At 38.5% G+C, this 60,501-nt stretch overlaps 1 protein-coding gene across 2 annotated transcripts; it reads left to right on the forward strand.

Moving 5' to 3' along the window:
- The first annotated feature begins 15,183 nt into the window (after positions 1–15,183).
- FAM174A (family with sequence similarity 174 member A) lies at positions 15,184–23,779 on the forward strand. Of its 2 annotated transcripts, XM_061356799.1 has the most exons (4): positions 15,184–15,627; positions 19,450–19,584; positions 19,688–19,799; positions 23,313–23,779. In XM_061356799.1, exons 1-4 carry the CDS (start codon positions 15,209–15,211, stop codon positions 23,421–23,423), a joined length of 777 nt encoding a protein of 258 aa, XP_061212783.1. In that variant the 5' UTR covers positions 15,184–15,208; the 3' UTR covers positions 23,424–23,779. The 2 variants fall into 2 exon arrangements, with proteins under 2 accessions (XP_061212783.1, XP_061212784.1); XM_061356800.1 differs by lacking the exon at positions 19,688–19,799.
- The last annotated feature ends 36,722 nt before the right edge of the window (positions 23,780–60,501 follow it).

Consider the following 60,501-nt stretch of genomic DNA (forward strand, 5'->3'; position numbering starts at 1 on the left):
ACACAGCAGTCTGACACAGCATGTAGCAGAATTTAGTTCTGGTGCTTTGCAGAATATAAGACACAAGTTCGGTTTGGAGCACTTAACAAAATACTGAGGCTTTGTATTAATAATGATGATTTTCAGAAGCTAACGCTGGAAGAGAAAAGAAAAATTCCGGCATAGAAAATACAATGAACCAATTAAGATGCCCTAGATCAAATACATTTAATTCTGACAGGTTTCTTCCCGAAGTTAGGTAATCATCTGTCCCTTTAGTTGGCAGAAATGAAAGGTTAATTGGTAAATCCAGTCTTATTTCCAAGATAACTTGTCACTCATAGCCTTGTATTAACCTTATGATTAAAATTAAACTAGTTATTAAAATGCTTTTTCCTAATTATTTGATAAAAAAGATACAAGATGACCACAATTTCAGTGACTGGTAGTACTTTGAATGTCGATTCCTCAGATCAAATGTTCTTTTGTGATGGGTTTGTGTCATTCTTCCAGTTGCCAACTTTTTGTTTTTAAAAGAACTATCATGCCTTCCAGAAAACATTTTGTATTACAGAAGGGAAGCATTTGCAGTGATAATACTATTAGCTAGTATTTAATATATCTTTCTCTCTTTTGACCAGTTTCAGCTTCTATTACCCTTTTTTATGTTGATTTTCTACCATACCTATCTCTAGCAGCTACTGCCTTTAACTTCTAAAATTTATAACCTCCAGTGAGATTAATTTACAGAAATTTATTTGACCTTTAAATGACTGCATGTGTCCAGTGATCACTGCCAACAGATTCTGATGCTGAACTGGGTCTGTATATTGTAATTAACCCTACTATACTATTCCTTTTTTTGGCATTTCTTTTTTCTCCTATTTCGTAATAAAAAATATATATGCACCTAATGCTTGTCTAACCTTTAAATACTATTTTAACTTCTCTGGGCTCAATTTTTAACCCTTACTAGTCTTGGGGTTTTAAATTTATTTCTGTAGCATGGTTTAAATGGGTCTTGTAGAAGGATTCACTGAGGAGAAAATGTAGTAAGGTATGTGTATAAAAATTCAGAGTCTATATGGATAATACAGAAAGATCTATCTACCAGAAATGAACAAAAAAGTCTCAGTGTTGTGGACAAGAACTGGCATATTAAGAGGGAAAAATAATAATGAGAAAAAATAGCAAGTAGGGAGTGGGCACAGGCATAAAGAATTTTAAAGGCAATCAGAAGATGTAGGGTATCTGTGGAAGAAGGCGTTTCTAGCCAAGGGATTTAAATGACGGTGAGGGGGGTATAGCTGTGTCTCTGCTACACTTAGCTTTCCAGGTCTTGTTGCAGTCAGGCTGCATATTAGGACATGACTTAAATGACATAGCTTATGAGGGAGGTGTGCTTCATGGTTGTATCTATACCTTTCCACATTAATATGCAAGAAATGAAAAAGAATAACACGTTAAACTGGTGTAAGGAAAATTTTTTTAATTCTTGAGCTAGTGGAGAAAAATAACAAAAACTTTCCTTAGGTATCTCTGATAGAGTGAAGAGAGAGATCTGAATGGAGCTGCACAACTGCATAGCATAGCGCAGCATGGCATGGTATCTAAAACAGTTCTCAGCAAGACAGACACTTTTTCTCTAGTATTTTTTAATTTCTTTGCCAGATTTTAAATCAGACTAATGGTCCCACTAAAGTATATTGTCCCTAATAGTGGTCAACTGCTTAGGAAAAACTGCTTGAGACAGAATATTAATTTTCTATGTATACCTTCCCTATCATCACATATTAGGAGCTCCTGACCCACACACTGGAGAATGCACTTTTATGACTATGCTTAATAGGGACTGAGAGCCAAATTATCCATGAATTTTTCTAATTTTTTTTTTTTTTAATGTATTAATGGTTTGGGTGTTTAGAATATACGGCAGCAATGAGCTCTACAATATCATTATGCAGAACAAATCTATTTCTAGGTATTCTGAAGGATAAAACCAGATCTGGATGCTGCTTATAAATGAATGCTGAGAGAAAAGTCAAATATTGAAACCCTTTCAATAATCCCTCATGCAAAGTCACATAATCATGGATGGTCCGAAAGAATGGAGGAAGAACGAGCTTACAGACACCTGAATACTGGCAGGAGGAGAAATGATCAAATAACATAAAATGTTTGAGATAAAACCAATGTGACTTTGCTACCTCTAGCAACCAGGCACCAGGCAAGTAGTCATATGCAATATAGGATAGTTTCGTACTTCTAAACAGCTCTGAATATTATTTTTCTTTTCTGTGCTGTAGTGACTACTGAATTTTCACAGTTATGATAAAATGTACATATTTCTGAACTTGTATGAACTAAATTATAAAGTAAACTTGCTTTAAGGATTGATTTGTTAAAGTTGGCTCCGGGCATCACAGAATCCGTGTCTGTATCTTAGTGATACAATAGAAGAATAATGCATAAGAGTAAATTCTGATAATAAGAGGCTAAAGTAGTCATCAGTGACACTTTATATCTGGTATCATACTCAGTATAAGAGACCATGGAGAAACATCTCAGTTTAAAGTACTGGAAAGCAACCTGTATTACGTTATCAAATCATCATTTTTTGAAATTTCAGATAATTATAATTCTAGATGTCATTTATGTAATGTTTATTACAGTCATTGATTTCTTCAGCATGTATCCCTTTGTTTAAACTTAGAGATGACAAACATTAAGCTTTGAAAAGGACAGTACTGTTTATTTGTGTGGTAGTTTTGTTAGGAGTGGCTATCCCCTTTGGTGAATAAAAACAAGCTCTCCTTTTTTTCTGCTGAGTGATTTTAATTCTTTTTTTTATATAAAAAGTAGATCATGTCTGTCAAACTACAATACAAGAGAAAACCATGTTATTTGCACTGTTTGCTAATGAACATTTTATGATCAGCATAACCATGAAAATCCATATGGATGCAGAAGACAGTGCTTTCTAATGACACTTAGCAACACAGAATGTGACAATTACAAAATGTCTGCAATTGCTAGGACTCCATGCCAGAACGTTTTAAAGAGTGTATTTTAATATGATGGTTTTACAAGGAAACAAAATGCGCCTTTTTGGATCACATGAAGAAAGAATATTCATAATCTAGGCTTTTTTTGGTATTTTTATTTTAAGAACCAGAATGTACCAGATTTAAAAAAAAATTAAAACCTGTATAAATGTGACTGAAGAACCAGCTACACTGACAATTTTTATTTATTTTTTTTTACTTTGTATACAAGAATATCACATGATCTATAACCCAGCAAACAGTTTAGTGATAGTTGCAAAGCTTCCTTAACAGATAATTGGTATTATACACTTCCCTGCTGCCACTTATGTGACATTATCAATTTCCTGTTAAAAATATAGGCCTTAGGATATCATAAATTGAAAACTAAATAAAAACTTGTCTTATTAGAGGACCTTTGTAAAATATAGGTAAAAGAATTTCTAAATAATTAATCTAAGTGTTTCCTTGGCTTGGATCAGTTAGCTTAGAGCTTCTTTTTTAAAAAAAGTTCAATAGCAAACAGTAAAACAAAAACATTTTGAAAAATTAGGTACAGCGGTTTGTATTCACTCATCTGACTGCTACAAAGAATAATTTGATGGGAAAAGCAGAACTTTTAAGACCCTTTATGCTGCAGAGAGCTAGATACAATAGCCATGACAGGGAGAGTTTTCACTGCAAATCCTTTCCTGGACTTTGATTGATACGCAAAGATGCTGCAATTTTAGAAAGCTGTCTTTCACTGCTCCCCTGTGAACAGTACTGGCTTTGAGCAGAAACTCCCACAGATCATGCTAGCAAAGAAACATAGTGAAGTGCTATGAGAAAGGGCAGTAAAAGCATCCTCTTTCTACCTCCCTCAAACTGCCATGGGCATCAACAACAAATGACAGTATTTTTATTATTTCTTCACTGCTTACTTATTAAACAGATTAATCTATGAACACTTACTTCATGATGAACAACCCCTCCTCTCTATTTGCCTGTGTTGTCTATTTATATCTCGGGGGGGGGGGGTGTGTGTGTGTTCATTATTTCATTCTTAAAGCACTTACTGTAAAAAGAAACTGTAAACAGAATATGAAGATTTGTATTGCAGATGACCTGGTGCCAGTAGAATTTCCCTGTAAGATTCTTACACTTTGCTGGTATAGGTATGCCATTCTATTTGCAGGTTCATATCGTGAAATATGCCTGCTTTTCAGGAGGCTATCAGCTATGGAGATAAAAGTTATTTGGGTCTCCATAAAAAGCCACTAATCTTTACATAAAATAACTCTGCCAAAACCCAGAGAGAACACAGAACACCTGGCAGCATTGCAGCCAGATACTGTTGTAGTTGTCTGATTATTTTCTACTTGTTTAAGAAAAGACTAAGAGAATTTGGTTTTATGCCTAATTATGCTTCATGTTTTGGTTTGCTTTCATTTTAGGTTTTGTTTTTCTTTTCTCTATTTAAATGCATTTTTTTAGAAGGATGTTATTAATAATGCTGCTACATTTGACTGACATATAAAGAGCTCTTTGCTTGGTATGTGCAATTGTTTGAGATAATGCAGCAAGTTACTCCTTGATAGAAGGAAAAATTCAAGTCCTGACTTTAGAAAAACTCATCAAACAACCTTATGGCTATTGTGTAGACGACAAAAACCACTGGATTCATTTTCAGAGGCATCAGAATTTCATGCACAAATAATCATTATTTTATTCAAGCATGTTACAAACTTGGATGCTATACTGCAGCAAACAGGATATGGTACAGCAGTCAGGGCATGGTGTAGGGCTGAGAACTGGTGGTCTTTGAGGTCCCTCTGAACTCTCACCATGCTCTATGAAATGGAGATAATTGCAACCAAAGGACTTAAGTCTAACAGCGGCTGCCTTTGAATACCAACTTCAGTGCCTGTTGTTAATTGCAGGAATGGTAGGGTTTAGTCTGACTACCGTTAGAATGATGCTATGTCCACAAACACCCATTTTTGAAAAATGCAGGTAGCAGGTAAACCTATATTTTATTACTGAAAGTAGAGATGGCAGGATCAGACATTCAGTGAACAAGCTTCTAGAGGTATGTCAGTGATGAAGGAAAACAAGGGAATATGTGGGTTTTCTCTGAAGGACCCTGGCAGTGCTCAAGACCAGGTCGGATGAGGCCTTGAGTGAGATGGTTTAGTGTGAGGTGTCCCTGCCCATGGCACGGGGGTTGGAACTTGATGATCTTAAGGTCCTTTCCAACCCTAACTATTCTATGATTCTATGATATTCTAGTATTCTAAAGCAGGAGATCTGGACAGCCGGGACATGCAGAGGCTGAGGTACTCAATGACATTTCTTCCCTCACTCGTCACCAGCAGAAACTCCAGCCACACTGCCCAAGAGACAGGAAGCAAAGGTAGGGACTGGGAGATCGAAGAACTGCCCACGGTAGGAGATCAGATTTGAGATCATCTAAAGAACTTGAAGGTGAAGAAGTCGGTGGAAAGTGACAAGAAAAAAACTTTGCATTTAACTTATCTACTGGGAATTGGATATTGTTCTAAATTTAAATGGAGAACAGTCCAACACAAAAAGTGCCAAACTTTTGAGATCACATATAGACTTCAAAATTTCCTTCCTTTCCTGTATACATAGAAGTCATTTAGTAACCTACCTTAAATTAATACACTGCAGCCCTGTCTTTAGCTTCTACCACTCTTGCACCATAAGATCTAGAAAAGCCATCCTCCTGCTTGCCTTGCTAAGCATTTTCCCTAAATCCTAAACCCCCGGTCCTGCCGTACATGCGCAAGACTCACTTCTAGACACAGTACTCTCAAAAAACCCCTTCCATTCTTTCATCTTTTGTTAATTGCCCTAACTTCCTGTACTCTCAATCTGCTAAAACTCCCTCCAGAAGAGGATACCGTCCCTGAACCCCCATATCTATGCCTTGCTCAAATTGGCAGCCCTTAACCTGCTCTATGAAGATGAAGCTCTCTCCTGCCCGTGGTTTCAGTCTGGTTATCGCAGTATGTCCTACGATCCTGCTTGACTTGAGTATAAAAATCAGATCTGAGCAACTAGAAATGAAGTGAGCCATTGCCTGGCACAATTCACAGCCCCTGTACCCTTTTCCCTTGAAAATTTCCAAACTTGCACTCTCTGTTCAACAACAGAAGGGAGATGTTTTAAGGGTAGGAAAGAGAATGAACACAGATGAAGGGAGGAACTGAAGGTCATAACAGAAGGCAGGTTTGATGGGATTTCCTTAGGGATTTTTTTCTTTGTACTGGATAAATTTGTTAGTGCCCACTGGTGCCCCCTATATGCACAAACTTCTGTGACTGCCTTTAGGAAAAAGGCATCAAGCCAGAAGAAATGCAGACTGACACCTGTATATTTGCATAGTTATTTTTCACTTTATCTTCCATTACAGTCATTGCCTCATGCTTTCACAGAAGATAAGGTTCAGGGTACTTTTGAGAGACATTATGTATTCAGGAACAACATGAACACTCCTTCGCCAGAGAAGCAAAGAGAAATGTCTCACTGGATAATACTGGGCACTGAGATGAGCTATTCAGAAGGGATCATTTTTTCATCCAGCCTCAATTTCACTTAAGTTACAGAGATCTGGTCCAGCAAAAAAGAAAAAAAATATTTTGGGAAAAAGCAGCAATAATCACAGAATCATAGAATAGTTAGGGTTGGAAAGGACCTTAAGATCATCAAGTTCCAACCCCCATGCCATGGGCAGGGACACCTCGCCCTAAACCATATTACCCAAGGCCTCGTCCAACCTAGCTTTGAACACTGCCAGGGATGAAGCATTCACAACCTCCCTGGACAACCTATTCCAGTGCCTCACTACCCTAACAGGAAAGAATTTCCTCCTTATATCCAATCTAAATTTCCCCTGTTTAAGTTTTAACCCATTACCCCTTGTCCTACCACTACAGTCCCGAATGAAGAGTCCATCCCCAGCATCCCTATATGCCCCCTTCAGATACTGGAAGGCTGCTATGAGGTCTCCACACAGCCTTCTCTTCTCCAGGCTGAACAGCTCCAACTTTCTCAGCCGATCTTAATATGGGAGGTGCACCAGTCCCCTGATCATTGTTGTGGCACTCCTCTGGACTTGTTCCAACAGTTGCATGTCCTTTTTATGTTGAGGACACCAGAACTGTACACAATACTCCAAGTGAGGTCTCACGAGAGCAGAATAAAGGAGCAGATCACCTCCTTCGACCTGCTGGTCACGCTCCTTTTGATGCAGCCCAGGATACGGTTGGCTTTCTGGGCTGCAAGCGCACACTGCTGGCTCATGTTCATTTTCTCATCGACCAGCACCCCCAAGTCCTTCTCCGCAGGGCTGCTCTGAATCTCTTCTTTGCCCAGCCTGTAGCTGTGCTTGGGATTGCCCCGACCCAGGTGTAGGACCTTGCACTTGGCATGGTTAAACTTTATGAGGTTGGCATCAGCCCACCTCACAAGCGTGTCAAGGTTCCTCTGGATGGCATTCCTTCCCTCCAGCGTATCAACTGAACCACACAGCTTGGTGCCATCGGCAAACTTGCTGAGGGCGCAAGGCAAGTGCTACCTTTATACATTAAAATAAATGTAAATCCAGATTTCTCTACAGTTGATTGTGTGCTAGTTTTAGCTGCTTTTCCTCTAAGGCTCTGCTTGACTTTTCAAAATTAGCTGGACCATGAAGATAGTAGGCCATCACTGCATATCAACAGTTACCAGGTCACCAGGCTTGTGAGAAGGAAACACAACACAAACCATGTTGCAACATCCACTACAGCACCCAGGCAAGTCTGTACTCTCAATACTTTCTTTCCCTTCTACACCATTTTGCCCGCAGTCATGACTTGGCTCCACACACGCAGGATGTCAGTCAGGCACCTAGGATAAGGACATACAGGGGCAGCTCTTCTCTTTGGAGGTCTCTTTACTGATACTACCTGTACTACTAAGTACAGGAAGTGTCTTCCTCTTCAGAGGCTCTCAGAGTTCAGGCGCAGGTTGCTGTTTATTCACCTCTGTGGCTTCTCTGCTAGAGACAGGCAAAATAAACCTGCTCCCAGCTCTGAGGCAATCAGCGAAGGGAAAAGACAGAGCTCATAAATGAAGTATACAAAATGCGCACCATGATGAGAAAGAGAGCGTGAATGGTGCATGAAGGAGAAAAAGAAGGAGAAAAGAATAAGCATCACAGCATCTACTCAGCTTTCCTGCAGGCAAAAGAGGCAACAGCAGCAGAGATGTGCCTCTCATACCAACCAAAAAGAGACTTTTCAAGTCTGTATGTTAGCAAATATTGATGGTACATTCTATTGGCTTCTAGTAGGTTCCTCCTTACTGCATAACTAAATTAATTTTTAGGAAGCTATTTTATTCCCTTTTTTGTTAGTCAAAGCTTTCATTAAGAAATACAAACTTCTAATTCTGTTTTAAAATTCTATTTTGAAAATTGTACCATGAATTATATATATACATAATTTTTTAAATCCTCACAAGTTTTCACGAAACGCAGACATTCATCTGCTAAAATAGGGATGTAAAATGTAAATTCTGACTAAAGTGTGAAGTATGCTCCGAAAAACAATTCTACTACAGGCATGAATTACAGTCATGACTTACAGTCATATACTTTTGCACTGCTTCCAGCCACAAAGAAAACTTATGTAAGATGTTCTCTCACTTTCCTCCTGAATCTCTTACATAGGAAGATTTAGGCATTACAATAATAATTTAAATGTGGAAGATAATTATTAAAATGTTGTAAGCTTTATTTACTGTCTTAAAGTATTAGATTCAAATACATGGACTAGCATTTTCCCCTGAGATTAAAAGATCACAAAGACATTACAGTTTTAAAGGTATTTTCAACATTTCTGCGAGGTACTTTTTTGGGGGAATAAAATTGTATGTTAAAGAATAAACTTTGAATGTGTTCTCTTTTTTCCTCCTTTTTGCAAGTACTCTTATAATCTACTTTTAAGTAAAAAAGATGGGTACTGTGGCTTTAAGAACTGAATTTACCAATGCCATCTGTCATCAGCCTCACCTTAAATTTGTCTGCAACGAACCTGTATATAAAACAGGATGATAAAAATGCCCAAAGCCAGCCCAAAGGGTCTGACATATGAAAGGAAGCTTGCTATAACAAACTACTTCTCATAATACATCAGTATAGAATTACAGCACTTAATCGCACAATTTAAGAGTGGTGGTTTGTGGTTTTTTTTTTAGGTATTAGTTATGGCAATTACAGGTTCTCTTTTCTGCTGCATAATTATCTACTGAAAGAACACAATGTAAGTGTGCAAGACATTCTTACTGGTTTATTTCCATAAAAATCCTGACTTACAGTACATCTCAGCCTAGACAGGCCCTATTATGAAATTTTCTGCTCTTTTTAGGGCTCTATTTTTCAGGTTGTTTTTTGCTTGGATGTGACACACTTCATACATTCTTTTGGTAAACTTCTAATTCTCAATAAAAGGTTACTGATTAAAAACTCTTTGTAATGTATTTTATTGCTCACAGGTAACACCTCTAAATATGTAACAACAATAACAAATATCAAATGATGTAAACAAACAAGTGCTCACCATAAACAGAATTCAAATAAAGTGCAGTTATTACTCCAATCTGGTCTGCTTTTCATTTCCCTCTTTCACTCAGTATGTCTTTGAAGACTCAGAGTAAGGAAAGATAAAAACATTTGTTAAATTGTAAAACTGCTTTTTTGACACCCTAATTCATGGGTTTAGGTTGTATTTGCAAATATTTCTAACTCACTTTTATGTTGAACACCAGTCAGGTATTAAACTATTTTTTAACACCACCACCTGTTCCTGGGTTATAGTAAAATTTAATAATGAACCCTACAAATCTTCAAAGTCTTACGACTGTCAAGTTAAACTAGGTGTGTGCGTAACATTGAGGATCTAAACCTTTTGCGATTTAATTCACACTTTGTGAGTGGTCCAGGCAGCTCTAGCCAGAGAATTATGGTATCATTTCAAGAGAGGAAATAAAAATGGATTAAATATTGTATTTTTATTGTTCCTAAAACAGTGATGGTAATGTTTACAACACAAGAAAAACTGCAGAGATTTTACAGGGTTTTTTGCCTCTTTTTTTTCTCAGTTCATGGAAATCATCTTTTGGGAGAATACTAAAGCCCTAAACAGTATACTTCTCAACTGAGGGAACATACTGAAATTTTGATGCTTTTGCGAGGAAGAATGCAAGCAAGGAAAACACAAAACTTTCAGAAACATACTACTTTAAAATGCAAATAATCATGTAAGTCAAGAGAGTACTCATGCATGTGGACATCAGGATAAAATTCTTGTGTCTAATGAGACAGTCATAAACATAAATCTGTGAAAAAGATACATTATACTTTTAGGACACAATTAAAATGGTAAGCAGTACCAGTATTTTGAAGCCCAAACCTCAAACCCTCCAACTGATACAAAGCACCTCTAGGAATTTCACTACATCTCTGTGACAAAGGAAGAAGCTGGAATGGTCCATACGCTCAAAACATGTAGGAACCACAGATTTAGATAATTCAGCCAAGAAAAGCTAAGTAGTAATAGACTGTGATAGATCACATATAACAATGCATGATAAAAATCATGACCCCTTCTTGCTTCCATACATGGGTAAACAGCCTAGATTCTGCTGGAAGCTGATGGATCTAAAGATAAATTTGATAGTAATGAAAGAAAAACACTGTTCACTAGAACACTGGAAGACACTGATGCAGATGTAAACCTTCCACAGAAACATTTGTTCAGACCAGTAATAAGAACTAATTTTAAAATCCTTATACCAATTTACTGCTGCTACAAACAACTGATTTTTTTATAGACATATATAAACCGATTTCTTCTTTGAAACAAATTAAAATATCTTGCCTACCTTCAGTAATTTGCCATTATACTAAAAGCAGATAGTATCTGGCAACCCAATTTTACAAAAGCACTATTAAAAAGCAACATTTATTGTTAACTGTTATTCTCCTGCTTAAAATAAGAAATCAAAATACATAAAATGCTTTGGTTTTATTAGCAAGTATCACCCCATTCTATTCCAAAAAGAATTTAAACTTATGTTATATATTCCTAAGCATATGTTTATGATTTACAACAAAAAACAGTATTTCTTGTTCTTAAACACAAGAAATTGATCCTGGCACTACCAGAGCCTTTTGACATTATTAGGAAAATAGGTAATAAACAAACATGAAAATATAATATTAAAGACAATGAGATTCCTCCAATACTTCAAGACATTTTATCTAAAGTTTAGACAGAAATACAATCGATTATTTTAATGATGATAAACATTTTCTGCAGAAATACAATGATAAGAACACCACAGAATTGTGCAGTTCAGTGCTACCAGCCACAGTAGTTTCTGGCCCTGTAATTACAAACGTAGAGGAAAAGCCATCCTATATCCCCTCAGGTATGTCTGCATAAACCACCAGAATACCATTCAAAACATACTTTAGACACTGTTTTCTCAAATTTTGGAATGATTGCTTACCTTCAGATTCTAGATACTACTTTTACACACAGGAAATCATACTGTCTTTTTCACAAAGCCTTCTTTATGTGCAATAGCGGAAATAGTTTGGTCCAGAGCTACTGAAGACATTTAAAATAACAATGATGTAGACCTAAATAGCTAGATCTTTAAAGGCACCTACCTAAAGAGGCACCCAGATACATTCTAAAAATCAGAGACCAATCTCCAGCTAACACTACATAAACGTGAAATGCACCACTTTTCCTTTCTCTTTTTTAAATTGATTTATTTATATATATATATGTATCTGCACTAAATGTATCTGTAATGCCTTTGCAGAGTATATTCTTCTGCAGTCCTCTGCAGCAGTACTTAGTTTGAGTATCACTGGGGAATGAATATTTAAAAGAAAAGGGACAGATTAACCACTAGGCTTTTTTTTAATTGATTGTTTGAAAACATTTATGATCTATGCAAGTGTAAATATACATACACTTGAACAATGATGACCTCAGGTAGCATAAATAATAGTTATGAGAACATGGTTTGGACACCTACTCAATCAAATAGTGCTATTCAGACTTAAGAACTCAATACAGTTTACAGGGGAAGAGGACCCATCTGCAGCACTCTATCTGAGCAGAAAAGCACGATCACTTCTGTTGTCTTCATGTCTCAAGATCACCTGAAAGTCATTCCACAAGGACTTTACAAAGGATGACATTAACAGGCTGATAGGGCTGAGAGCTGAAATAGATGTGCCCGTTGTCACCACAAGTTATCAGGAAACTCATAATGACATTTTAGTTAACTATCAAGAGAAGAAAAGAGAAAGAATATACAGAGCTCCTAAGTATATTTCTCGAGATTACCATTTCATTTCCTGATGAAAAGGCCTCCTTCCAGACATCCTTGACACTCACATAATATTGCAAAGTAATTTCTCTGCTCTTTCAATTCATCCACAAGGCCTATTTGAAGGAACTTAAAAAAAAAAAAAATGCCCAATTTTGTTTTTCTAAAAGGTAAAAGTCAAGTAAGCTCCATTAACTTGAATGGGCAATTTAGGAGTGTCAATGTTTTTCACTGGCACTCAAGTTTTTTCACCTTCTGGGTGAAAAGGTATGAAAGTTCTTTATTTCTTTCATATGTAAGGAAAGTTCTAAGTTTACACACAGAACAGAGGAAAGTAAACCTAGGACACCTCTTTTAAAAGCTGCTGTACACCAGGATGATCACAGAATGTTACCATTTGTTTTTAATCCTCTTTTCTGTCTTTGGCTCCAAGCAATAAATTACACAACAATTGCTAACAGGCAACTAAACTTAAAAAACTTAACTATTATTGTCAAATCAATTTCCACATGCAGGTTCAAAGTTATGTCACGCTTCATTGAAGAAGTATTTTATAGCACTCTCGAAGAAAATTTCTGCATACAAACTTGAAATTTATTTATAGTTGACCTAAATATTAAACAAAAAAAAAAATCTATTCATTTCAATGATTAAAAACCCCAAAGAAGTCTACAAAGACATCAGTAATTATTTGTTTTAAAATAAAGAACATAAATTCTGTACTTTTTATTCTGAAAGTTCAGAAATTATTTCACCTTGCTGAAATAAAAGCACTAGCTTTTTGTTCTAGAAAAAAACTTCAAAAAGCAACTTTCCCTGCCCATACATCACTGAAACCCCTAGTTTAAAAAGGATAGTTTTGCAAATATGGACATTAAAAAAGTTAGAACATTAAGCCATCTATACTGACCAAGACAATTTTTCCCTCATCTTACACATCTTACACAACCCATGCATCATTGACAATTTTTTAGGTCAGTTTAACATCAGTGACTGACGTTCTGAAAGCATTACACCTTGACTTTTGAATGTAACGTGTTCTTCAGTATTAAGGCTGGAAGGCAAACACTTGGACTTGTCAGGAAGAAACACACCCCAAGGGAATTCATGGGGAAGAAGCCTGACAGAAACTGCAGGGGTGAAGACCTCAATCAGTCAAGTTCTAGAGGTTATTAATGACGTAAAAAGCTATCAAGAAAGCTTATCCACATGCTTCTTATGGCACTTTCTAAAAAAACTGCTGGTCAAAGTATCTGAAACAATATTTTCATTAAAAGGACAATGTTTGTTCAAATGGAAGACATACAGATGATAGTTAAAAGGGCACGTTATACAAAACAGTTTCACCCTTTCCAAATTCTGTCCCGTTTGTGTGACATAAGACCTTGTTTTCCAAGTTAACAATTAACTTGTTAATAGTGTATTTTCACTGTTGAAATTATCCATACATGATTTTACACGATCCAGTGTGATTGATAAACAGAAAAATTTAAGGGCTCTGCGGTATCAAAACAGGTCTTCTCATACACCAAATCTGGTTGTTACCCATTACTTAAACTGCAGAAATATTGTACAAGGCTTCTTTGCTACCTTGGCTTTTTATCCATTTCCTTTTACACCATGACAAATGAAAAAGAACTGAGTGCCAGTGTGCATAGTTGTTCTCTATGCACAACTGTCCCCTGAAAGCCTCACTGTACTGTTCATAAAACAGAAGCCAAAGAAAATTAACAATTGACTTTAATGGTTAAAGGGCTATCCTACCAGAACAGCATTTAAGGAACAGCATATTTACGGAACGTGTGTGACACCAACATAATAATCACTATGGTCAGACTTTGTACAAAGCGTTAATCTGTCTTACATGTCCATGAATGTCCACCAGCTTCAAAACGCATTGACTGCTCCATGACCTTTGGTTGTGGTGCGCTGAGACACAACCGCTTTCCCCAAGTGCTCCTAGAGAGCAGTTCAGCTGAGAAGGACCTGGGAGTATTGGTGACTAGTTGACCATGAGCCTGCAGTCTGCCCTTGTGACCAGGAGGGTCAAGAGTGTCCTGGGGTGCCTCAGGAGGAGCATGGCCAGCAGGTCGAGGGAGGTGATCCTCCCCCCCTGCTAGACCCTGGTGAGGCCACATCTGAAGAACTGCATTCAGTTCTGGGCTCCTCAGTACAAGACAAAGAGCTACTGGAGAGGGTCCAGTGGCGCCACAAGGATGATCAGGGGCCTGGAGTATTTCTCTTATGAGAAGTGATTGCGGGAGCTGGGCCTGTTTAGCCTAGAGAAGAGAGACTGAGAGGGGATGTATCTAATGCATATACGTATCTCAAAAGCAGGTGTCAGTAGGATGTGGCCAGGCTCTTTCCAGTGGTGCCTAGAGACAGGACGAGGCGCAGTGGCCATAAACTAAAACACAAGTTTCACCTCAACAAATTATATTCAGAGAGAAGAACTTGTTTATGTTGAGGGTGGCACAGAGCACTGGTACAGGCTGCCCGGGGGGGTTGTGGAATCTCCCTCTCTGGACATGTTCCTGTGTGACCTGCTCCAGATTGCTCTGCACTGGCAGGGGGGTTGGACTGGATGATCTCCAGAGGGCCTTTCCACCCCTACCGACTATTTGATCTTTCCACCATTTGGCCTCAACTGAAACAAAAACTGTAGTCTCAGCCTTCAGGCACTAGTATTTTCCTAGCCCTCCTTCTGCTTAACTGCCCTTAACCAGCAGCATCCCCAGCTGCCGCCGGCTGCCGGGAGAGCCCGCCACTCCAAGCCTCCACCCGCTCCCATGGCAGCAGCGGGAGCTCGGCGAACAGTGCTTCCGCTTCCGGCGGCCAGACGGCGGCAGGGCCCGGCCACGCTTAGGCCGCGGCGGACTGTGGGGTGCGGTGGTGGAGGCCTGCGCCGGGCAGGAGCAGAGGCTGATATGCGGCCGCCGCCGCTGCCCTGGCTGCTGGCGGGGCTGCTGCTAGCCGCCCGTTGCGGGGAGGCTGCGGCGGAGGCCCTTCACCTCCGGAGTGCCAACATCGCCTCCCCGCTCCCCACCGAGGTGGCCGGCGGGGCCGCCACACGCAGCAGCAGCAGCAGTCGCCTGGCCGAGGTGTCGGGGCCGCCCGAGCAGCGCCAGCCCATGACCCAGCGCGCTCTGTCCGTGCTGGTGCTGGCCAGCGCCGCCCTCATCGTCTACTTCGTAATCCGGACCGTGCGGTGAGGGAGCGGGCCGCGCCGGCTCCATCGGTGCTGCGGGGAGCGGACGGGCGGGCGCGGCAGGCGCTGCTATCCCCACCGGGCTGCTGTGGGGCCGGGCCCGGCCGGCGATATTGGCTGTCGGGATCCCCTCGGCTCCCTCATGGGGGCCGGTGAGCTGGGCCTAGATCCGCTGCTCCGGGCAGCGCCGCCGGGTGGGGCGTCTGGGTAATGCCGGGGGAAAGGCACAGCCTGATCCTGCTGTCGGAAGGGTTACCGCTCATCGTTGTCGGGCCTTGTGGCTCCCTCCTGCCCTCTTCAAGAGGACATGTCACTAGTGACATCCTGAACTTAGTTTTGTACATTCTTTGAGTTATTGTCCCGTTTGCAAACTTCTGTCTCACTGAGCTCCAGGATTTGTTCATATATTTTTGTCAGTAAACATATTTCTTTTCTGCTTACTATTTTTTTATTAACTTCTCTATTTCACACAGTCTTAAGGAAAGGTCCCTTAAAAAGCATGGACTGTCAGTCATCTGCCTTTATCATAGAAACTACTGACTGCATAACTCAATTTTTCAGTTACTTGCGGTGCCTGTCACAGTGTTTTGTTGTTCTTGAGTTTTACTTCCTGTCATGCTCAGACTGTGAACTCCTCTGGGTGAGCCCCAATTTGTGATTATGCATAAAGTACATTCAGTATGCAGCAAGTTCTCTCTGTACTTTTCACTGTAGTTAGATACACTGGTGTATGTTCAGTACCTTTGTCATGTATTCCAGAAAGATAGTTGAGAGACAGTGGTCTGTGTGGACATTAATTTAAGACATGCAGTCCACGTAAGCTAGGATATCCCAATTGCTCTGTAGCTCTTGAGCAGGCTTAGATCTTTATTTTTCTTAGAATCTGTATCTGGATGGTATATCTTTAAGGAAAAAACATAAGCAAGTGAAAGTAGGCAAGAGCACTTCTCAGTGTTCCTGTACCCCCTAAGATTTGGAGTTCTGAGTAGTATTATGGAAAGTTCATTGCAGAAACTGGAGAAGGAAATTCTCACCTACTACTATTATTTTCTGGTTAAGTTGCAATTGTTGGATATTCTGGTTTGGCAATAGGAAGGTTGCTCTTCATTATTTGAAACTGGAGCATTGCCTGGAGATGCTACTGTAAACAGGAAGGTTGTGTAAAGTAAGTTGTGGTTGTCCTGTTATTCTTTAATTCTGATGCATTTTTCTGTTGAATCTAGCTTCTGAAATTGGGAGTAGATGAAGCATATGCTTTTAATTTGAACTTGAGGCTGAAATATTTTTCACAGTTGTATAAGAAATTTACGGATGAAGTACAAACTTCCCAGTTTCATCTTTAAAGATTTTCTTAGAATGAAACCATGCATGTTGTTGTCAGACATGAAAGCTTCAGGGTTTTTTCAAACTTTCACCTAGTGGATGAAGAGAAGGCAGTGGGTGTAGTTTTTCTGCATTTTGGTAAGGCTTATGATATTAACCCTCATGGTTGCCTTCTGGACGAATTGCTCAGATGTGGGATGAACAGGTTTATGATATGCTGGGTGATGGAAGTGGCTGAATGGCAGTGCTCAGAGGATTGTAGTGAGTGGGGCTTGATTCTGTACCTGGTACAAAATAATGCTGGACACAAGTGAAAACTGGGAGAGGAGTGGTTGGAGTAGCTGTGCAGAAAGGGATCGAGGATGCTGCTCAGCAGCAGGCTCAGCATGAATCAGCAGTGTGCCCTGGCAGCCAGGAGTGCAAACTGCATCTCGGGGTGCATAAAACACAGCATGGCCAACCAATCAAAGGAGGTGATTATCTCACTATATTCAGTGATGCTCTGGCCTCACTTTGAGTGCTTCCTGAACTATGAGCTATGTCCATTCGTAGAATTATAGAATCGATAGGGTTGGAAAGGACCTTAAGATCGTCTAGTTCCAACCTCCCTGCCACAGGCAGGGACGTCTAACACTAGACCGTGCTGCCCAAGGCTCTGTCCAGCCTGGCCTTGGAACACGGCCAGGGATGGAGCATTCACCACTTCTTTGGGCAGCCTGTTCCAGTGCCTCAGTACCCTCACAGTAAAGAAGTTCTTCCTTGTATCTAACCTGAATTTCCCCTGTTTAGGTTTAAACCCATTACCCCTTGTCCTGTTGCTACAGTCCCTGATGAAAAGACTCTCCAGCTTCGTTATAGGCCTCCTTCAGATCATGGAAGGCTGCTTCTCTTCTGCTGGCTGAACAGCCCCAACTTTCTCAGCCTGTCTTCATACGGGAGGTGCTCCAGCCCCCTTACCATTCCTGTGGCCCTCCTCTGGACTTGCTCCGACAGCTCCGTGTCCTTCATGTGTTGAGGACATGTCCTGGGTTCACTTGTAACAGTTATTTTTCTCCTTCTTAGCAGCTAGTGCAGTGCTGTGTTTTCGACTTCAGTTTGTGAACAATGCTGGTAACACACTAATATTTTTAGTTGTTGCTAAGTAATGCAGTGAGTGAGCAGCTGCGTGGTGCCGAATTACCGGCTGGGCTTAAACCACGACTGGACACCAGAATTGCAAACAATACTCCAAGTGGGGTCTCATGAGAGCAAAGTGGATGGACAGGATCACCTCCTTCAACCTGCTGGTCATGCACCTTTTGATGCAGGCCAGGACATGAGCGGTATCTGTCTGCAACTGCGCCCTGAAGCTGTATCATGCTCAGTATCTCGTCACCCAGCACCCCCGAGGCCTTCTCCACAGAGCTGCACTGCATCTCTTCTCCACTCAACCTGTAGCTCTGCCTGGGATTGCCCTGGCCCAGCTGTAGGACTTTGCCCTTGGCCTTGTTGAATTTCATGAGGTTGGCATTGGCCTACTTCTCACATGTGGTCCCTCTGGATATCATCCCATCTCATCCCATCCCTTCAAGTGTGCCAACTGCATCGCACAGCTTGGTGTCATCAGCAAACTTGCTGAGGGCACACTCGATCCCACTATCCATGTCCATGTATGTTGCGTAAGCATTTCCATTATTCTTTTAGCCTTAGTCTTTTGACTAATCTGTATATAAAGTTTTCACAATTCCTTTTATCGCTTTCTGAGCAGCATTCATTTGAACCTAGAAATTTGTGTCAGCCTTCTGATAAGATTTTTTTTTTTTCATTACCGGCAATCTGGACATTTGCTGTGACTGTCTCTAGGTTATTCTCAACTCAAAGTAGGGACTCACTTTCTTTTTTACACCATTAAGTAAAAAGTAAAGTATATAGTGAGGTAACAGGAATGTTGAATATATAAGTATCATGAACTTCCTTGCCTTCATTTCCTATTTTGTGTTCAAATTAATTTCTGGTCTAGAATATCTGGGAGTGCTTTTGTCCTAGAGCCAGTTGCTTATTGTAGAATCCGCTAAAAGTATGCTTTTGCATACTTTTAACTGGCCATTTTTCACTGGCTCTTGCATTTAGCCATGAAGTGCTTGTTTAGGCTTTTTGTATCCACTACAGTAATCCTACTCAAAACTACAAATAACATACACAGTATCGCAGTATGCTAGAGATTGGAAGGGTCCTCAAAAGATCATCTAGTCCAATCCCCTGGCGGAGCAGGAACACCTAGATAAGGTTACTTACTGGCCTTAAATATTTCAAGTTAGCTCTTGGCACTTAGAATTGTTTGGTCTCTGAATTTCTTACACCTAAGTATGTACGTTTTACATACACTATGTTTTTCTAGAAATTCATGACAAGTATCAATACAGTTATATTTTAAGGGATAGTGTTCATACATTGTGGGAATAGAAAGTAGAGAAGAATGTATAGTTTTATAGAACTTAAGTGTTTTAAAATACATTTCAGGATCAGAAGGCGAAGCAGAAAAACCCGAAGGTACGGCGTTTTGGATACAAACATAGAAAACATGGAGCTAACCCCATTAGAGCAAGATGATGATGATGATGATACAACACTATTTGATGCCAATCATCCTCCAAGGTTTGTATGTAGAAGTCAAAGTTACTTCTAGCAACAGCAGTGGAGTATGGATGATAAGCAGTTTCACTGAGAAAGCTCACTACTGTGTTTCATGTGCATGTAGTTGGAAAAGGGATGTCAAGATCACTTGGATTTTAAATGGGCAGGAATTTAGTGGGAAGAAGATAAACACCATTTGTCTTCAGCATGTGAGTTCCAGAGAAGTGGAGGGGGAAGTAGGATATTTTTGTTACAAATACGGTGTCATGACTGAAGCTTGTGTTGGAGTCAACAACTAGCTTTTACCTTTTTTTTTCTTTCTTTTTTTTTTTTTTGATTTGCATACCTTAAAATAGAAGCAATGAAAACCCTAGAGGGAAAGTTCACTAAAATAGTATCAGAGATTTTCAGAGGGTGGATTTACTACTGTTTTTGTGGTGGGTTTTTTTTCTGTGCATTTCTAAACACTTTGACAGAAGAACAAAATAAATTGAGGTATCTTATTGTAGAACATTCTAATATGCATAGGACTTTTAAACTGTTACAAATCCACTTTGCAATTGGAGTCTTAGTAGTGGAGTTTCCAAAGTACTCCATAACTTTCTTCCTGCTTTACATATTTCAGTTATTTCATTCTTGGATATTTAATTCTTGTCCCTGAGAGAATGTAGAAGGGTGAAACAAAAGTGAAAACAGTAAGAAAAGGAAGTATACTTAAGATGAGGTGTTATTTTTATGCTAGAGTGATGATGCAGTATATATATGCCTGTTGATTGGCTGGCTTAAGAGATGAGCCTGAGAACTTCTAAAGTCTAAATAGGGCTGTACCAAGGACCCTATATATTTCTATTATGGTTATTAAATCAGGTAAAGCATATTCTATTCATTCCTTTTCGAAGTTTATCTTGGAAATTCATTGAAATGATTGTTTAATGGATTGCCCTATCTCTGCTCCCAATATGTATTTTTTCAGATTATGTCCAAAGATAATCTTTTTGCCACTGCACTTTCTATGGTTATGTGGTAGAAATTACTATGATTAAGAAATTAACTTGCATTAAAGCAAACTGTTCATAACCATAGACAACAGCGCTTGCCCTTAACTATGATGACTACCAAAAAAAAAAAATCATATTGTTAGTGCTGTATTTGGAAAAAAAACTAGCCAACAAAACAAAACAAAAAGCCCACAGAAAACCCCTCTACCCTGTCCTAAATTCCAAATACTCATCTCCTCTTAAAATTGAAGTGCTGTGGTAAAATCGTTTAGCTCAGCTACACCAGGCAGTTTGAAGGTAGATTATTGATCCAGGCTGTTTCAGAAATAGTCTTTTGAATGATATATAATACAGACAGTTTGAATACAGTATTAGTGTTTTATTTAGCTGATGGCATAGGTATTGTAAGATACATCAAATATCATTTAGTACAGTTCTTCAGTCGCTGTGGTATCTTGTTGATGAAGGAACCACTAGATGAGTAGGGTTTGATTTTAAGAAGATCAGATTTGGATGAAAAAGCAATACCTGATGTTTTGATCAAGTCCACATAGACCAGAAAAACTGGAGAGTGATGTGACATGTAGTGCTTGAAGATGGCATAGTCTGCAGTGAATACAGAGTGGTGTAACTTGTGGTATAGGCAGACCTTTATTTATAAAGCTCCAAGATGACCTCAAATTTAATGTTTCTCACAGAAGAGATGATAATGTCAACCTCTCAATCAAACTGCAAGAAAAGTAATTGTATTGGTGTAACTGAGTGATCTAACCAAACTGAATTTCAACATGTTTCTATTAATTTGCTGAAGGGAACTGTCTAAGCAGATAAGAAGTAATACCTTTAGAAGAGAATAACTATTAATAATAAAGGAAGATGTTATTTCAAGATAGCTCAGAAAGTATAGTAAGTTGTTAAATTATCAAAGTCATAATATTATATTAGAAGCTTCAGAAAACAAAGACTTCAGTTATGTTTAGTCAATAACATAGATATACTCTGTTTATGTGTATTGAGAACTTGCTGTGTCTCAAATATTTTTAAGTTACTTTTTTTCTTGAAACACTATGTGTAGGAGGAAGACAGTGCTAAACAGTGTGAATGCACCCCACAAATCTCTACAGAGCAGCCGTATAAAATACTGTCCAAACTTTGCAAAACATGAAACAACATCACTGCTGGGAGGGAAGTTCGGAAATTAATGTAGAGTACTTTATTTATTTATTTTTAAATCCTTAATTGGGAATGTATTTCTTTCAGATAATTTCTTTCTCCTTGTTTCAACTAAGTCTTTTGCATCTGGACTGAAGCCTAGTAATCAGTCTTCATGTCACTTCTTAACCAAGAATGACCAAAGGGAGTACGAAATGCATAACTAATCCAAGAGTCACTGAGGACACTTGATGAGATACTCATATACTCTCAGGAGATATCATTACATTTGTCATGATATTTGCGGTAATTTAGAGGTATGGTTGGTTGGTTTTCTTAAGGTAGAATAAATATGCAGTCATACTTGGAGCTACTAATTAGGAAACAAGGAAGAGTGGCCTTTAATGGTTTTTCATTTTAGTCCTTTGTTGAGTAAATCAAAGTTGCAGTTTTGCTCAACTACAGTCAACAGCAGCTTATTCAGTTTAAGTTTCTAACCCTCTTAACTCATAATGGAAAGAAATAAAAAACTAAACACATTTACAGGAATCTGCATGTTCTGGTAGGTTCATATACATTTGTTATGGACAAAAAATTACATAAGTATTGTTCTACAGAAAACAGATGTGTTTTTTCCTTCTTTCTTTGTGACCTGTTAATAATCTGCAGTAGTATCAACTCTGCTTTCATTTTTCTTGACTAAAATAATCAAGTTGCTTTTAAAGTAATACTCTACAGCACAGTATGTGCATGTTAGAAATCCCTACAGGGTTGTTTTTAGCTGGTAAGTCTGTTTGACACTTCTGAAGGCTAGGCAGAGAAACTGGCTTCTTTCCTGAAATCAGCATAGCAGTGTTACTATCCTGGTGTCCTGATAAAATGATTACTTCCACTGTTGCTGTTTTTTTTCCACAGCTGTATGAAAATAAAGTCCTGTGCCCTTGGTTGTAACATAGGTGCCATTTAAGTGTACTTTCACTGTTATCATCCATGTAACTAGCCTATGTGCCTCTTCAGTTTGGGGCAGCTTACCTGGATGGGATGTTTTAGCCATTCTGTTCAGTAGCATACTATTAAATATCAAAGCTTGAAATTCTAACCTTTGGTTTCTCACCATGCAGCTTTACCTATGTGTCAACTGAAGTGTAGTATTCTATTATTTTTGTAAAGCATATCACATTAATATAAATTGCAATTCTCATTAAATCATGTTACACATAAACTACTTGCTGCACTGCAAGGCACAAGGAAAAGTAGTTACTCAGTTTTTGGTAGCCTACCAGTTATGGGTTGCTATCACCAGTTACCAAAGTATGAACAGGAATGGGGGAGCCTTGGAAGCTTAGAAGTATATCCAGTAAGGTAAAAATGCAGGTTTTTTTGCAAGTGAGCTGTCTGTTTAGGAAGTTTAAATCAATGGAGTTTTATGGCACTTCAGTTCAAAGTCGTATGGTAACTCTGAGTTTTTACATACCAATTTAATAATACAATGTTATGTCTCAGTGGGGTTTTTGTAATGTTTGATATTCCAAAATGTAGGTTAAAGTTCCTCTTGAAACAGGGTATTTCAGATTAATGCATCTGTTCCTTCTGTTGTAGAGAAGTACGTGCCTTTCAGTGAAGGAACTTAATCTTAGAACCAGAGAAGGAGACTGCTTCATGCAAGGAATAAGAAGCAAGAGGGTATGCAAACTGGGGGGACTAATTTAATTTGTATATATTATGGCATCCTAATCTGTTGCAATAAACACTGTACCAATTTGTTGTACCTTTTTGTATATAAAGGATTCTAAATGTAAAGCCTACAGAGGGAGAGTGCACTGAAATGAAAACCTATTTGGAAGGGAGATTACTTTTAAAACAGGGTATTTTTTTTCTGGTTTCAAATCTTGTATGCCATAAGTGTGGTATACACTTTTTCTACAGTTACCTGGAATGTTGACATATTTTTTTTGCTGATATTAAATTTTAAGTTAACATAGCATCTGTGGACTCCTCAGAATTGTTAGAACTTGATATTAGTTCAGGAGGTGCTTTATCCTTTACAAATAAAAAGGCAAACTACTGCCTTTTGCGTTTAGACTTTTTTTTTTAACTGAATTAATATGTTTTATGTAAACTTCAGTGAACAAATAAAAAATGCTTCCAGTGTTCCTAGTCTTCAGTGTGGTACTTCAACATCATAGATTTTAAGGATATTAATATAATCTTGTAAAACACTGTACTTCAACATCTTCTTGCTGGTAAGACTGCCAGTTATAACTGTTGAGTGAGTCTGAGACATCCATTTTCAGCTTGCATGAACAGATGTTGCTCACTGACTTTAGGGTACTGCTCTTGTAGTCCACATGGTGTCAGCATTCAGACCTGTGGTGAAACAGCACCTTTAGGTAGCCTTGTTTACTTTTATACTCTATAAACTAGGTCAAATACTAAATTTGCTGTAACTCTGAAATGAAGAAGTGACATCAGAAGCAGGTTACTATGAAAGGTGTGGTAATATTCCTGTGAATGTAGTTGGCATCTGGCAGTTACATTAATTTTTAGCTACTGCTGTAAGAATGAATACAAGCATTATGACCTAGAAACCTAATTTTTTTTTAAATGTGTTGTAGTTTCCACAGGAATCTCAATAATGCAGACGGAATGTTCAAATTCTAGTTAATTAAAATGAATGAAAATTGTGAATTCTGTATGTATCTAGTTATCAAGGCATAAATATAGTAATATTGGTCGGGCTGGCTATGTTTCCTCAAAGTTAATGTGTTACTGGCTGCAGGGAAAGAGGCATTATATTCCCTTATTCTTCAGTCCCCTTTTGGTGTTTGAACAAAATTGTAATACTTTATTTATTTTTAAGGTTATTTCTATAGTGGTGGGGCAAGGAGGAGCTCTGCTGTATACTTTTTTAACCCTGTCCCAGCTGATTTGCTGTTCTGAAGCCTGTTTACTTCCCTAGTAACAATTGGAGTCAAGATGTTAACAGGCCAATAAAGAATGGGAGCTGATCTACTGAAATAAACTCCTTAAGATGTGAGATACCCTAAGTTTAATGGGAAATACGTGGGGGAGAGGCTAGATTTCTTCAATAATTTGAATTTCTGGGGCCAGAAGTGAAATATGGAGAAAAACCTTGGAAGACTCAAAGAAGAAAGTTTTTAAAGATACAATTTTTGCAGAATGAAATTTATCATGGTATAGCTATTATTTAGCTTTGGGGTTTTTTTAATACATTTTTGGGGGGCTATTTTTATTTTTTCTGTTGAGCAGTAAGAGCTGGGGAAGGACTCAAATCTAAAAACCAACTGAAAGGTGCAGGTCTTAAAAGACCCAGTGTGGCTGGACTGCTTCATAGTTTTAAAATAGATGCTGTTAGCTGCAGACTTCTTGTCTCATGGTCCTACTGGTGTTCCAAATTGTTAACTGCTAAACCCTTGAAGAACAGACCAAGATCTCTGGGGTGCTGTCTTCTGATGAGACTTTTGCATAATTTTCTTCTATTCATAGTTGCGCATCTATTTGAAGTGGCTGGCGTTCTGTTTAGCTTACATCTTGAAGCATTTTCATTTTAAGACACAGTAAAATGGGAAGATTTCTTAATAAAGATGATATCAGGATGCATGGATAAGTTCAAAATTTTATTAAAAGATACAAATAAAGTCCTTAAATCATCAAGTCTTTTGATTGTGATTTCCTGCTTTCTTCCATTGGAAGAGTATGAGCCAAAAGGCTTTTGGCATAAGCCTTTTGAATGCTTATGACAATATACTTTGCACAATATACAATATGTATGTCTTTATAAATGATCTGGATACAAGAATCAAATATTCACACATAAGTTCACTGATGACAGTAGACTGGGAAGAGCTGCGGACTCCCTTTAGGGTAGAGAGGTCTTACAGAGAAATCTGGATAGACCAGAGAGCTGGGCAGTCACCAAACTGGTGAAATTTAACAAGAGCAAGTGCAGAATTCTCCACCTGGGATGGACTAATCCTGATTATACATACAAAGTGGGTGATGCGAGGCTGGAGAGCAGTCCTGCAGAAAGAGATGTGGAGGTCTGGGTTTATGGCCATTTGAATATGCGTCAGCAGTGTGCCCTGGCAGCCAAAAGGACCAACCGGGGGGGGGGGGTGGGGGGGGGGGTGTGCATCAAGCACAGCATACATAGCTGTTTGAGGGAAGTGTTTGTCACGTATCTTGCAGTGGTGTGGCCCAGCACAAGTATCATGCACAGTTTTGTACCTTAGGCTGTTAAGAGTGTCCAGAGCCAAGACAGAGACCAAGATGGAGAAGGTTCTCAAGGGCAAGACTTGCAGGAAGCAGCTGAGGTCACTTGGTCTGTTCAGCTTAGAGAAAAGAAGGCTGAGGGTGACCTCATCATAGTCTAAAAGTCTTCCTCAAGAGGGGCAGCAGAGGAGGAGGTGCTCATCTCTCTCTGGTGACAAGCAACAGAACACAAGGAAATGGAATGAAGTTGCATCAAGGGAAGTTCAGACTGGAAATGAGGAAAAGGTTCTTCACTGAGAGGGTGGTTGGTCACTGGAACAGGATCCCTGGGGAAGTGGTCATAGCACGAAGTCTGTCAGACAAGGAACATCTTGATGACGCTCTTAGTCATGTGGTTTATTTTTTTTGGTAGTTCTACGAGGAGCAGGGAGTTGAACTCAAGGATCCTTATATGTCCCTTCCAGCTTGAGATGTTCTGTGATTGTGTATATGGTAAGGGCATAGCCTGAGGTCAAAATTTGGATTCTTCAGTAGGGATTGTAGTGATAGGACAAGGGGAAACAGGTTCAAACTTAAACAGGGGAAGTTTAAATGAGATATAAGGAAGAAGTTCTTTACTGGGAGTGTGGTGAGGCACTGGAACGGGTTGCCCAAGGGAGTTGTGAATGCTCCATCCCTGGCAGTGTTCAAGGCCAGGTTGGACAGAGCCTTGGGTGACATGGTTTAGTGTGAGGTGTCTGCCCATGGCAGCGGGGTTGGAACTAGATGATCTTAAGGTCCTTTCCAACCCTAACTATTCTATGATTCTACACTTCTATGATTATAAACCAAATGACAGAGGTCCTATGATTCTACACCAAATGACAGAGATCTTTTTGAACCATCATTCCAAAGTGACTGTTTATTGATCTTCCCTAAGCTTAATCCTAACCTGATCCATAAAACTGGAGGATGAAACAGTAAACATTCTCACCCAAGCTTTTAGTTATTCATGTTTTAAGCTGTTGAATTGTCAGTTCAACAGCTATGCAACCGGATTGTACATTGTAGAAATTACTGTTTTCTTATGAACGAATTCTAGTTCTTCCACAGCTTTTTGTCAAAATGGATATAATGCAGGGAAAGTGCAATATATTCGCACTGTTTTTACTCTCTTGAATCTGCTTTGGCCACTATCCAAGAAAAGATGCACGGCTAGGTGGATTTCTATTCAGACCAAATGCAAGTGCTCTGTGCTGTGATAGGGTCCAAAGGCTCCTCGTCTATATAAAAGGTAGTGCTCTAAATAACTTCTATTGAGTTAGGGACATAGATTTTGTAGCAGCATGGAGCCATTCAGTACTGGAATGTAAATGTGCAGAAAATAGGGTTCTAAAGTAAATATTAGTAACTACACATCTGCTGTACATCTGCAAGCAGGATGAAGGTTCTAGAGCTTTGTTCAATCAAAGCTAGGCATGGCAGCATTCATCTTGCCAGAGGTGCTGTGAGACCAGAGCTTGTTTGCATGAGCAGCAGTGATGCTTCTGCTTCCAATGTTGCACAGTCTCTATTAAAATAATACAGAAATATATGAGCTCCAATGTGCAGTATTGAAGTGTTTACAGTATTTTGAATATACATATCAGAGAGTGATTTAGATTTTAATTTATTACCTTGGCAATTCTAGCTGTCCTTAAGGAAAGCTCACTTCACTTGTGTTGATATGAGTTCCAAGAAAAAGACAGCTAAAGTAGAATATGTGAAAAACTTACTAATTGTAAAACGTGTTCTTTATTTTATTGTTTGAATATAAACTGTTATGCTTGGTGCAGATACATCTGTCTTCACTACCTATAAAATTGAAATATTTTCCTCAATTAATAACACTGAAGATACCATTCTGCCCATTTGTGTGGCTACTTACCATAACTCAAATCACAAACAAAATTGTTTGTAAAGTTTCAAATTTTAAATGAGAATAAAAAAATCCCACGTTGGATTCAGTTTTGTCTTCTTTTTAAAATAAAAGGGCAAAATTCTGTTCTAAAAATGCAAGTCACGAAGGTTTGGTTTAGGGTATTTTTTTCCCTTCTGGTTTATAATCTAGGATTTTAACCAAACAGTTCTTCCAAAAAAAGGAAACTGTAGGATTAAAGATTCATGTTATTCAGCCAGGTTATTCTGCAGTTGTTGTTCTGTCATCTCAGTTGTGGTTTTCAGTGCCAAGGGTGTCAGTGGTCACTAACAAAGTAACTGTGGTCAACAGTCCTTAGCCAAAGTGTACAACTCATCTTGAATATTAAATTTTAGATCAAAATCCTGTTGAAACATTGTCATTTTGTTTCTTTTCTCAAAACACACACAAGTTCAGTTTTGGGTAGCCCATACCATTCTGCGGTGAGCGTAAGCAAGACAAGGTTACCATCAGTGTATTTTACTTAGCAACATTAAATCTGCAGCTTCTTGAAACCTGTTCCTAGTTAAATGGCAAGGCTATAATAGTTTGGTATTTTCAGGGTTCAATCTGAATATTTCATTTGGAGGATATTTTTGATTTAAGGTATCAGATTGACAGACGAGTACAGTCATGTATGTAGAGAAAGCAAGATAAATTTGTCTATGCTCTAGAGTGAAGTTGCAACTCTTAAGAGTGCAAATAGTCACATAGCCAGTGTAATCCAAAAGTAGATGCCTTCAGTCACAGAGTGAAACTGCTGTGAAGAACAAGTTGGTTTTCATAGCAGACAAGCTTTGTGAGCTGATTCTAGTATTGTTAAGAGGGAAGTACCCTTCACTGGATAAACACCTATCAATGTAACACTTATGCAGTATCGCCAAAATATTTCTTCACCTTTTATTGCAAATTTATTTACATTTTTGAGACTTTTCAGAGCCACAAAATAGTAGCACATTATGACATAGGGATATTCTGTCTTGGAAAAACCCTGAATTTCTCCTTTTCTGTGACATAAATACTACCTTTTATGTGACTTGTCCACCAACTGGGGGAATATGAAATGGAATGGAGGCTTCTGCTTTTGGGAAGCCATGAAAGGAAGGGTAAGGTGAACCTCCTTGCATAGATGTCATTCATAGATGGCAGTGGGATATATTGGATATAGAAAGCAGGTGATTACATTATACTGGACTATGAACAATTCCATGTCTTGCCCTCCCTCCCTCCCTCCGTATTTCAACAAATCCAGCCTTTTCTATTCTATTTCTGATTTGACAGACTATATAGGGTTTTGATTCACAGTATCACAGTATCACAGTATGTTAGAGATTGGAAGGGACCTCAAAAGATCATCTAGTCCAATCCCCGTCCCGGAGCAGGAACACATAGATAAGGTTACACAGGAATGTGTCCAGGCGGGTTTTGAATGTCTCCAGAGAAGGAGACTCCACAACCTCCCTGGGCAGCCTGTTCCAGTGTTCTGTCACCCTCACTGAGAAGAAGTTTCTTCTCAAGTTTAAGTGGAACCTCTTGTGTTCCAGTTTGCACCCATTGCCCCTTGTCCTATCATTGTTTGCCACTGAGAAGAGCCTGGCTCCATCCTCGTGACACTCCCCCTTTATATATTTATATGCACTAATAAGGTCACCCCTCAATCTCCTCCAAACTATAGAGACCCAGCTCCCTCAGTCTTTCCTCATAAGGGAGATGCTCCACTCCCTTAATCATCTTAGTTGCCCTGCGCTGGACTCTCTCCAGCAGGTCCCTGTCCTTCTTAAACTGAGGGGCCCAGAACTGGACACAATATTCCAGATGAGGTCTCACCAGGGCAGAGTAGAGGGGAAGGAGAACCTCTCTCGACCTACTAACCACCCCCCTTCTAATACACCCCAGGATGCCATTGGCCTTCTTGGCCACAAGGGCACAGTGTCGGCTCATGGTCACCCTGTCATCCACCAGGACCCCCAGGTCCCTCTCCCCTACACTGCTCTCTAACAGGTCGTTCCCCAATCTATACTGGAACCTGGGGTTGTTCCTGCCCAGATGCAGGACTCTACACTTTCCCTTGTTATATTTCATCAAATTACTCCCTGCCCAACTCTCCAGCCTGTCCAGGTCTCGCTGAATGGCAGCACAGCCTTCTGGCGTGTCGGCCACTCCTCCCAGCTTAGTGTCATCAGCAAACTTGCTGATAGTACACTCAATTCCCTCATCTAAATCATTGATGAATATATTAAATAATACTGGTCCCAGTACCGACCCTTGAGGCACTCCACTAGATACAGGCCTCCAACTAGACTCCATCCCATAGACTACAACTCTCTGGCTTCTCTCCTTCAGCCAGTTCACAGTCCACCTCACTACCCCATCATCCAGACCACACTTCCTCAATTTAGCTGCAAGGATGCTGTGGGAGACTGTGTCAAAGGCTTTGCTGAAGTCAAGGTAGACCACATCCACCGCTCTGCCATCATCCATCCACTGTGTTATTTCCTCATAAAAGGCTATGAGATTGGTCAAGCATGACTTCCCCTTGGTGAAGCCATGTTGACTGCTCCTCATAACCCTCTTATCCTTGATATGCCTTAAGATGGCACCAAGGATAAGGTGTTCCATCACTTTCCCAGGAATGGAGGTGAGGCTGACTGGTCTATAGTTACCTGGGTCCTCCTTGCCCTTTTTGAAGACAGGAGTGACATTTGCTTTCCTCCAGTCCTCAGGCACCTCTCCCGTTTCCCAGGACTTGGTAAAGATGATGGAGAGCGGTCTAGCAATGACCTCCGCCAGTTCCCTCAGCACCCGCGGGTGCATCCCATCTGGACCCATGGATTTATGGATGTCCAGATTGCTCAACTGGTCTTTAACCCATTCCTTATCGACTAAGGCAGTCAGATCCTCAGTGTCTCAACCTCCTCCTTAAGTTCAGCCACCAAGCTAAGCAGATCTTCTACCTGCTCACACCTCACACAGGTGGAATGCTGTCCTCCCTCCCCCGGCAGCAGCAGGCTCTGGCACTCCCTGCATCCAGAGACCTGAACAGCCACGGTTAGGGTCGGGGTCTCTGTCTGAGTTGCTACAGCCCTCTTACTGCTAGCTCTCTTCCTGGAGACGACCATATTGGTCAGCAACATGATCTACCTGTTCTTCCCTGCACCTGGTGGGCAGCAACATGTCGCTGCCCTCTCAAAGGCTTTTTCAAGTCGAGTGGCAGGGGGGTGGTCGCCGTCACCGTGGGAATGCCCCCCGCCACGTCAGCCGGTCTCTCGCAAGGGCTGCTGGGACTTCGGGAATCCAGAAGTGTCGGGAAATGTCGGGAATCGCGATGCCTCTGCGCTATCCCCGCTGATTCATTCTGATCTAGATTATCACAACATGCAAAGAACTTGCAAACCACTTTCATTGCATGTGTTCAACGACAGATATTCAGCAGGTTAGATATGTGCTGGCGGGGAGACATATCCTTCCTAAGAGATGCCCTCCTGACCACTATCCAGAAACAATGTATGAACCTGCAAGCCACCAGGTTGGATGGATTTTCCATTCCTTATGCAAATTGCAAAGTGTGCAGCAGATCATAATTACTCAGTCAGTGCAGAAGGCAAAGCTGATGTGTGTGGAAATACCCAACAGCATAGTTCATGGTCACCTGGCACAAGTTAAGGACCCAGTATTTTCGATAGCTTTGATGGTTGTACAGTACAATGTTAGGAACCAGAGCAACAGAGGTAAGGCATTGCTGCTGACAGTGTTGTAGTTGTTGCTTCATGTTTGAAACAGGAGCTTGATTATCAAAGGAAACAGCTACTGGAGTTCTGATCTCATATGCATCAGTATTGTTTAAAGACAGTAGGCTTAATGTAAACATGCATGAATCACTTCTGCTGAGACACTGCTGTCATTTCACTCTGTTCTTTTGATGGTGACGGCAGGCTCCCCGTGTTAGTCACTGGATTGCTCATGGATGGACTGGCAGTGTTTGAGCTGATATGTGTCCTGAATTCTGTGTCTCTTACATTAAATATCCCAGGTGGTGCACCAGACCTTGATTATAATTATGTTAATTGCAGTACTGAACTGCTTTGCTGGTCACTTGAAGGTTAGCGTTGACTGCTTTTGGATTACAACGTAAGCCCAGAAAAAGCAGGTTACTGAGCTGAACATAGCACCAGCTCCAGCAAGTGGCTCAGGAATGTAACCTCCTGCACCCAGAAATTTATGGGAACAGAAGTTGAGGAGATCAGACTGTATACCTATAATTCTGGGGGGTTTCTAACAATGGTGCATGTAGGCTCAAAAGCTGCCAACAACTGAAACTACGTGGACAACTTACTCTTATTTTTATGACCAATTTATTACAGATTGAGAAGCTGCCTCTCTTGTGCTTGAAGATGTCTCTTGAAGTTCTACTTGGTAAAGTAGAACTCTACCTTTTCCACTTCCACCTTGTAGATTATACAGTGATGCACCATACTGTCTGATGAAGTTTGTGTGAACATTGAAGGTAAATGACAGACAGAGATTAAAAGAGTCTACATGATACATGAGAGAGGTGTGATGAATTAGTAGTGAAGAGAGACCCGGACTAGACTTTCTGAACTTAGACCAAATTTTATAAGTTTTGCCTTGGATCATGCCTTCTTTGTGTGTTACACCTCAATTTAGCAGTCCCTCTGTGCTTTATTAGTCTAGGTATGAGTGGAGATACATTGATATCTTGCCATGTGGCAATGTTAAATGCATGTAGGTGCAGCTGTGTAACCTAAATACTTCGGAATAATGTGGCAGACTGACCTTGATGTAATCACTCAAGCATTTTCAAACAGGGCAGTTGTATAAATCATTGTCTCGTATTTGCGACAGATATTTTTCTAAGGCAAATGCATCCAGGCAGCCAAGCTCATTTTACACAGACATTAGCTCAAACAGGCAGCAGATAATAACATTTTTCCATTTCAAATCTATATTTGATATGAAGGAGCAATCTAGGCATAATGGTTATATCTCATTACAGTGTATTTGATCACCTCTTAAGGAGCTCTAATTGAGATAGATTCTTACAGATTCTTAACATAGTGTACTAAGAGGAGAAATGATTTACAAGCACTATCCACATTTAACTCTGGAATAGCTGCACTACCCACAGCTCTGTCTTGCAATATTTTTACTATGCAATAATACCACCACTTGAAACAAACTGTCCTGGTTTTGACTGGGACAGAGTTAATTTTCTTCCTAGCAGCTGATGCAGTGCTGTGGTTTGCTTTAGTCTGAGAACAATGCTGATAACACACTGATACTGTAGTGTTGCTCAGTAGCACTTACCCTGATCAAGGACTGTTCAGTCTCTCCTGCTCTGCCAATGAGGAGGGACACAAGAAGCTGGGAGGAAGCAGAGACAGGACACCTGACCCAAACTAGCCAAAAGGGTATTTCATACTACAGCATGTCATGCCCAGTATAAAAACTGGGGGACTCAGCTGGAAGGCCCAGATCGCTGCTCAGGCTGGGCTGGGTGTCAGTCAGTGTGTGTGGCAAGCAATTGTATTGTGCAGCACTGATGTTTGTTGTTCATTTCTTTGTTTTATTCCTCTCTCTCTTTATTTCCTTTTATTGTTATTATTATAATTGTCATTATTATATTTTACTCAATTTCAATTATTAAACTATTCTTATCTCAGACCACCTGATTTTTCCTTTTTTTTCATATTCACTTCCTCATCGTACCTGTGGTGGGGAGGTAATGAGCAAGCAGCTGTTTACTACTTAATGCCAGCTAGGGTTAAACCATGACACAAGCTTATCAGAGCACTTAATCATATACTTAATTCCCACAGAGGTCAGCTGGATTTAACCTATTTCTAACATCTCCACTCAGCTAAGATCTTAAAGCATTGTAAATTATAGTAATGTAATTCAGGAAGAATCAGGTAACTGTACCAGGCTGCTGGAAAGCCATTCTCTATGGAAGTATGCTGGCAGACGCAATACCGTGTTCATGGCAATAAAGAATACATTAGTAGTACAAAGCGAAACCTGACAGACTGTAGTTTTGGCTCATCCTGAACTAAATGTATTCAAATGATCACTTGCAACATACGAAGACCTTGCAAACCACATTCATTGCATGTGTTCAAAAGCAGATGCTCAGCAGGTTAGGTGCTTCAGTGGTACCAAGAAGAGGAGCTCTCATTCAACTTAAAGATGGTAATTGCATATATAATGGCAGCATGCAATATTGAAAATTCAGCTATGTGCTGTGTTAAACATTATTCTTCGTTTTGTATTAATGTAAAAATTCAAGCAAGTTTCACTAGGCAAAGTCCCTGATATTTTTTTAAATAAATTTATTTGCTTGAAGGTTCTTGTTTGATAGCCACTAGTCTAGTGTCTGTGTTTGTTTTGTCTGTGAAGTCTGTGTTTAAGACAGGCTTAAACCTTTACATGCATTCAGTAATGTCTGCTCCAAGTAATCTTTCATGGTAGTAACCATAAGGGAATATTTTGTCCTTCTTCATGTTTTCAAAAGTTTGGTTTTCCGTTTTTTGCTATTTTCCATTTGCTTAGAGTAACAATAATCTAGTTTTACACAGCGCATGCTTTTTTTAAATTGTAAGATTTTTTCAGCAACATAGTTGATCTCTTAGTTGAGAATTGCTTGTCAAAATTTATATCGGCAATATTTCAAAGAGAACTGCTCTGATTGTTAGCTTTTCTTACTACTTGTGTATGTGTGCATATGTGTATATGTGTGCATACACAAGTTATAAGAATACATGTTGCATATAAAGAAGTTAGAAGTACCTCCAGTTACCATAAAAGATCAAGCGCATAAATGTTGGAAAGTAACATACTGGTTTTCTGTGCACGCTTAATTTAATTATCGTGTATAAACATAACCGTCCTGTAATTATTCATGAATATATAAAAGATTTTCCACAGGACTTTCCTTGTTTACTGTAGGTGAAAGAAACTCAGTTAATAAACAGATTTCCAATGTACAGTTTTCCTCATACATCTGCATGATTTAGGCATATTCCTGAATTCAAATGTGTCTCTACATGAACAATGGCTACTTTATTTTTTGCTTTCTTCCAAGACACCCATGCCAATAGTGGCTTAAACTTTCAAATTAATAAAACCAAATAAATTTTCACAGAAACACCAGAAGTTCTTGTTCCCATTTGCAGATAGGGTACTGAGTCTGTGAGAGAGTAAACGTTACTGACTTTGGAGAGTTTGCTTCAGTTAAAATAGCTATAAGCAGTTTTTCAGGGTGTTGAAATGTTCCACATGTTCTATATATGTAATGTTTTACTCGTCGTGTTGTAAGAACTGTGTAAGATGTGTAAATCAGAACCAGAATCTTTATTTGACCAGTAAGAGAATGAGAAATACATGGCGAATGAGAAACTAGAAAGATCTTGAGTTAAAATCTTGTTTAGCATCACCTGCAAACTCAGTGTCAGATCCTCGAGTAGAATGTTTGTTCCTACAGTGTTCTTCAGGTTTGTTTTCCTTTTTTTTTTTTTCTTCCATTACATCCTTGTAATAAAGCACATAGATCTTTAATCACCATGTATCCCTAGTTCATTCCTCAAGCGTACACGATCTGGTATGCTGGAAGAAGCAGAGTTCTTTGGGAAAAATGCTTTCTGATAATGTAGTTAGCGACTGTATTGCAGCACACATGCACCAGGGGGCAACTTTCTTCAGCTATGATTACAGAAAAGTTTCTCTTTGGAGAACTGGGCTAGTAATCACAAGAAAAAAACGAGGATGAATTTGGGAAATGTTAAATTTGTGATTATTTTGGAAAGGAATATTTGATTAAAGATTATTCTGAATGAAAGGGGATCTCTTTGAGGACAAGGGATATGAGATGATGTGTTGAGAAGAAAGACCAGTTTTTGGCCTATGCTTTCTGCAGGTTTCAATTTCTTTTATTTTCTAAGAGAAACTAATTTTGAGTTAATTTGCTTGGAATAACCTGTTGCAAAGCTGGATCTGTGAAATGCCTGAATTAGGTAGTATTCAATAGCTGTTGCTCAAAGATGACGGGGCAGGAATTTAGTGCTCGGCAAACCAAAAGTTTGAAGGAACCATTTATCTGTCAGGAATAAATTTTATAATCTGTCTGAGGATATGCTTTACTTCAGTTTGTAATATATGCATGTCAGCAAACTGGCTGTGGCAAACAGCTACATGCTCTATTTTGTGGATACCTAGTACATTTCCTTGCAAACCACTTGTGTTTGCTGTTATTCTTTACCTACAAAACATTTTGAACAAGACAGACAGAGGTGCCTCAGGTAGAATCAAGGATTGACTGTGTATGGTTCAACATAAATATCACAACAGGCCAAAAGCTTAGAAATTAAGAAGGTAAAGCAGAGAAGGGATAATAGATAAGGAACAGCAGTGTCTTCATATTGCCAGTACAAGATGTAGTGTTCACTACTGACATACGAACTTTGCATCACATAGGGCAAATCATAAACTCTTTTCTAGTTTGACCAATTCCAATACTACACTCAAGCAGAGTGAGAACAGAACCTTTTCTATTATTTTTCTTATGAAGGAATAATTAAAAAAAATAACTTTATTTAAGTGTCAGTTTTGAAGTTTTCTTTTTCTAAACTAGGGAAACATATGTCCCATCTTACTGTGTAATAGAAATTCTATGTTTGGCCTTGGTCTTCCTCTACAGAAGTGGATTCAGTTGATTGTTTATCTAGTGTAATTATACATAGATAAATAATGAAATATGACAATGGGTAAGCATCATTTTATTCTGCGTGAGGAATTATTTACCAGTAATGCCTAAACACCTAACTAATAGGAAGTCTGGAGATGGTGGATTCCAGAGGATGCTGCAAAACCTACCCACAGTCTGTGCAAGCCTCAGGCTGGACTAAAAAAGTCCGGGGAAAAGCTGGTGGCCAGGGAGAAATTGCTCCAACGTGTCAGTCCTAGACATAATTGCCAATGTTTGGGACAAAGAGGAGGAGAAATTACTGCATCAGATTCCCATTTGCATGTGGTGCTGACTGGTCATACTGGGTTAAATGTAGACAGACATTTGGGTGGCTTAGAGCAGCTGCAGGTAAAAGTGCTTACAGCAAACAGAGAGGCAGCATTTTGACAGACAGAGGTCATGGAAAGAGTTTGGATCCCTCAGCCACACAAGGGAAGACCAAACTCAAAGAATTTTGGCACTGCTTGTCTCTTTTAGGCCACAGCGAAATCAGGAAGCAATGGATAGCCAGGAATTAACGTCACTGGTGAGGTGACTTAATCCTTCTGAAAGAAAGTTTAATCACTAAAAAGATATATACAAACACAGCTCCACTTTGCAGATCAACCAGAATTTGTGGGAAATACAGTGCATATTTACTAATACTTAGTTTGAGTCACTTCAGTGTTTAACAGTTTATTTTTGTTACTTGGCATCCAGGGTTTCCTTGCCTGGGTCCTTTCCTTACTTTAACTAAATACGGTTTAATTCTCTATGGGAATAAACACTTCTTTTTTTTTTCTTCATTAAAAAAAAAAAATCATCCCTATTTTCTATTAATCTGATGTGTAATACTTTAGAAATTTTAGGGATCATCCTTAGTCTTTTTCTTGAACACAGGATGGCAGCACTAAGCATCAAGCCAGTGGCTCTCAAGTGTTTCCCAGGATCTTGGAGAGAGAAATGAGGAACACGATGAAACACTCCTATAAGCCCCAGATGCAACTGCAGGGCTCTCAGTATCTCTTTTCTTCTTTTGTTTGGAGTCTCATTTCTTAAGTAGAGTGTGAATTCTGATTTCAGGTTTGTTAGCAAATGGAGTCTCTGACTTGCTACAGCTTGACTTCAGTGACCCAAAACAATGACAGTGTTTACTTTTGCTGAAAGTGGCAGGAATTATTCAAGTGAAAGAAAGGACTTTTTTTAGGCTGTAAAGGAGGAAATAAAATAGGATGCAGCAACCAGTAGACTAAGAGGATTAATTGTGCAAATACACTCCAGAATTTCTTAAGGAACAGTGACAAGTGAGTATCAGGACCAAGTCTTTCAGTTGTATTTCAGGTATGAAGCATGAGGAGAAAAACTAATTTTCATCACATTTAGATAGGATACATTTTACTTACAAAATTATCTTAATGCTCGCAGTTGAGAATGCTTGAAGTTACTTTAAGAGATAATGCTAATTTTATTGAGTGATGTGTTAAAATAATGTCTTTCAAATATAGTGATTTTAGCATTATGATTGAAAATGTGACAGAACTAGTCCATGCCTTATAAAATATACTATAAAACTTCAAATGCACAATATATGTGAATTTTGGGGAACTTTGGCTTTCACAAGATATAAAGTATGACTTTACTTTTCTTCCTCTGTAGAAATGCTTTCATGTTATAAAGTATTTATTCTAAAATATGACCAATATTGTTCTATGAAATTACTCATTTTTATCAATTAATGGAAAATATTTAATGGCTCTTTCTTTCTTTCCTCAAACAAGCTGAGGTTAGTATTTTTTTAGGCTTGCATTTGGACAACTAAAGTATGACAAGCCACATTTATTGAAAATTTAAATATTGATGAAACTAGTGCATTTTGCTTACATTTATTATGATTCTTCTCTTCTTTTAAAATCCTACCAGGATTACATCCTGAGTTTTATTAGTGTCTAGCCATTTGGAATCCTGGTGACAAGTTAAAGATCTCCTTAAATGCCCTGTAAGTATTCACTTGAATCCTATGTTGTGTAATGTGCCTGCTAGCAGGAGTGATTATGACTGACTAATGCATCTAAACAGAAGCACCAAAAAGCCACAACTCTGCCACTATGTGTAGCATGCATAGAACCATATCCTGTGTATTAGATTGTCCTAGATACCTTCATTTAAGCAGACTCAATCAAATTCTCTTAGGTATAAACTTCAAAAGATGTAATTCTTTTCAGAAATCAAGCTGTTCTCACAGAATATTAATGAGGTTTGATCATTATGATTGTAAATGGCAATTTCACAACATATAGAGTGACTATGATTTCTCCTAAGCTATTTAAACACTATTATCCTGACTTTTATAGCAAAATAAACTGGGCTGGTACTCATGTTCTCTTGAATTAATGTATTCCTGAACATGGGAATGGCAGTTTTATCCTTTGTACATCTATGAATGTAATCTTTTTAATTTGATGCGTTACTTATATTTCTGTGTTAATATTATGTCTTTAAAGCAAGCACCCTCCTCCACAGTAGTGTTACACCAAAAAAAAAAAAAAAAAAAAAAACGATTAAGTATACTGTGGGAGAAAGTACAGTATGCAAAGGTGTTTCCCTCAAAACACTAAGGAATATCTCTATATAATCACATTAATAAATTGACCACTGAAGAAGACAATAAGGTGCAAAGAAAGTGAATGAACTCCTCTGGCACAGGTACAACAAAATGATCCCTTGTTTGGGATTGGTTCAGGAGAGAGTTATCTCTGAAGAAACCTGTTTTGGCAACTTTTTCAGTGATTGGACAATCTAATTCTGGTTTTGTGGTGTATGAAAAATGAGAATAGGCAATATACTGCATATCTGTTATGGTGGATTCTGAGATAGAAACTTAGGCCAAAGTAGAGTGTGTCATACATAAAACAGCTTAATGGAGTGGGCACGGGCATATTCAAATATTTATTTTACAGGTAAAAAAATTCTGTGCACAATTCTTCCAGGAAGTTATTTGTGCTAGTAGAAAAACGCATTTATTTTCCATGTTATTAATTTTTCAGTTTTGTGCTAATTTCAGCATGGAAATTTCCATAGCTCAGTTTGCACCTTCAAAATGCAAAATTTAATGTGAATTAGAAATGAAGATGTGGATTTAGATCTGTGGATTTGCACAAAATAATATAAGGTGGTGTTTGACCCAGCATCCCTACAGAAGTGAGTAGATAATGATCAGTAATGGGCTTAGTTGTAAGGGTTTTATTGGCACTAAAATTAAACATTTTGTGATGCCCTTCCTTGAACTGATGGCTAGAGATGGTTGAATGTTGCCATAATAGAGTAACAAATGACTGTAAGTATTGTAGGGTCTGGCTCTGGTTTAACTGTTCATTTTCAGGCTGTTAAACTTTCCTTTGTGTGGTAACTGTGTATTGTTGATCAACCTATTTATTCATCCAAATTTCATCTGAGAAATGGGACATCCAACAAGGTAATGGTTGAGCTTGTGAAACAACTAAAAAGAAACATGTAAAAATCAACAGAATACATGTGTCAGAAAATGGCCTTGAAGTTAAATATTTTTCACTGCCTGCTGCTTTATAAACATGTGCCTTTCTTCTGTCAGATTGAATACCTTCAATTTCTTCTGCAGTTGCTGGCAATTTGTTTGTATACTTAGTCTCCCATTTTTCCTCTTCTTGTGTGAACTGCTTTTATAAGATCAGTACCATTGCTTTTGCAAAAGTGTGCTGAGTGGAGTGTACTAGTGGCTGTGCAACCCAAGACAGTGGCAGGATTTCACTGAGCGTGATAATAAATGAAATCAAAACTTGAATACATCTAGTGTTTTATACAACTAGCCTACACTAGCAAGTTAGCATATGCTGTTGGTGAACTGCAGGAAGTTAACATTTATTTTAATGAGCTTTATTATATCACACCTGAACATACCATTATGATATGTAAGCGATAGCTACTTCTGTAGTAGTCTGCGAATGACCTAACTTCGATTTGTTTGCATCTTAATAGGCTAGAAAGAGAAATACAACTAAGCCAACAGAAAAAAGTAAGAATCAAAGAATCATAGAATACATTAGTTTAGAAGGGATCCATAAGGGTCATTGAGTCAGACTCCCTGGTCCTCGCAGGACTACATATACCTAAAGTAACCTAAAAGTGTTGTCCAGGCACAACTTGAACTCTGGCAGGCTTGGTGCTATGGGCACTTCCTGGGGAGCCTGTTCCAGTGAGCCACCACCCTCTCAGTGAAGAGCCTTTTCCTGATGTCCAACCTGAACTTCCCCTGATGCAGCTCCATTCCATTTCCTCATGTCCTATCTCTGGTCACCAGAGAAAGGAGATCAGCACCTCCTCTTCTGCTGCCATTCTTGAGGAAGCTGTAGATTACCATGAGGTCATTCCTCTGTCTTCTCTTCACCAGGCTGTGAAGAGTCAAGACAACAAAACTGGAGGCACAAGAAAATGAAAATTAAATTGTCCTGGTTTCAGCTGGGACAGAGGTGTGGGTTTTTTTCTCTCATTCTTAGTGGCTGGTGCAGTGCTGTGGTTTGGCTTCAGTCTGAGAACAATGTTGATAACACAATTATTATAGGGTTACTCAGTAGCACTTACCCTGATCAAAGACTGTTCAGTTTCTTGTGCTCTGCCAGTGAGGAGGGGCGCAAGAAGCCAGGAGGAAGCAGAGTCAGGACACCTGACCCAAACTAGCCAAAGGGGTATTCCATACCACAGCACATCATGCCCAGTATAGAAACTGGGGGCAGGTGGCCAGAAGGGACTGATTGCTGCTTGGGTCATGCTGGGTATCAGTCGGTGATTAGATTTTTGGTTTATCTCTGTTATTGTTATTTAGCTTTTCATTATTATGATTAGTATTGTATTGTACTTTATTTTAATTATTAAACTGTTCTTGTCTCAACCTGTGCGCATTACCTTTTTATTTTCTGATGATTCTTCCCATCCCACAGAAGTTCAGGCAGAAGTTCTTCCCTGTGAGGCTGATGAGGCCCTGGCACAGGTTGCCCAGAGAAGATGTGGCTGCCCGATCCCTGGCAGTGCTTGAAGTGGCCTCGTCTAGTGGTAGGTGTCCCTGTCCATGGCAGGGCTTTGGAAATGGATGAGCCTTAAGAGCCCTTCTAACACAAACCTTTCTGTGATTCTATGATCTGTGTGGCAGCCCAGTTTCACCAGGTCAGTTATACTTTGGTTTGCAGACAGATTTTAGTGTTTGCATGGTATACCAGTAGAAGAGACACTGAATCTAGCGCAGCTAGCAGGTTCAGATCCAAAATCTGTGAAATACGATCTAGTGATGGAGATCAGACATGAAATACTCATTCATGATATACTTCTACCTCACAAGAGTTTCAGTTATTGTCAGTGCTCTTTATAAAGCTGAAATATCTGATCAAAACAAAGAGGTGAGACAGGGATATTTTCCTTCTGGATATATTCCTTCAGCTTTTATTTTCTGATTCATGTGCTCAGACACCTGTACAACTGCCCTCAAAAGTTTTTTGTTCTCAGAAATGAACATTGCTGACTGCATAGGTGAGATGCAGATGGCTGATTTTTTCTGCAATACATTGTATTTACACTTTGATCACCAGGTTTGTCATTTCCATAGGCAGGTATTTGTAATGTTAAAAGCAATGACAAGGACTTATTGGCAATGCCTGAAGCAAGCTTACAGTGTAAGATAAATGCACAGTTTTTTGTCAGTTGCTGCAACCAGTTTGGCAAAGATAAATTGAACTTTCGTTTCACTAAGCAATGACCTGTTTACTGTTTTTTTCATGATGACTAAAATAATGTGTTTAATTTTTCATTATTTTCCAGTTCTTTCTTTTTCCTTGTTGATTTTTTGTAAAGCAGATGCTCAGATTATAAACTATCCATCCGTGCAATGGCCTTTCATGTTTCCCCAAGGTTTAAGCTCTTTTTATATCTGTTCTTCTTTGTCCTCTGCTTTGCATGCCTTAAATGTGACCCCTAGGGAAGAAAGTGCTGCATAAACAATCTTTTTTAGTATTCTATGTCTTATCATATATCCCTTTAGGACTTCATTTTATATTTCACCCCAGCAGGAATAGTAATGTCATACTTTGGTTACTTCAGTGCATATGTTTAATAACCTGCTATGTATTAGAGAACTAGTATTGGCCCAAGAGCCTTTTGTGTGGTTAGTTACATTAGAAGGGCCAAAGATGCGTCTATATTTATGTACACATTCGAAATTGGACAGGTATAAATATTACAGTATTAAGAAAAATAACCATCCGGGCATTCTTTTCTGCCTGTATCTGCTTTTAAAAATTAAACAAGTACTTTTTTATATTGCCTGCCTTGGAAAAAGGCAGTTCTGTGAGCAGTTTGAGGTAAGCAGAACTGTGGTATTTATCGAAAGTCCACGTTCAAAAGTGCAATTGGATGAGAAACCCCTTATAAACAAGTGAGAGAACAGGTAGAAATTCATAGTCTTCTAGACAATAAACTTATCCATACGTAACCATTCCCCCTTTTCTCCTTCTTGCTTATATTATACACACACATACATGCACACTATGACATCAACTGAGTAACTTTCTGTATGAATATGCAACGGGAATTAAGACTACATGAGCAGCATGCATATTTCAGTGAGCTATATTTTCCACTACATTTTTAATGTTTTCTGTTTCTCTTCAAGCTAATAAATTGGCATTTAATTTCATATACAGGAGGGCACAAAGAGCTCTCTCATGTCCTTCCCAATGTCCTAATGTCACTATTTTTGTAATAGTATTCAGGAGACATTTTGCCCCTGTGCTCCAAATTCAGTAAAGGCTTTATCTATTTCTTCGGTGATTAATAAAATTGAAAAATACCTATAATTTGCCAAATTAACATTACTTTCTGTTCCTGTCAGAGCATTTAATATGAGGAAGATTCAGCAGGACAGAATAAGCAGCATTCAATGAAAGAATAAGCCCTTCCATATATTTTATCTTTGCACATAATAGTCATTCTTGTCTCCTTTGAAGAATATTTCATTTATTTTTGTTGTTACATTACATATTTTAGACTTCATCAAATACCTGAAATAAGATTTTGGTTTCTGAGTGTAAGCTTCTATTGTGTAAATTTCTAAATAAGGGATTTAACTAAAATCTGAAGTACTAACATCTCATCTTGTTGGAAAGCATTACACCTTTAAATCTAAATTGCCAAAAAAGTGGTAGTTCAAAATGTGTTTTGCAAATAATACAATACATAAAAATTAATAAATACACATTGCAAACATTTTCTTACTGGGTGGATTTTTTTTTTTATTATTATTTTTGTTGTTTTTATGCTTGATAGAACCCCATTCCTAAGTGTTCTTAATTGTGTGTAAATTGTACAGTTTCCGTCATCTTTTATTTTAATAATTACTGTAAAGCTGAATAATATCTGTCATGCAATTTCTTAATGCAAGAAATCATTCCCATTAGAATGAAACATTTTAAACTTCAGAAATAACATCTCTGTTTTTCTTTGGCTCTCAGTTTGATTGCACTGTATTGTAAAGGAAATGTTATTGTAGGTAAGTTCCTGCTTTTATCTTGGCTTTATAAGGAAACAAGCTTCAGGACCACATTATCTGCATTAGTACAGAAGTCTTTCTACTAGCCTCTCTCAATGATGAAAGATGCTGACCCATTTCGTCTAGATATGCCAAACAGAGAGAGCTCTCAAAGACATTATCCTCCTATACATTAAGGAGAAAAAAAAGAGTGAGATAGTCAAATAGAGCAGACAGACCCTAGAGAAGAAGAAAAACTACAAACTTAGCCTATGAAACTAAATATAATGTGTGCAGGAGTGATAAACTCGAAATGGAAATGTATTCGTTCCACTGCCTATGGAATTGCCTTTTTCCTTTGGCCAAGCTAGCAGTGCAAGTTCCTATAAAACTGCTGAGCTGTCATTATGTATGAAGCTTCTCCTGCAGAAATTGGGAAAACATTGTACGCAACAGTCCTAACAACTTTTATGAGCACAGCAGGTATGCAGACACTGGAAAATTTTATTCCTGTTAAATTGTTAGACTACCTGGTCCCAGCATTTTAGGCTTTGTGCATGATAAAAAAAATCCAAAACTTTCCAAATTTCCAAATTTCCAAAATTCTTTTAAATTATAACTTTGTGTGTATGTGACTTTTTTTTTCTGATCTCTACTTCCAGTGTAATTAATATTCAGTAAACAGGTTCTTCAGAAGCAGAAACAAATTTTAGCATTTTTCCAGTGTTAGCTGGTACATCTGAATGGCAGCTGATTTCATGGTTCATTTTGCCTAATTTCACTTTCAACCAGTTCATCTTACTATGATTATCTCTGAAAGACTGAAAAGCTCCACTGAATCAATGTTCTTTTCCATGTCTGACACACTTAATCAAGTTACTCCTCCTTTTTACAGAAACTGAGTAGACTAACATCCTCACAGAGCACCAGTTTGAGAGGAACTGGCCCTGCTTGGAGGAAGCAAGAATTTGAAATTACTCCTCTGGTCCAACACTGCACTAAAGCTGACCCTGCTGGAGCCAGGGGCTTTACTAGAGGTGTCTTGAGGCTTCTTCCCTCCTGAATGATCTCTCCGGTGATCCAGTGGCTCTTTGTTCCTAAAGCTCAGTATAGTTCATTTTTTGGTGGCTCACAGCATAAAACACCATGGCTGCAGGTGTGAAAGTATGATAAAGCTTCTGCAGCAGTGCTTAGGTCTAAAAACACATCTCTTCTGGTTCTTTAATCCCCAGCTTGTTTACAGCAATTCAATACATTCATTCTGCTTTTGCTAATTCAAACTATACTGATATTAATGTGTTCATTGGTTTTGCCTTATTTTATTAACGTGCTACTAAAAAAACCTCAAAACACTAGGCTGAACTTCTAGGACATACACAGTTTCTACTGCTGCATAATGAATATGAACAAACAGAAAGCAACTTGAATGTGTTTGGTTTTGGTTTTATTTTTCCTGTAAGCCAGTCTTCAAATGTTTTCCTTTAATAATTTTCTGAATAATTCCTGCTAGTTTGATAGTTGCATAAATCTAATTAATCATGGATGTTTACTAGCCAATGATTTTGACTTAATTTGCTTTCAGTACATACCTGGCCCGTATAATATTTTATGTTGTCTAATATAGTGTAAGCGATTATGGTTTACAGTATCTAAGTTTTACTGCAAGGATTTACAAATAAACTATAACTTTAAAAGATATGATTTAACCTATTTCTCTTGAGAGCAAGATTTTTGTTTTAAAACTCAATATATGCTTATTGATTAATGATATAAATGATTGAATATTAATTTCCTAGGTCTATTCTCTGTGCTTAGCTCTTTGTCTCAGTTCTGAAACCAGACAGAATCGCTTTGCACCTTCCGTCACTCCTGTCTCTAATGGGAAAATAAAAATTTTTACTGTGTCAATTTAAATTGACAAACAAAGCCTACAACACAGTCATCCACCTTTGTATGACAGAAGGGCACTTCAGAAGTCAATTTGCATGAAATAAATGGATATGTCCTGAAATGAAGTTTAAATAGAGTTTAAGTAGCAAATTAAATTACATTACATTGAGTTGCAGCATATCCCCTGTACAAGTGATGGAAGGAAAGGAAGCTAATTTAATATGGCTAAGCAGAAAAAAAAATGGTTAAAGTTTGTTCTTCACAACTGCTAGAAAAATGTGTGATGTGCTGTATTTATATTTTCTCTAGCAGTTTGGGAGAAAGAGATTTGGTTTGGTTTGTATTTGCTAAAAACAGTAAAGGAAGTTAAAATCTGTTACTGACAGTTATTCAAGCTCCAAAACACAGCAGAAAAATTGGCAGCCATAGGATCAGAATGAGTGGAGCTGGTAAGAATTGTTTTGCATAATATGAGTTCTTTACTAAATGCCAAACTTAAGAGCAAAATTGCTTTGATAAATTCAAATTATAAAACAGGTTGAATTTCCTGTCTGTTTGGAAATAGGCTACATCTAGATAGAAACAAGAAATATGAACTTGACCGAAAAGGCCAAAGAAAGTGAACACAGGGAATTTAAAAGGAGAACAGCATAACTAGATAGATTTTACAATTATTTTTGCATTTTATTTTAAATATTTCATTATTTTTGATAACTTTTATGTTTTAGTTTATTAACTATTAACACCTTTTTTTTTTTTTTCCTTAGATTTATTTTTACAGAGCAGAACAAAAAGTCTGGTTTTAATGGACGTAATAAATTGGCAAAAGACTGATGCTGTTTGCTCATGCACAGTGTAATCTGTATAAAATATTATTGATATAATCGAAATAATTAAGTAATATGGTGGTAAAAAAGTCTTGTTTTCTGAGAGAATCTCCTTCTAAGATCAAGATTACACAGAAAAGTTTCTAAAATAAACTGTTGGAGTCTGTTCCCATCTTCTTCTAGCCATCTGATATACTTCATAAGGCTGTCCAAGAACCTGTCTAAACTCTCATCCATTCCATATATACAAGACATTACTGAGTCACATGTTCATTCCCAGTCATTTTGTGTGTTTTGTTTAGCTTTATGCTTTATGCTACTCTCAGAGGTTCAACATATTAATCTGGTTATTTCATTTTAGTTAAAGTACTACATGTTATTTTACTGGTCTTAGGAAGCATCATTTACCCATATAAACGGAACTTACTGAAAATCATAGAATCATAGAATCACATACTGGTTTGAGTTGGAAGGGACCTTCAAGATCATCTAGTTCCAAGCCATGGGTAAGGACACCTTCCACTACACCAGGTTGCTCCCACCCCTGTCCAACCTGGCCTTGAGCACTGCCAGGAATGGGGCAGCCACAGCTTCTCTGGGCAGCCTGTGCCAGAGCCTCACCACCCTCGCAGGGAGAACTTCTGCCTAAGATCTCATCTCAATCTCCCCTCTGTCAGGTTAAAGCCATTCCCCTTGTCCTGTCCCTACAGGCCCTTGTCCAAAGCCCTCTCCAGGTTTTCTGTAGCCCTTTAGGCAGTGGAGCTGCTCTAAGGTCTCCTGGAACCTTCTCTTCCCCAGGCTGAACAAGCCCAGCTCTCTCAGCCTGTCTCCAGAGCACAGCTGCTTCAGTCCTCACAGCATCTCTGTGACCTTTTCTGGACTCGCTCCAACAGCTCCATGTCCCTCCTGTGTTGTTGCCCCAGAGCTGAACACAGGACTGCACGTGGGGGTTCTCACAGAGCAGAACAGAGGAGCAGAGCTCCCTCCCGCAACTTACTGGTCATGCTCCTTTTGATTTAGTCCGGTATATAGTTAGTTTCTGGGCTACATGAACACACTGATGGCTCATGCTGAGCTTTTAGTCAACCAACACCCCCAAGTCCTCCTAAGACCTGCTCTCAATCCATTCTCTACACAACCTGTATTTTTGTTTGCGATTGCACTGACCCAGGTGCAGGACCTTGGGTCAGTGGCCTTGGCCTTGTTGAACTTCATGAGATTTGCATGGTTCCACCTCTCCAGCCTGTCAAGGTCCTCCTGGACGGCATCCCTTCCCCCCAGTGTGTTGACTGCACTGCACAGCTTGGTGTCATCTGCAAACAGATTACCTGTGAATGGGAAGAACATTTGCTGGAAACAGCAAGAAACCTGGAACTCAGAGTTTGTTACAAGAATATCTACTTTTCTTGTAAAAGCATAAAGAAATCTTAGAACTAATTGAGATCTCTTCTTACTGCTCAGTTTTTCAGAGCTACTTAATGTAACTATGCTGTGTTTAAAGCACATGCTTGAATGTCTTGTTAAAGGCCGGAAGTAAATATAACAAGAAACTCCAGTTTTCATGATCCATAAGCTTTAGTTCAGGTTGAAATCAATTTCTTTACCTTCTAGTAAGGAACTAAAGAATAGAATAATTAGTTAAATAATAATAAAAAAAATCATTATTATGAAATAAGGGTCTTACTTTATCCTAGGAATGTAAAATGTGTGTTTCAATTATGGGCTAAACTTTTAGATGCTAACTTGTCAGATGTTAATCCAAGTTTTGTAATTCTAGACCTGCGCTCGAATGTACTGCATTAGAAGGAGAATATAGTTAAATTGTTTGAACATCATAATCTGCTTCATTTACGTTATTTAAACATGAAGACTACCATAATATAAATTGTCAGGTGGATCATCCTTCACATATAGAGATACTACATTTGCTAAAAATATTGTTTCAATTTGTTGTTTGGGTTTTCTTTTATTTGCTCCAAACAAACAGGTTCAGTTTTGGTGACTGAATTGAAACAGTAAAAACAATTTTACATCTGAAAGATATATTTTATTTTTTTCTATATGATAAAAAAAATAAAAAATTAAACACTATTAAAAATTACAAAATTAATATTTAGATTATTATCAGTGTTTTATTTGCAACCTTTCATGAAGGTTGTGAAGAAAATTATTAGTATAAAGAATGTTACAGCATTTCTTCTTGTGATTATATGCTTCATTAAAAGATAATTTATTTCAGTAACCTTTATGCTCCTCAGATCAAGAGCAATGAATAGTATGTAACATGTTAGGATCCAGTACCTGTACATGACTGAAAGAAGAGGTTTCTTTTATCTAGAAAAAACATATTAAAATGACAAATTATTTAACACACTACTCCCCCCACCCCCCCCCCCCCAAAAAAAAAAAACACCAAAAAAACCCCAACCAAACCAAACGACCAAAAAGAGTTGACTTCTGTACTTTGAAAGGAACATTTTTCTCAAAAATTATTCTGGCTGGTTTTTTTTTCAGTCTCTGAGGACTTCTAATACATCTAGAAGATATATCTTCAGAATACAATAGGACCCTAAATTACACGTAACAATATGTGAACATCAATCGAATGGAAAATCCTACATCTGCAACAAACCTACCTTAATCATATGACACCTTCCACAGACTATTCAGTTCATTGGACAAATGAGTGTATTAAACATTCTCATTTTATCTTGCTTGAGTTAATTATAAAGATTGTACAGACTGAAAATTAATTAAAGGGAAAGTCTAAACAAGAGCAAAGGCTAATGAATTTTAAGCAGCATTCATAGATGAATGGTGGGGGAGTTTCGTGTTGTTTTTTTTTTCTTTAATACATGTGGACATTGAATTATTTGCTAAAATGATGTCTTCCTGGGCCCAAACCAAAAATAGGATCTATATTTTGTGGTACAGAAACACCTACAAATCACAGTGGTTCACTTGTGTTGATTTTTCTTACCAGCTCTACAAGTAGTATCAGCAGCGTCAAGATTGTGAAATACCTGGGCAGTACCAGTGGGGCTTATCATATCACTGGTACTGCAGCCATGCACCATGTACATCTCTTTCTCCAATCTTAGATTCAGTCTTAGAGCCTGCATTTCTGATCCCATGTCTGACACATCAGAGGTGCAAGCTGGCTCTCTGAGGCACCTACCTTGGATAAAACTGTAGGATCATGGCTTGGATTGTTTTGATAAAAAAAAAAATTGTCTGGATAAGATCTGGTGTTTTCCATAATTGTCCTGTTTTAAACCTTATTCTACAGAGAATTGAATATATATCACTCATTTAAAGAACACTCATAGCAGCTGCAGCTAGAAACTGCCTGAAAGAAGGAAATCAGGGATCAGTTCCCTATGGCAGAAGTAAGAACAAAGGAATACTGCCAGCCGGGTTTGTGCAGCATTTTACAGAGTCAGTGCATACAGTTTGATGTATTACGTCCTCTAAGAACAACAGCAACAAGAAATAGAAGTGTATTCATGCATTTTACTGGTAGTAAAGTACTTACCACAAAGATATTTTCTATGCAAACTATTTTTACCTATTAGAACTATCTTACATAGATAAAAATTTTAAAGATTTAAAAATCAAAACTTAAACCCCCAATAGTATTTCTTAGATACTTTTATGACAGGACCAGAATTATTTTCCTTAGGGTGCAAAGTTTTTTTTGTTTATTTTAATTTTAGTGGTTTTTAATTTGGGCTAATAAGAGTGTATATTTATATGATGTCTCAGTCCTGTCACACGAATAAAGAATAACAAGGTTTAGACAAGCTTTTGAAGCAAATCAAATGGTTAGAAGAGGATGACAGCAAACTCTTAATGGTTCATTTTGGAAACTTTCATTTCTCTGTGCAATCTTACGCTTAGCAGGAGTTCACTTTTTAAACAGAACTCCTAACTGTCCCTGTTAAGCATGCTTTCATTTACTAAAGGCAAAAACAAAACAGAAGATGCATTCAGGAATGAAGCTCTTGAGCTCCAACCACTGATGGGCTTGAAACGAGAGTGGAACTAGTCTGAGGTAAACCCTTGAAATACATGTAGTATGGACAGTGGGGTCTCAGTGCCCCTTTTTTTTAATTTTCTTTTTATTTTTCTCCACAAATGCACTCCTATTTGCTTAAGTGAGCATAACCTCATAGGACTACACTGAAATCTTTCAACAGTGTCATGCATTGCAAGCTGTGGATATATATATGATATAGTCTTACAGATATGCTGAAAAGGATGTATTAGGCTTTCCTCATGTACAGAAACATAGTAGCATCAATCTAAACTCAAGGATTAAGCAGGCCGTCTCCTTGAGGGAAAAATATTACAGCAGTAATAGAATAGCTGTACTATCTCAGTTAAATGCTGAATGGTAACTCATTTCTGAAACAGACAAATCTATCCAGGAGGCATCTTTCTGGCCTTATATGGGTTGTGTGCCAATGCTTTGCTCTGGGAAACACAGTGCAGCAGTTATTTGAAAACTCTGTTAATTTACTAACTTAACAGAATGTGAGCCATGTAAGAAGTCAATTAAGTTGAATTGAATGATGTGCATAATCTTTAATTATGCTAACCTTTGTTTCTGCCCAGAACTCACAAAGTGAATCAAATAAATTTCCTTCAGCCTGGATACAGAAAAGCAGCCTCTGTGTGTGTGTGTGTGTGTGCTTTAAAAGAATTATTCACTTCTTTTACTTCCCTCCAAGACTTTCCACAGCCATGCTCATTTTTAGAGTGCCTTCTTCACTGACAGATAACAGGAAATTAAAATTAAATAAGAAAGACATTAAGGTGCCTGAATATCAAAACAGAATAAAAAAACCAGAATTAGAGAGTGCATGATACATTGCAGACATGGTTGCAGTTATGCATTAAGGGATTTAAAACACTATTTACTAACAGTTATTCAGAAATGCCACCCACTGGAGGGGTGTTCCCCAGTTAAAGCTCTGATGTGAGAGTTCAGTCTGCCCACACCAGTGAGACTCACAATTGGTGCAGTTTGTTCATTCAGTTCAGCTGGGAGGTGAGAAAATGGAAGTAGAAGGCTCAAAATAAACACCTGAAGGAACAGGAAGGAGAGAGTTTCAGGTTTGTTATCTCAGCTGTTTCCATTGTCAATGCATAACACCTAGAGTGAAGTTTGTTGACATTGAAAGAGGACCTGAAAATGTTTTACTCATTGCTATTGTCAAGAGTGACAGTGGTTTGTTTTCCTGCCCATATAATGCTCAGTGACTCAATCCTTGTTTTATCAGGCAGTGAAACTTAGCTATTTCTTCTCTTACCCAGAAAATGCCTAAAAAAAGATCCGTGGCTATCTCTCATTGTTTAAATCCAGCCAGCAAGTAAGTACCATGCAGTTGCTCTCTCACTCCCCACCCTGGTACCAGCAATGGGATGGGGAGGAGAACTGCAAGCATGCAAAACCTGTGGGTTGAGATAAAAACAGTTTAATAATAGAAATTAACTAAAATATTGCCTCCGTACAATTCTAAACATCCATTGGACTGACTATGTGTCTAATGTCACTGTCCTCGAACAGGCAGGGGTCACCAGCATCGAGGCCACATTGCTGAAACTGCAGCTGCGCTGGGCAGGGCACGTCTCTAGAATGAAGGATCACCGCCTCCCCAAGATCGTGTTTTACGGTGAACTTGCCACCGGTAGCCGCAAGAGAGGTGCCCCAAAGAAGAGATACAAGGACTCCCTGAAACAATGCCTTAGCCTTGGCCATATTGACTACCATCAGTGGTCCACCTTGGCCTCCAATCGGGAGACTTGGAGGCACACCATACATAATGCCGCTGACTCCTTTGGGAGTTCATGAAGAACTAGTCTCGAGGAGAAAAGACAACACAGGAAGAATCGTGTCCCACCTGTTCCACCCAAGGAGACCTTCTGCTGTGCTTTTTGTAGCCGGATTTGCCTATCCCACATTGGCCTTCTTAGTCATCAGCGCGCCTGTAGTAAGCGTGGGTAAATGCCCTTCCCAAATCTTCGTTCACGAAGTCAAGCCATGATGATGATGATGATGATTATAATAATAGGGAACAACAATAAAAGGAGCAATGAAAGCTCAGAAAACAGTAGCGATGCAGAATACAATTGCTCACCACACACTGACCAATACGCAGCCCATCCCTAGAGCAGTAGTCAGTCCCTTCTGTCCAGCTGCTCCCAGTTTACATCCTGGGCATGACATGCTGTGTTATGGAATACCCCTTTGGCTAGTTTGGGTCAGGTGTCCTGTCTCTGCTCCCTCCTGACTTCTTGTGCCCTTCCTCACTGTCAGACCACAAGAGACTGAGAAGTCCTTGGTCATGGTAAGTGCTACTTAGGAACATCTAAAACATCAGCATATTATCAGCATTGTCCTCAAAGTAAAACCAAACCACAGCACTGTGCCAGCTGCTAGGAAGAAAAATAATTCTGTACCAGCTGAAACCAGGACACTTGCTCAATGCCCCATGCAAAATGGGAGCTTGGTATGAACCCAGATTCCAATGCAAGTCACCAGGGTGGTTGTCCTACCATCACACAGTAAGAGCCTCTGTCATATTCTGATGCAGAAAGCAAAGGGAGAGTGGGAGTGCGAGGCAGAGACAAAGCTGCAGCTTCAAATTCTCTTCTCCAAAAGAAGAAATGGCAAAGATGAAATGCTGTAGCTGTTAAGCATTGGTTAAAGAAGTATGCCTGTTGCTGCCAGAAGTGTTCCTGGATAAAAGCCAGGCATAAGTATTTGACTTCAGAAGGGAATTAGGTTCTAAACACTTTCTGAGGTAAACACGGCGCTAATTTGTAGATAGGCAGTCAGATCTTGCTCCCCAGTGTTGATTTTTTTTTTTTTTTTTGCCAGATTAACTCTGCATTTCCTGCTGTTGGTCGCTGTGGATCACCCAGACATTTATGTTTCCTGACTAATCTACTGGCCTTCTATAATTAACTGACTACATCAGTGGACTTATGAATGTCATCTACATAAATTTCTCTAAGGTCTTTCACATATACTCCCTCACAACTCTTACTTCTATATTGGTTATGGGTTTGATGGATGGACTGTTAGCTGGATAAGGAACTGGCTGGATGGCCCTATCCAGAAAGTTACAATGTACAAACAATTCAATGTCCAAGTGGAAGCTAGCAACAAGTGTTGTCCCTCAAGGGTCTGTATTGGGAAAAATGCTATTTAGTATCTTCAACGACATGGTGAAATTGAGTTCACCCTCAGCAAGTTTGCAGATGACTCCAAGCTGAGTGGTGTAGTTGATTCACTTTTAAGGAAGGGATACCATCCAGAAGGACCTTGACAGTCTTGAGAAGTGGGCCCATGTAAACCTCATGAATGCCAACTGCAACCTCGTGCACCTGTGTCAGGGCAAAATGGTCAGAGGTCTGGAACACCTCTCCTATGAAGAAAGGCTGAGAGAGGTGTGATTACTCAGCCTGGAGAAGAGAAGGCTCTGGGGAGACCTTATTGCAGCCTTTCAATATATAAAGGAGATTTATAAGCAAGGTGGAGGGAGAGAGACTTTTTGCAGTTCCTGTTGTGAGAGGACATGGGGCAATGGTTTTATAACTAAAAGAAATTAAATTTAGATTGGATATAAAGAATATTTATTTTTACAATGAGAGTGGTAAGACACTGGAACAGGTTAACCTGAGAAGTTGCAGCTGCCCTATCCCTGAAAGTGTTGAAGATCGGATCCAGAGAGAGCAGTCAGATCTAATGAAATATGTCCTTTTCCATGGCAGGTGGAATAGGACAAGATGGTCTTTATAGGTCCCTCTCAACACAACCCATTCCATGATTCTATGACTATTACCTTCATATACACAGTTAGGGCCTGTGTGCTGGATCTGATGTGATTTTTCTGACAACAGAGCATCCCAAACATAAAAGGTATCTGAATTGGAGCACATAGAAAATTATCTACTAACTAAATACATAAAAAGTCTGTGCAATACATTTTTTTTTCCTGTTTCAGTTTTAATCTGAGTTAAGTCTCCTGCCATGAGTCACTAACTCACTAATGTTACCAATTATCCAAAGCCCATTTATTTTCATGTTTCCATGTCCCCAAAACTTTCCAGATAAATGAGCCTGTCAAGTAATGAATCCTTTACAGGGAGTCATATTTCCCTGAGTACTATTCACCACTTCATGTGCGTCAGCTTGATCTACAACATTAGAAGTCTAATAGGGCATATGCCTAAAGAAATGCAAGACATTATTCTAACACTCTTCAATTTTTGTTAGCTGAACGTCTGGTAAGAGTTTAGACTGTATGACATATTAAAACCTTAGATATTTTTGTGGTCAGAATTTATTTCCTACTTATGCAGAAGAACAGAGATTGCTTAATAGGTACCTGCCTGTCCATCACTGATTTCAACAATAAGGCCAAAGTGATCACTTTCTGCTGCTACTAGTCGCATTCATGATACCAGTACTATGCATTGTTAATTTATAGAATGGTGAAATAATTTTAATCCTTTGTACCAGCTATTTTAAATGCCTGATTGTAAATTTGATAGTGCCTTCTCAATTACTAACAATAACGACTAATTAAATTGTGTGACTATCACCATTTATAATACCATCTTGAAGATATACTACTTTTAAAATGGAATTATATCTTGTCAGTTTTGTATGATCTTGGATGACTGTTCTTGTCAAGATTCTCAATGATGCTTAATTATCTAGCAAAAGATGTAATTTTTTGAAGTTTCATTGAATAAAGTGTCACAAATCAACTTTATCCTATTAAAAACAAGAATGAAACTCAAAAAAGCCTGGCAGGTGTAATGTTTCATATGACCATGTAGTTTGAAGGCATGGGTGGTTTCACAGAAACACACCCTCTAACATAAGTATGTCTAATATGTTTCAGCATTAGTGTCCTAGTAGCGTGGTAGAGCAAGTGAATGTTTCTTACAGATCAGGCTTCTTGACAAGAGGTTTTAATTTCTTTGATCTTTACCCATCTGGTAACTCTTGCTGTGGATTTTGAAGACACTTTATTTTCTCTTCCTTCTTTCTTCCATCACCACCAAAAAAATACACCTTTCTGGGTACTAAAATTATAGTAGTCCTTTGAGGTGACCAAGTCATCAATGGCTCTTCTAGGTTGATAACAAGCTGCTCTTACTATTTCCTCAGCTGTCTGCTTAAAAGATTTACAATACCCTTGCTGAATGAACTGAGGACAAATGTGAAATGGAAATAAAAAAACAAAAAAACATCTGTCAGGTGTCCTCAAGTGCCATTCTCTAAAGCTTCATTCTCATACAGTGTGAAACCTGGACTAGCTATTACAGTTTCTAAGAGAAACTTTTTATCTGCTGAGTCCTGCTGTGGGTATCAATATCAAGACAAATAAATTCTTCAAGTAAACCTGATTTTTTTTTTCAAATTAAAATTTCAAATGTTTTCCCTGTATTTGTGAAATCGTATGGTCAGAGTGTTCAGATAACCATGTAATGCTTTGTGTTGTAATACCTTCACAGACTTTGTGGAAATGGCAGCTATTCGAAATAAACCTGTAAGACCTGATTTAGAGATGCTAAACTGGTCAAAATGGGAAAAAATAATTTTAGGCTATGAATTTTTTTATTAGATTGGAGGTCTAAAAATATTATTGCTAGTGTTCGATATTACTTATGGATATTGGAAAGAATTGAAAACTCTCACACTACATTGTGCAAATCAGCCCTGCAAAGATGTACATAAAACCCAGAGCCCAGGAACAGATAAACTAGACCATTGGTTAACGGTCCTGGGGGGTTACCTGGGGGCGGTTTTGCTCTGTGTTTTTTAATACTCATTGTTGTAAATAGCAAGTAGAAATGTGTGTATTCATATACAGAATTAGGATTAGATTATAGTTCACTCCTATTATAGAAGGCAAAAAATAAATAGTTATTTAGTTATTTATATGTTTCAAAAGGTTTCAGTGGGTAGTAAGCAGAGGTCTGAAAAAAAAGATCACCTGTTTGCAGGGGATCAGCACAGGACCTATGCAACGCTTCAGTGCATGTCAAGGCTTAAAGTGGTATTAATATAGATTCAGTGCTGTAATTAAAATATTTTGTTTACTTTTGCCATTAGCCTTGTACCTTCTTATTCCTGCTACTGAAAATACAGTGTCTGTTTGATATTCATGCTATTTTGTGTAATCACAAAGACCGCAATTATCAGAGACACAACAACATTTAGGTTGTTTTGAATATCACAGCATGTTTCAGACTGCAGGCCAACATGGTTGTAAAGTCTATTCATGTATTGCACTGTTCTGTTTTAATTTCATTTTTAATTTAGGAATCACTTTTTGTTGGGTTTTGTTTGGTTTTGCCCAATATATAATTTAACTAGGAAAATGGCTAATAAACCGAGAAAAAGTAATTTCTAATCAGTTATTACATTTGAAGTAATTGTGTTTAAACATGTTTAAACACAACATGTTTAAACAACATGTTTAAACAATGTTTAGATGTCTAGAGCAACATGGTCTGGTGGAAGGTGTCCCTGCTCATGGCAGGGGATTGGAACTGGATGAGCTTTAAGGTCCACTCCAACCCAAACTGTGATTCTATCATTCTTAGTTTAGAAAACTAAAAAGAAAAAAAAATACACAATGAATAGTAATGCAGTGACAAAACAGACTCAGTGGGAGAAAGTGCTGTCTAAATAATGAAAGTTTGGAACTGTAATCTAGTTTTGAAGGCCACCATAACTTATTATACGTGATGCTTGTCTGGTAAACATTTTCATACAACAATAATACTGGGATTTGCCAAGAAAATGATTGAAAGCAGTTTCAAAGAAAGCTCAGTGAAAACATTCCTGCAAAAGATTTGCTAGTAAGTGTGTAAGTGATCATACTTAGGTGATTACCTGGCACAATGATTTCTTTAGTTTTAAATTTCTTGTATTTCCTTGACCCTGCTCATGCATTTAAGGCAGCCAAAACAGTTGTGGAAGGATTTGAAGAAGACAAAATTTTATATATTTTCATGAAAACATTTCACTGTAATTCTCCCAAGATCCCCATAGCTGGATGGTTGAATTCTCCCTTTGGAAGAATATTAAAGTGAAGTGTTTCCACTGCCTTGCATAACAGGGATTAATCCACTTTAAAATTTTGTCCATGTATTTAAAAAGCAGTCACCTTAGAATCACACACACCTTTCTTGTTTGTCTGCACCTGGGCTAAAGTCAAAAGAGCTAGGTGCAGTTTGCACTTTAAAGCTCTGGTTGTGGAAATTGGTGAAGGCTCAGTATTTTGCACAAAATGTCAAGCTCTTAATCTGTCCATTCTGTTTCAAAACACCAGAGCTTTTTTTTCCTGAAAAGGTCATCTTTCCTGGAAATAGCTGAAATGTGAATTGTAAGCAATTAGTAAAAGTTTGAAACTGGGGTGAGAGGAGTGAGTGCTATAGTTTTGCTCCAGCTTTTACAGAGACAGACACCAATACAGTCAAGTAGTATTTTGCTTTTCCAGATCTTGCGTACTAAATGAGGATAGGTGTTTTGATTGCAATGTGTCCTAACTAGATTTCTTTTTTCTTTTCATTTGGCTGCGCTGTGTATTGCTGAAGTGTCATGAAACAGGTTTGCTTCTGTATCATACTTACATTGACACTGATAATAGCTTTGTTGATTCACTGGCTGGTGGCTGGGCTACAAAATAACAGGCAAAAAAGGCAGATGCCTTCATTAAAGTTACCTAAATGTACATAAGAAATGCAATCTCTAAATATGTGATAACATTCTTTATCCTGATGTAAATATATATTCAGAAGGTATTTATGGATACTTTCCTACCTATCACTGCATCATCTGCAACTTGAAACACAGACAGAAGCCAAATGTGTTTTCTGTCCTTTGCATGCTTTTCGTTTGCAAACACTGATAAAAGGGACTAATGCATGTCTCAAACAATAGAAATGTAGATTGAGAATATATGGTTATATGTTGCATTAAAAAATGGTTAAAAGGGAAACACATCCAGTGCTTAGGGGAGTGTTCTGTTTTCTTTTTTCAGAACGAAAGAATATTGAGCTGTAGTCACAAAGAGACTATGGATATCTAAATGCCCCTCCAGGACCTCTACACTGATTTGTGCTCTGTACATTAATGCCCACCATGTCTTCTACTCCTTTCTGCCCAGCATAAGGGAGCTTCCTGGGTTTTAAGGAGAGCTAAGTGTGACAGCTTATGCTGGCTGTCTGAAAGAAAGTCTAGGGTCACAGAAGACTTGCACTGTCTCTGCTGACAGCTCACACAGTGCTGCATTGTATCATATAGAATTGCCCCTTTTCCTGTGTTCATTTCAGGGACCCCTGACCTCTAGCTTGGAGCAGCGCAGGCAGCCAGCTAGCTGACCACCAACACAGCAGGAATCCTGACTCTTATTCTTTGGTTTTAGCTCTCCTGCGGCATGGCAATTGCATTGTTCACCTGATACCTTTCCTTCCAAATGTTCAAGGCTAACAGGAGATGAGAACCCCTTCTCTGACGATGTGGAGTAGAGCCCAGAATATTTACACTGCATTCAGTGGATTTGAATCAGAACCCAAGGATGTGCTTGAACCTTTTTAAATTTGTGCCTGGTTTATGTCTTTCCTAAGTAGGCACCAATGTAATCAGGTCTAGCAATCTCATTGTTTCACAGCAAAATGCCACACCAAGCTGTGAGAACTATGTTAGTAAAAACCCTTTTATGGATAATAGCAGTAAAAATTCAGCTTTCTGCCCTGAACATTCAGATGTGAGAAAACAAAGACAAGCGCTTATATTATACAAATTCTGGGTCACGTGTTACGCACACTTGCAAAACTCTGAAGACTCAAAAGAAAAAAAATCTAATTCCATGCTAACTAGATGTACAGATAGAAACAGCATTTTCTTCTGGGAACTCAGAAAAGGCTTTGCTCTTTTTCTTTGGGTTTTGGTTTTTTTTTTTTTTTTAGTTTATTTTTCTAACAGGAATAGAAAAAAACTCAGAAAAGGAAAGGATTTTTAGTATCAAGTAAAATTATTTGCTATTGAATCTCCCAAGTCTCAGAATTGCATAGGATGAGGTGTTTCTTCCCATTTACCCCAACAGTTAGTATTACAAAAAATAGATCTCTTAAGCGCTTGATAGTGAAGATATTTCCTTACTGTGTTGTTTTCCTTTTCCCTTCTGTGGAATGCAGAAAAGAAGCTCAGATATCAATTTTGGATAAAAAATTTTCATACTTATTTTTTAGCAGCATCATCTGGTGTCTTGGCACTCAAACAGTTCTGTTGGTGGCTCCAGACTTTTCCCTCAGTGTAATTACTGTTATTGGCCTGAATTATCTCATCCTCTTAACCCACATCGTTCAATGATTAATACTTTTCTCTCAGGGAACTCATGATGTTTCCCTTTGTGCATCAACTTTCGCAGAATGGTCTGCAATACAGAAAATACCAGGAATTCCTAGAAATTTATGACCAGGTGACCTCATATAAAATAGTTTAATCCCTACCATTTTATTAGCATATGTTTGTGCACTTCTCTTTCTTTCTCATTCTTTTAAAATCTCACATGAAAACAAATCCT

This window comes from Neopsephotus bourkii, unplaced genomic scaffold, assembly GCF_033783945.1.
Source record: "Neopsephotus bourkii isolate Nb327-2 ecotype Australia unplaced genomic scaffold, CSIRO-AGI_Nbou_v1 NB_869, whole genome shotgun sequence".
Classification (NCBI taxonomy): Eukaryota; Metazoa; Chordata; class Aves; order Psittaciformes; family Psittacidae; genus Neopsephotus; species Neopsephotus bourkii.

What these genes read in the sequence shown, in the direction of transcription:
- FAM174A (XM_061356799.1), top strand. Translation starts at nt 15,209, where the DNA reads ATGGCAGCAGCGGGAGCTCGGCGAACAGTGCTTCCGCTTCCGGCGGCC. An exon ending in TTCGTAATCCGGACCGTGCG is followed by an intron (nt 15,628 to 19,449) that starts GTGAGGGAGCGG and finishes AATACATTTCAG; the next exon opens with GATCAGAAGGCGAAGCAGAA. An exon ending in GATGCCAATCATCCTCCAAG is followed by an intron (nt 19,585 to 19,687) that starts GTTTGTATGTAG and finishes ATGTGCATGTAG; the next exon opens with TTGGAAAAGGGATGTCAAGA.